The 72,089-nt window shown below is 42.4% G+C and overlaps 1 pseudogene; it reads left to right on the top strand.

The window, feature by feature from the left end:
* The first annotated feature begins 49,750 nt into the window (after positions 1-49,750).
* On the top strand, positions 49,751-49,930 carry LOC112849952 (ATP synthase F(0) complex subunit k, mitochondrial pseudogene; annotated as a pseudogene).
* Positions 49,931-72,089: the final 22,159 nt, after the last annotated feature.

Raw genomic sequence — 72,089 nt, 5'->3', positions numbered from 1 at the left:
GCACTCCGTGAGTTCGAGCCCTGCGTCAGGCTCTGGGCTGATGGCTCAGAGCCTGGAGCCTGTTTCCGATTCTGTGTCTCCCTCTCTCTCTGCCCCTCGCCCGTTCATGCTCTGTCTCTCTCTGTCCCAAAAATAAATAAACGTTGAAAAAAAAATTTAATAAAACAGGTGACCTTTATTCTATGAAAATCATGTCTCAATAAAACTGTTAAAAGTGGCTATTATATATTGAAACTGGCATTGGATATTTTACATATATTTCTAATCTTGAAGCAACCCTGAAGTGTAGTTATTTTTATCTCAATTTTTTTTAGTGTTTTTTTTTTTGAGACAGAGAGAACACGAGAGGGAGAGGGGCAGCGAGAGGGAGGGAGAGAACCCCATGCGGGCTCTGCCCTGTCAACACAGAGTCCAACGCGGGGCTAGAACTCACCAACTGTGAGATCATGACCTGAGCTGAAGTCAAGAATAGGAGGCTTACCCAACTGAGCCACCCAGGTGCCCCGATTTTTATCTCAATTTATAGATAAAAGAACAAAGCCTCAGAGAGGCCATGTGACTTACCCAGGCCACACAGCCAGCAAGCACCAGAGCTGTGACCAGGCTGTCCCTGGACCAGTGCTTTGACAACTTGGCTGCTAATTATGGGAATCACTGGAGACTTTCAAAGTCCCTGTGTCTAGGCTGTACCCTCACCAGGTTGGAGACCCATGTCTGTACCACACCGTCTTCTATGTGGCCAGCAGGAAGCAACATGTGGTGACATGTGCCACGAAAAAAAAAGTTTAAAAACCTGGATGGCAGCCTGGAATGTCTAATTTCTGTAAATAAGAATTAATGAAGTTTCATTACAGTTTTTCCTACATAGAGGCCCAACGGTAAGATAAACTTTATTTAAAAATTTTTTTTTTAACGTTTATTTATTTTTGAGACAGAGAGAGACAGAGCATGAACGGGGGAGGGTCAGAGAGAGGGAGACACAGAATCTGAAACGGGCTCCAGGCTCTGAGCTGTCAGCACAGAGCCTGACGCAGGGCTCGAACTCACGGACTGCAAGATCATGACCCGAGCAGAAGTCGGCCACTTAACCGACTGAGCCACCCAGGCACCCCAAGATAAACTTTATTTATACAAGTTGTAGATAGTCTTCTTTCAACAGACCAAAAAATACATAGATAACTGAGATTTTTCTTTGCAAACGAGATGTGAGTTCTGAAAGACAAATTTTTTGTGTGTGAATATACTATTTTTTAGTGCTGTTTTAAGTCCACAGCAAAACTGAGTGGAAGATACAGAGATTTCCCATCAAACCCCCACTCCCAATGCACAGCCTCCCCTGTTGCCAACATCCCCCACCAGAGTGGTACATTTGTTACAATTGATGAACCTACATTGGCACATCCATAGTTTACATTATGATTCACTCTTGGTGTTGTACTGACGCTTAAATCTCAGTTTTAACTGATTTTTCAATCCTCGAGTTTCAACAGTTATTTAGTACCTACTATGGGCCAGGCATAAAAACTGGGATTTTTATAAACCCCAGTAGCCCCCCTTATCTGTGGCCGATATTTTCCAAGACCCCCCAGTGGATGCCTGAAACTGAAGTTAATACTGAACCTTATATATACTACATTTTCCCTCTACATACATACTTATGATAAAGCTTAATTTGTAAATCAGGCCCAGTAAGAGATGGACAACCATAGCTCACAATACGAGAGAACAATTATAACAACATGCTGTGATAAAAGTTATATGGGTGTGGTCTCTTTCAAAATCTCTTCTTGTGCTGCACTCACCCTTCTTCTTGTGATGGTGTGAGATGATCGAATGTCCACACGATGAGACGAAGTGAGGTGAATGACACAGGCACCGCCATGAGCATTAGGCTACTATTGACCTTCTGACCTTGAGTCAGAAGGAGGAGACTCCCCGACCACAGCTGACTGTGGGTAACCAAAACCATGGAAAGTGAAACCACAGATAAGGGGGAACTACTGTATCTTATTCAGTCCTCACAAGAACTCTATTATCCTCATTTTACAGATGAGATTCAGATAACTAACTTGCTCCAGGTCTTACAGTTAGAAAGTAGCAAAGCCTGGATTGAAACCCGTATCTGACTCTGAATCCTGCACTAGTACACGCATTATCTCACTATTATTATTACCATTAGCTTATTATTAAATGCCTAAGCAAAATATCTGGCAAAGTTCCTGGTGCATGGACAACACTCAGCAACAGTGATTCCCCTTCCCGGAGGATCTTGTTATCAAGGTTGGAAGGGACTTCCTGGGGGCCGTCAGGTGATAACGGGAAGGCAGAGGAAATCTCGGGCGGCCTGAACACTGCAGGTTGTGGTGGGACTCTGGGAAGGCAGAGAATAAAGCTGGTGGGGTCTGTGCCTTTGATCACGAGACAGCAGGGCCTGTGCTGGTGGGAAATGATCATATGATGTGACTCTATGTGGTGCACTGGTCCCTGGCTTCCTACCAAGGTAGGCAAGGGGCAGGATGCCCACTGAACTGTCAGAATACACAGAACATCTGCTTAGGTCAGGTTCGTTTTCTTTTGGGAAGATCCTGTGGGAGCAAGTTGATTTTTTTGTTTGTTAATCAGGAGACAAGATTTCACAGTCCATGAAGCATAGGAGTTGAAAGCCTGGTGGTCAAGTGTGTGAACTTGGGAGTCAGGCGTACCCAAGGCAGAGTCCTGGCCTAAGGATTTAGTAACCATGCAACCCTGAGCAAGCTGTTTAACCCAATTATTGCATTGTGAAAAGAGATGAACCGCCTACAACCTGAGCCTATTAGAATTTGTTTAGTAAGTTAATGCTTGTAAAGTAGTAAGTGCGATGCAGAGCATTTAAGAAGTTCTCAAGTAGTAACTATTGTTTTTACTGCTGAAACACACAAGCAGTTGAGGAGAAAATGTTATCATTTCTCGTTTCCTTTCTGTATGATGGCTCTTTTTTGGAGATCACCTAATGGAGTGTAATGGAATGACAGCTGAATTTCACAGTAAATCCAGAGATAGGGGATTCTCACATTCCTTTGTGTTCCCTTAGTCTGCTTTTTAATTTTATGTTACCTTTATTACAATATTTCACAGGCTGACTGTTCTGTGCAAAGATAATAATATTGGGATTTATGTTCTGCTTCAAGGGGCAGACGGGTGTCCTTGGAGAAGTGTGGTTTCTAGCATCTGCAACCTGAATTTGTGAATTCCTGTGTGAGGCAACTAGGTATCTCACAATCTGGGATATGTGACCGTAAAACAACCAGAAAAAAAGTGGGATTGGAAACTGGAGAAAATCCCTGATAGTAAACCTAAGGCAGCTCCTCAAACTGCAAGCTACAAAGTAAGAGAATAATAGGAAACAGTTGTGGTTTGAATAGGGGTCAACAGTGTGAAGCCATTTTTGAAATCAGTGGGATCCAGGGATAGGATTCAAAATGAATAAATTAATAAATATTAATTAATGAATATTAATCTTTGTAGTGTGTATTCAGGAAAACACCAAATTATTAAGGAAGGGTTGTTCTAAACATTGAATATAAGATAAAGATGTTGGCTCTAGTCAAGAAAAGAACTGCAAAATTCAAGAGAGAATATGAAAAACAGGACAAAGGACAAGGAGAATTGTCTCTTAATTCTCAATAGAAAGAGTAAAGTTTGTGAAATGAAGGAAACTGTCTCCTTGGATGCTTTGAAAGTCACATTCCAAGTTAAGGATGGACAATAAAGGACCTTACACAGTCCCTTTGAGCATTATGATTCCATGAGAGTTGGTTCTCTGGCTTGTGCCCCTGAACACACTACATGTTTCTAAAAATCAAAATCTTAAGTCCTGCAGCTTGAGGGGCTAGTGCATTCCTTAGGGGACTTTTAATCACATTTCTGGCTTTTTCTCTCTGTGGTCATCATTCAATTAACATTTGTCAAGTAACCGACCAGACCCCGTAAGGATGGAAACAGTGGGTCAGCTGAAATACCACCGAGGGCCTCTCCAAACACTTCAGACTTTATATCAGGTTCCAGATGACTCAGAGTCCAACCACACACATTTGGAAAACAGTGTTTTTGTTATTCTCTTGCTCCTTCCCCAAAGCACAAGGATCTATGGTCCCATGAAAGTTATGTATTGCATTATCTTTTCATTTCTGTCTGTGTCCAATAAGTAGTGCCCCTACCCCTGTTCCACCCCCCCCCCACCCCCACCCCCAACTCCCTGGAAGCCTCTCAGTTCTCTGGGACAGATTGCTGGAACAAGGGCAAAGAACCATGTGTGAGGAATGGGACATGAGTCAGTCCTGAAAAGTTTAAGGGTCAATCTTTCTTGCTAAGAATGGTTCCTGCTTCCTTGGAGTAGAAAGCATGACTGACTGGGGTGGCTTGGGAGGAAATCTTAAAGAAGAGAAATTACAGTATTGAATTCCAAGCCGACTGCTAGTCCGGTTAGGATGGATGGAGCCACAATGCATGCCTAGGTATCCACAGCACCAATGAGCTCATAAAGAAATCTAGCTTATTTGCAACAGCACCCCCTGGAGTGTAATAAAACACCCAAAGGATCTGTGCTTCTGAGCTGTAGCTGAGAAGTTGTTTCCACATGAAACCCTCCCTGATATAAACTGAAAAATAACCTATGTCCTCATTTTGTAAAGTTGTATTAAAAAACATCTTCCTCTGTGCTTAAGAATCTTCCGGTTTCCTGCTACCAATCTCAGGAGTTACCACTCCCTCTTGTTCTCTTCGTCCCTGCCTTTGCCCCCCACCCAGAGCTCCACAAACACCATCTTCCTTTACCAACCGCTCCATGCTTTCGCTGTGCCTCAACTAATGGCTCTCATTTCCTTTGGTGGTCTCATTACCTCCCAAATCAAGCTCCCCATTGCTCTCATATGCAAGCTTAAAACAATTTGGAAACCAAGCTTGTTTTTCCACCAGGGCAAGATGCCTGTGGGAAATAACCGTGTAAGATTGGGTCCCTTTGAGGAATGCCTTTTATTAAGTGATTAGACTGAACTTTACTTCCTGCCTCAGGTCAAGTTCAAAGACTCTCTCAGTAGTTGTCTCACCACCTCTGTTTTTCTACCTAATCTGAAAATAATAGCCCATCCTTAAAGTGTTTCTTTCTCTCTGGTATCTATTTGCAGATGGCCATCAATCCCCCTTGCTCCCCAGCTCCCTGGGGACTTGCTCAGCTTTGTATGGTGGTGGTAAAAGTTACTTTCTAAGGAGAAATGCAGCAGCATACAGCAGAGTGGCAGAGCAGCCTTATTTAGACTTTTTTTTTAATTGACTGTACCACTTTATTTCTAGAAAGATCCTATGATCAGTATTCAGATCATTTTCTGAAATGTTTATCACTGTATCAATGGCTTTATATACCAAAGAAATAAGAAAGGCAAATGGACAACTTCTTTCTGAGCTTGCCAATGTGGGGTCCAGACAAGATGCTTGGACCTACTGAACCTCACTTTCTTCAACTGTAAAACGGAGGTGACATCACCCCTTACACTATGTGAAGGTTAAATAAGACAGGACGTACGAAGTGATTGGCACAGTGCCCGAGAGAGGTCAGCACAGTGTGGCAAGTGGCATCACAGACTGGACACGGAGTGTCTTCAAATTCTCCCTCAGGCTCTTGCTTGTATGTGTAATTTAGGGCAAGCCAAATAACTTTGCGCCTCAGTTTGCCAATCTGTAAAATGGGGCAATAATCGAATACACCTTACAGGGTTGTTTTGAGGATTAAATGAATTCATAAAACTGCTCAGAACAGTGCCTACCATGTGACAGGCACTGTAAAGGTGCTTGCTATTGTTACCAAAAAACGCTAGCATTCTTCCAGCTCTTGAAATAGATGTGTGTTTTAATAACACTGTCCTGAAAAAACTGATAAAATCAAGGTCAAGCACAAGGCTTTTAATCTCTAGGCATACATAGATTGAGATGTTTCATTTTTTTTCTTTCACTAAAGGAAACATAAAATTCAGAGATGATGTTTTGGGAACACCATCTGGGATGGGAGGAAGTCCCAGGAAATCTGGTTATCTTCACATTCCTCAGAAAGCCCATTGGCCCCAGAAAGACCTGCACAAGGGGGAAATCTGACCTCATAATTGAACAAAGCTGCTTTTTAAACCCGGAAAGACAGGGCTAATGGGGTGATCACGAAGGGCATTATTCCTCTGCAGGGAGAGAACTTAATATAGCTGGAGGTCACAGGAGACAGTTCTCAACACTCACTAAAAAATAGGGTATTTTGCTTATTTAAAAAAGGATGGGGGTCAGTTTAAAGCATGGTGGGGAGTTGAATGTTGATGCTAGTATAGTACTTGCTGAGGAGGTTTGAAAGACCACACGTAACCACTTTATGCCCCTTAAAGGTCTTTGCTAAAGTTTATCTGTGTCAATTATTTTGTTTTTCTTTATTTTTAAAACCCTCCGTAGAGCCTATAAACATAAACAATGGTTTTCCTAAATGTTTTTGTATTTCATGTAGCTTTTTAAAACACGGATCCAAAGGAACCACCATTACAGTGGTCTGATGTAGACACTGGACAGGTGTTTTCTGGTTAAGTGACTTTGGGCAAATTGCTTCTCTGAGTTTTAGCTTCTATGTTTCCTGCTTTATCCCAGAGGGTTATTGCGGACAGTGAACGAGATGTAGAAGGTGAAAAAACTCATTTTGACTGCAAATGTGGTATTAATGAAAAGCCATTATAAATGTAAACGTATAAAGCTGAGATTGAGAGAGGCAGGATGAGGAGAGGAGAGAAAGACATCAGTGTGGACAAGAGGGTGAGGTGTGAAGAGAAAATCAGTTTTCAAGGTACTGACTTCAGGCACAAGAAGAAAGCAATCTGGAAGTGAAAAGATATACAGTACGTGAGCACCAACAGAAGGATGCTGGAAATAAGCCATGCATCTGCATAAGACGGACTGTGATGTGGCTATTAAAAGTTACACTTATGAAGTGCTTGAATGGCATGGAAAACTAAAAAACAGGGCACTGCACTGTGTGTAGGGAGAGAATAAAGCCAATTGTATAAGAGAAGCATCAAAAAGATAGAAAATAAATATGGCAAAATTGGCTGCCTCTGAGAAGTGAGCAATTAAAGCAGATTGCTTTTATGTTTTTATTCTTTCTGAAAATTAGAATGTTCTTTGGAGAACATCAATCAATTTTTTTTTAATTTGTGTATTTATTTTGAGAGAGAGAGAAAGAAGGAGAGAGTGGGGGAAGGGCAGAGAGAGAGGGAGAGAGAGAATCCCAAGCAGGCTCAGTGCTGTCAACACAGCAAGGCACTGCCTCCTGAACCATGAAGTCATGACCTGAGCCTAAATCAAAAGTCTGATGCCCAGCCAACCAACTGAGCGCCCCCAGCATCCCATGAATTGATTTTTTAAGTAAAATTAAACTAACAACAAATTGTGTGAGCAGAGCTAGGTCAGAGAGGTGTAGCCACTGGAGAACATGGGAAAATATCCTGAAGCTTCTTTGGCTCTAAATGTGGGATTTGAACCTTGTTGCCCCACTTCCTTGAAGTCTAATGTATCAACAAGCAAAAGCCGCGTCTGCTGTGCTCTGCTATCTTACGGTGCCAGGATCCATTTAACGTTCGTTACATGCAATAGCTCATTGAATTCTCACTAATCTCCCCTTGTACTAATGTGCTACGGCTGCCCTAACACAGTACCACAAACAAAGTGTCTTAGACAACAAAGATTTATTACTTCACAACTATGGAGGCTAGAAGTCCCAAATCAAGGTGTTGGGGGTGGGGGATGGTTCCTTCTGAGGGCTGTGAGGGAAGGGTCTGTTCCAGGCCCCTCTGGTTGGCTTGCAGATGGCCTTTTTCTCCCTGTATTTCTTCACATTGTCTTCCCTCTGTGTGCATATTTCTTTCTTTTCACTTGGTGTTCTTTTTATAAGGACACTAGTCATATTGGATGAGGAGCCCACCCTACTCCAGTATGACCTTACCTTAACTAATTACATCTGTAATGACCCTACCTCCAAATAAGGTCACATTCTGGGATGCTGGGAGTTAGGACTTCAACATATGAGTGTTGGAGGGACAAAATTTAACCCACAACATCCATGAAAAAGATAGTGCCTTTAGGCTCCATTTTATAGACGTAGAAACCAAGACCCAGAGAAGGCCAGTAACTTTCCAAGCTTCCAGAACTAGTAAGCGGTACATCCGGGAGTCTAAGGTAGGCAGTCTGATTCTAGAGCCTACATGATTATGTTCTACAGCCTCTGTGGAAAGCTAGAGGAGAAATCCTATCGAAACAGACTCCAGTTTTCCTACATAGCCAAGCAAGAGAACGGTGTAGCCTGTGACAGCTGAACCTGACTTCATGTTTCCTGTGTTGGCTTAAAAATTACCTTCTAAACAAGATAAGGCTGGATTCAACATCCAGGTTTTGCTGCAGTATTCTACCTGCCTATGTATTGTTTATGCTCCAATATGCCTCTTACTCGACTGGTTTCATCCCCTTGAAAACACTGGTTTTGTTTGGGGCCAGAGTGCAAAACAGATGGCATTAGAACATCTAAAACTTCAGTGAGGTTGATCTGCTGGTGAGTGAATGGGAGGAGGTATTTGCAGGGCCCAGCATCACAGCCCAGCCTATGGTGACAAATCTGAGGCTTTTCGAATTTTCCACATTTTAGGATAATTTGTCTGGTACTGTAGGTTTTCTGGGAGATCAAACGGGCATTGCCAGAAAGTGTGGCCATGACCCTCTAGAGCTTCCTCTGTTAGGACTCCGTAGACCTGGAGTCACGTAATGGAATAGGTTAGAAATACAGGAAGAGGTTGAACAGCTATTGTTTTCAAGTCTCCCAATTGGGAATCAAGCTTTGCAGACATGTCCCCACTGGCCTTCCGTTCCTGCTGCCTCCCTGGGAAAATCCCTGCCCCTTGAGGTCACACATCTCCCCGCAACAAGCTGAGGCCTGCGCAGTAAAGGATAGAGGATCACCAACGTTGGCCATTCAGGGTCCCCAGCATCAGTGGCCTGTCAGTTCCTCAGCCTTGGGGACAGAGGAGCAGAGCCACACCTTGACACTTGTCCACAGGCCTCCATGGAAAACCAGAGCCTCGTGTCCTGAGAATTTGCACAGCCAGTCTTGCGGAGGGTCTAACCCCTCCTCCTTTACCTCTCAGCCCCTAGCAAGTCACTATTCTTTGATCTCTGAAATCACAAGCTTCCGGTGGAATCTCCACTCCAGTGGAGTTTTTGGGCTAGGAGGCACCTCTGAGAGCGTCCAATCTCCTTCACTTTACACATGAGGAAATGGATACCCTAGAAATACCACATGGCAGTTTATAGCAAAATCAAGGCCAGAGGCAGCATCTCCTGATACCCTATCCCACGCTCCGCCCAGGAGGCCTGTGGCAGAAAGATGCCTACTCTTGAAGCCTCCTTGGACAGTTTCTTCTATTTACCAGAAAACAAATTCCCCCTCTGCACATTCCAGTCAAGCTTTCCTTTGCTTTCTACGCCTGCTACCTCAGCTGGGAAGTGGAGAGCAATAAGCAGTAACTACCATAAGTCAATACATATAAAGCACTTGAAATGGTTACCGGCACATAGGAAAAAACACTCACTATATGGGACATTGTTCTTGTTATTAATATCATCACTATAATCATTCTTTTAGTGTCCTAGGACTGCTGGAACAAAATACCACAAACTGGGTGGCTTAAAACAATAAAACCTTTTTTTCTCTAACAATTACGGAGGCTAGAATTCCGTTGGCAGGGCCATGCTCTTTCCAAAGTCTCTGGGGGAGGAACCTTCCTTGCCTCCTCCGGCGCCCAGTACCTCCAGGCGCTCCTCGGATTGAAACATAGCTCCAGTCTCTGCCTCCATCTCCACATTGGCTGTCTTCCGTCTGTGTCTGTGTTTCTTCTCGTCTTCTTCCAAGGACAGCAGTCATGCTGTATTAAGGGCCCACCCCACTCCAGTATGACCTCCTCTTAACTAATTACATCTGTAATGACCTTATTTCCAAACACGGTAAAATTCACGGGTACCAGGGGGTAGGACTTCAACATATCTTTTGAGGGGATACAGTTCAACCCATAGCAATTATTATTGTTGTCAAATCAGCACATTTTGGAATGGGTATTTTTATGCGGGTGAAAGGTGATCACTTCTTTCTTGTCTTGAACTGAGCTGCTTCAAAACTTGCCTGTACTCATCTCTATCAGAAAACTGATTTAGATACCAGGCATGCCGAAATTTCACATCTGCTGGAGGGAAAATAAAAGAGGGTTTTTAATTTGTGAAGAAATTGCAAAGCCGATACACTAATGCAATCCTCTTGTTTTCGTTTAAAGAAGCTGTAAAGATTGGGGCGCCTGGGTGGCGCAGTCGGTTAAGCGTCCGACTTCAGCCAGGTCACGATCTCGCGGTCCGTGAGTTCGAGCCCCACGTCGGGCTCTGGGCTGATGGCTCAGAGACTGGAGCCTGTTTCCGATTGTGTGTCTCCCTCTCTCTCTGCCCCTCCCCCGTTCATGCTCTGTCTCTCTCTGTCCCAAAAACAAATAAACGTTGAAAAAAAAAAAAAAAGAAGCTGTAAAGAAAGTCAGAGTTCATCCGTGGGGTGGTTTCATTGTGGCCATTTATTTCTGACCAACAATTTCTTGGTATTGTGGGTTTGCATGATAATTCCTCCAGAAGTTTCCTAGAGGGAGAAAAGACAACAAAACTTGAATAAAATGATGACTGTGGCACTCCAAGTAAATCTTATCCCAGTACTGTGACTCTGTAGGACAATTTGTCCTCATAGTGTACTCAGAAGGGGGTATGATAAAAAGAATGCATACGTATATGTATATAAATGTAATATACATGTGTGTATATCCATATATGTGTATGCATGTGCAGACTAATGTGTACACATATACTTTTATGTACACATTGCTTATATATGCAAAGGATGAATCATTGTCATTGCTCCCCAAATGGATTTATTTACCATTGGTAACATAAATGTAGGTATACAAATGTTACCAATAAATTCCGGGGCAAATGAGTAAATAAGAAAAATAATTCAGTAACATTTAATGATGATTTGGAATCCTCACTTTTACTTGGCAATTCTTGCAAGCTGTTGTCAATTGACTCAAGAATTGTGGAACATTTCCCCTCTTGTTCTGTGTTACAAACACCTTAAATTAGTCATTATTTCTATGGCCACTACTACAATCTTGTTATCCCACCATATTGGAAGAATTATGGAGAAAATATTTTGGTCCCAATTTGTGAGTTTTGGGGTGCTTGTTATTTTTCTGTGAGTCATTTTGAAAACCAAGATGCTGCTCAGGTCCTCAGATTACAGTGATTTTTATGTGTTATTGCTCAGTTTCTTCCAGGAGAACAGATTCTAATGCAGAACTAATTGAGTTAATGTAATAACTGCACTTTTCACGTGAGCAAATCCCTGGCGGGCTGCTGCTTTCTCTTTGAACGTGAATCACAGGTTACGAAATCTATAAATACTAAAGCAAATTTGCTTGTGCATCTAAAGGAGGAAAAATACCTTGTCATATCTTATTTTACATTCAAAACTCCCTTTTGGGGAGAGTGAGATATTTACTTTCTAAATCTTTGAATAGACTAGTAGGAGACTTCTCAGTACTTTCTTGAGGTAGAAAGTGAGACGAGTAAGCTAAAATGGACAACAAAACGTCCCAAAACAGTAATGATAATGCAAGCCGAGTTTGAGTCTTGACCCAAACTACGTTTCAAAACATCACACGGCCGTTCTTGTCTGGGCAATTCACACTGACTTTTTTTTTTTTTTTTTTTTTTTCCCACTAATGGCTTGCTCATTCCTGAATCTTGCTCGTTCAAACTGAACAAGCAGCAGTGACAGGCAGCAATGATTCTATTCTCTCTCATTTTCTAAAAATGGCCTCAGGCAAAATATCGTTTTTTTTTCTTCTGCTTTCCTGCTGTGATCAGAGAGTGGGATGGCACCTGCTCCAGAAAGAGGCAGCAGCATGAGGCCTCTGGTGGAACCCAGTTATCTGCTTTGAATCTGTTAGTCAAGCATCATTAATAAGCATCAGAAACTCCTGGCAAATGCTACCAAGTTTTTCCCATCCTCCTGCCCATTGCTTGGCTACCACGCTACGTTCATTAAGCTTTTGCGGTCCCTCCGTCATCATGTATTCATTCATTAACCAACATTTATTAAGCAGCTGCTATGTGCTGGACACTGCCCCAGGTAATGAATGATGATGACCCAAACACAGTCTCTATCCTCAAGGGCAAAGTCTATTGATCTCTTAATCCTTTGGGGCCTCTACGACACTTAGGTATCAGGCCCTTACCACCACGATGAGTCCATTCTGGGTCCCATGGAACTGAAAATCTAAAAGGAATGAGTGTTTTAATCAGATATCTGTCTTGCAACCTGGCTTTGTGGACGCAAGGGAAAGATTTGGGAGAGGGGTAAGGCGAACACCAGCGTTCCTCTGCCTACCCGGTTCCTTTACATAATCTGCAACCAGCCTCATCTGTGGGGACAGTAACTTTTAGGAGCGGCTGGTGCCATTTTCAATCTGAGTTGTTTACGTTGGTCTGTAAGCTGAAATCTTCTTCATGTTTTCTCAGCTGTACTGTCAACCAGAGAGAGGTGGAGAGGCCATAGCTAGTACTGATATGAAATCTGTATACCTTAGGTTTTATACACTCAGTGAGTTTTAAATACATGCTTTTGAGAGACATTAAAGGCCAATTTATCAAAATTGTTCTTAGTGTGAACATATAGATCGGTGTTAGCACCCACACATGGGGAGAGGGTTTCCTTCATGCTTCCCTAAATGGCTCTTGTAAACACTAGCCTATCAAACCCCAGACCTTTCTCTTATACATCTTATCCAACACATACTGCTCATCCATGATACCATGCTCATATCATCAGAGCTATAGTAACCTCTGGGATAGTTCAAAAATTCTGAATTAAACCACCACTAAGCACAAGGCTAGGCACACAATACAAGCTCAGAAGATATCTCGAGTTGAAACCAAATGTTCCAATAGAGAACCCTCAGGAAGTTCTTCTAAGATTCAGATCCTGTGAGCATGACCTACCCTAGGCCCCCTCTAGAAGACACACCAACCCTGCTCTCCCACTCCCCTTTCTACATTGCCTGGGAGAGCACAAGGCATGCTTGATGCTGACTGCTGAGTGCCTGGGGTTTACTTTCCTGGTAACGTTTCCCTGCTGCCTTTCAAAAGAAAAGAAAACAAATGCGTGGGGCCACGAGACCAGGAGGCCATCCAAGGGGTGGTCCTGCATATTAGTTACAGGCTCAGACTCTGGCGTCAGGCAAACCTGGGTGCAAGTTCAGGCTCTCTCACTTGCCAGCTTTGTGACTTTGGACCAGTTGTGGAGTTTCCTTGGTGCTCATTTCCTGATTTATAAAATTGGGCTGATGATAGTGCCTACATCTACTGTGAAGATTAAACGTGGAATGAATGGCAAGTGTTTAGCAGAAGGCCCAGCAAAGAGTAAAGACTCGGAATAAATGTTCCCCAAGAACATTCTTCGGAGGGGCTCTTTTCACATGCTTCCTGATATCCATTCTGGCTTTTTCAATTCTTCATAGTTCTAGAGTCCCTGATCTTAAGCGTCTCCTCTGTTTGGCTGCCTCTGCCACTTCTGTTCCTCATTCATTGCTGTAACTGGAGGTGCAGACTGATGTACCCCAGTCTGAAGCTCTAGTTCCAGGAATGAGTGATCCCAAGCAGCGCTTAGTGGGCAGAAGCTTTTGCCGTGAGTGCTGAGAGTCCAATGTCTCCTTGACCCAGGATCACTTTCTACCAAGTTCCTCCTGACTGGTTAAAAGCAGTTTGTAGTATGAATGAGCTAATGCAATAAAAAGTAATTCTGCTTGATTACAAGTTGGAAATGAGTTTTGATTTTATCGGTATCAAGAGCTATACACATAGGCTTTAAGTCTGTTCTTATCGAAGTAGCATCATGTAAGAATAATTCAAGTAAATCCTGATGACGTGCAATTAGTTTCTTTCCTTTCAAAGGGTCTATGTGTGTTGTTTTGCAAGTTAAAAAGACTGGCTTCAGGAAAAAATACAGTATTTTGAACCTTGTGTATGTAATGTATAACAAACCAATATTCACTATGTTAGTATTTATGTAAATGCCTATTAGATTGTAAGTGTTTTGAGCAGAAATGGAATTATATTTGTTTATGTATTTTCTACAGAGCTTACCACTGAGCTTTGCCCATAATGTGTCCTCAATCAATATCTCGATCATGCAACAAATACCTACTGAACATCTGCTGTGTGGGAAGCATCGACAGAGCTGGGAGGAACACAAAGACGAGTAAGACACAGCTTTGTAGACTAAGAGGACAAGTGATTCCACAACACTCAGCAAAAGGGAAGAGTGATTGGTGGGGCTGCAAGTGAAATTTAAATGCTGGAGGTTCAGAGAAGGAATATGTGCTTCTGGCTGGAGACCTCAATGAAACCTTAAGGAAAAGGGGGCATTTGAGCTGAAATTTGAATGAGAGGTAAGATTTGGACATGGTGAGATGTTGCATGAAGCTTTGTAAGGGGACATGACAGCCTAATAACAAGCCAGGAAGCATGGAACACAGAGGGGGCATGGCCAGACATCTGATTTGGTATTAGGCATGCTAACTAGGAGATTAAGCTGATAGAGTAGATTGGGGTCAAATCCTAAGGAGCTTGAATGCCGGGCTATAAAGAGTTGTTCATGGAAGATTTTTGACGAAGCGAACAACATAAATGAATCATCCTGGTGTTTCTCATTTTCTCAGAACAGGAAAAAGTATCCTGATGAAATGTAATCCCGAATCACAAAGTTTTGAAGGATGTGATAACATTGAGAGAGTAAAGGATTTTCTTGGATCCACTGCAAAAGCCACAGTGAGATTTTCTCAAGTGCTTCTTGCCTCCATGGCACTTAGAGCTGAAGCCAAACATTTCGCCCTTAGTCATCGACATTATTGTGCTGTGTAGTGCCCAGGTCAATCAAATCCAGTTACTTATGAAGTCCTGACAACCTCAAGGTTTATGTTATCTGGTAGAACCAGTAAGTCTTTCATGAAGATGAGCAAGACATGGTTTAGCCTTGCCTTCAAAGAGATTTCAGGGAAATAGGAGGCATAAGAGAGTAATTCAGATGATTATTGAAAGCCTGTGCCCAAGGTAAAATGACCCAATGAAAATTGAGTGGCTGAGTGAGAGGGAAGAGACTGGATGGACAGACGTTAGTGAGGAGGCTAACTCAGCGCTCCATGGGAAGGCTGTTAGGGAACTAAATGGGAGGTCCATCAGTGAGAATGGAAAAAAGAGAAGATGGAAGTTGAAAGTGTAGGGTTCAAAGCGACATTGGAAATTAGATGAACATGAGGAAGGAGGAGTCTAAGAAGATCCTCATTATTTGGGTGCTTAAATATGATGGTGCCATTATCTCAGCAGTGAGAGCATGTTGGGAAATGGACAACTGGTGATTTTGGAGTGTTTGAGACATCAGTGTGACCAGCTTATAGGCTACTCTATTTGGTGGTTGGCCCAAAGGAAGAGACTGTGTGATGTTCACCTTGATAGCCCCGGCCCCAGTATAACGCTTGATGTTGAGAACTTGCTTGGCAGATGCTCTGCCACAGAACTGCTGCATTGGACCACTCGGTACAAGGAGGTGCTTTCCTGGTGCCAGGGAGGGGGTGCACCCTTCCAGAGGTGAAAGCGAGGGGGGAAAGTGTGGAGCAAAGAGGCAGAAGGCAGCCCTCGCATGAGGATATAGCCACAAGGGAAACTGAGACAGGTCCTTGCAAAGGAGAAGAGAATTAAGAAATTGCAGCGTCCCAGAGACATTGAAAAGAAAGGACTTCCAGAATAAGGAGGGGGAGACTGAAAACACTAGCCATTAAGGAAAAGATAGAGCAATGTCATTGCAAATAAAAAAAAAATGCTGTTCTTCAAACGTAACCATTAAGAGAGGGAAAAGATGAGGCACAGAGTAGAGAAGACGTTGGCAGCACACATGACTGTCACTGGACATGATGCAGACTATTTAAAAAACTACTGCAAATACAAAAGGAAAAGCAATACAGGCAAAGACTTGAAAAGGTACTTCATAAAAATGCATTATCCAAATGTCCAAAAATGTATGAAAGATTCCAATTAGTAATCATGGGAAAGCAAATTAAAAACACGCATCTACTTCTATGGCAGAAATTTACAAAATGGACTATGCCAAGTTTCGGTGAGGATTTAGAACTGTGGGAACTTATATATTGGTGGTGGGCGTGTAAATTAGAACAAACATATTGGAGAACATGTTGGCATTGTTTTCTGAAGTGATAGATACATGCAATCTATTACTCAGTAATTTCACTCTTAGGCATATCCTCAAAAGAAATGTGGGTGCCACGCATCAGAAGACATGTACAAAAATGTTTATAGCAGCAGTATTCATACCATTTCCATCTGAAAACAACCCAAATGGCCATCAGCAGGAAAATGTATAAATAAATTGTGGTATATCGTGTGGAACACTATAAGAGCAACAAAAATGAATCAATTACAGTTGAAAGCAAGATGGCAGACAAATCTCACAAATATAACGTTGAGTGAAAGAAGCCAGATCCAAAAATGTATGTAGTGTGTGGTTGCATTTATATAAAGTTCAAAAACAGACAAAACTATTTAGGGATGCACCCTAGTGGTAAAAGAATTGAGACAAACAAGGAAGCAATTGACATAAAAGTCAAGGTAGTGGTTGCCTTTAGGAGGGTGGGGATGGGGATTGGAAGGGTCACAGCCCGTATCTGAGGTACCAGCATTATTTAATTTCTTGTCCTGAGAAGCAATCCATCAAGCTGTATATTTATGTAGTATGCACAGTTTGTATGCATATTTTATTTTAGCATTAAAAAAAAGTCTTTTTGAAAAGGGGACGATAAAAAAATTACAGATGTTTCAAGTGGGGTTTAGGTAGATAATAGCACAGAGACTCTCAGCTTTGTGGGTTACTCACTGTTAACCTTCAGGGGACACGTTTCAGTAAGAGGTTAGGAAACAAATAGATTTTAGGGAAATGGAGAGTAATAGTGAAGCTTTGCAAAGTGTTTTCTGATGCAAAAAAGGGAACAATGAAGAAGTAATTTAATTAAGTAGGAAGTTTAAATTTTTATTCTATTTTACTTTTCAGGCTTGAGGGACTTCAATAAGAAGACAATACAGAGAGACTGAAAGGTGCTGATGATAGAGAAAGTAAGTGATGGATAGGGTACAAAACCATAGATGGAAAGACTATCCAGAGAAATAGCTGGACAGGTGGAAATAGCTGTCACAGGGACGGAGTTACTTCTTCAGTGACAGGCATAAAGGAAGAGCTCTAGGGGAACGGAAAGGAGACATCAAAGAGGACAACTAAGAATCAGAGTGTCCCCTTCTGCTCAGAAGGCACGAGGTGCTAAAGCAGTCTTGGGGACCTGAGAGAGGCAAATATGCCCTAAGCAGGTCCCAGGGTTTGTGGGTAACCACGGAGGTACAGCTGAAGTTGGTAATAAGAATTCAGGTGGAGTCAATCAAAAAGCCTTTGGGGATTCTCAGCAAGCACGTAAGAATAACTGTTATCATAGTCTTACATAAATGGGTCAGTGCCATTTACCACAGTCTGCATACTGATGGTAAGGGTAGGCACTGCTATAGACATATTTGCAGGTATAGCTCAGAAAGCTGAAGAGATCAGAAAAATGCTATTTCTTTGATTTTTGCAGTAAATTAACAGAGAAGAGTATTTTCTGAGGATGGAGGGATTAAGAGTTTTAAAGAAAATGGAGAAAATTCGAGTCAGTGAGGAGAAGAGAGGAAGTTGTTGATCAAAGTCAAGTACAAGAATTGACTGGCGACACTGAGAGCCTGGCTGAGGTTTGGTGCCATAAGTTTGTGATTGCATAAGTCTGTGTGGTCATAGGATTTTTTTCATCAGTGCTCAACTTCTTGGAGAAGGAAAAAAGAAACTATAACACAAATCTAGTACCATATTTTGTTGGATGAGCATAGCAAAAGACAAGGGAATGGACAGTGGCAACGAATTTGAAAATGCTAGCAGAGAGTAGTTTAGGCTCTTACCACAGGCTCCAGGGTTGGAAAGAAAAGCCATGAGAGGAACTTCTGGATAAAATGGAGCCGCCATGGTCAAAGAATAAGGGCAGAGGAAGTGGAGTCATGAGAGCATTGGAAAGATTGAAAATTGTTATCACCTAGAAGGATATTAGACAACTATTCCAACTGATGAGTTTCTAGGTGGAGAGTGGGTGGCTGAAGTGGAAAAGAATTAATTCTATTAGTATAATAAGGAGGTATAAGAATTGCAGGGCTAAGTTATTGGATGAGTCTTCTAAATGAACTTTGAAAACTTCATAGGATGGGAAAGAAGTTTTGGATTTTATGCCAACTATGACTGAATTTTCTGGCTGCCCAGACTGTTGTGTTGAGAAGGATTCTGGGGCCATTTTCAGGGTCAGATAGAAAGAGTACCATGATAGATTAGCAATCTTTGCCCATAGGAACAAGGAAAAGTAATAAACGTGCTATATACTTGCTTATGATACCTGTTCAAAGATTATGGAAGGAGTTGAGGTACAGAAAAAAACAAAATGAGATATGACCCAGAAATTCAAAGAATTACAGGTAATGGCTAGTTTAGTGTTCATTGCATGCATGCAGTAAATATTAATCACCAAGTTGACTTTTTTTCTTTCTAACTAGGCTTTATATCTTCCTTCCCTCATCTCTCCTCAACAAGTTACATCATGATTCCATGTACCCATCCATTTTAAAGATGGCCTAAATTTTTCCTTCAGCAACATTTTTGAGGTTTGCCCAATCAAAGGTCGTTCATTGGAAATCTATACTTCAGTGTCCATGTACATTTAAGGAATTCCAAACTATTCTTGCAGAACCCTACTGGGCCCTTAGGAACGCTCCCAAGGTTTTGCAGAAAAGAAAGACAGCAAACTGGACCTTTGTAGAAGACAGATTGTATTATCTGTGAATTGGCTATTTAGAATATGATTGCTCCGTACTTGGAATGGTGGAAAGATGGACTAAATTATAACTCCATCTTTAAGAGCATGCCTATCGTTTTAATTAATACAATGGCCTTGTCGATCAGATATTACTGCCATTTATTGTGTCCTTTATTATTTCCAGTTCTTTTTTTATTTTTTATTTTATTTTATTTTATTTTTAAATTTTTTTTCAACGTTTTTATTTATTTTTGGGACAGAGAGAGACAGAGCATGAACGGGGGAGGGGCAGAGAGAGAGGGAGACACAGAATCGGAAACAGGCTCCAGGCTCTGAGCCATCAGCCCAGAGCCCGACGTGGGGCTCGAACTCACGGACCGCGAGATCGTGACCTGGCTGAAGTCGGACGCTTAACCGACTGCGCCCCCCAGGCGCCCCCCAGTTCTTTTTTTAAGTTACAAGAAAATGCATTCTCCTTGTTAACAGAGTACAGAGGTAGGCATAATATAAATTGAAAGTCTCTTTCTTAACATATCTCATCTGTCACCCTTGCTGTTTTGCTGACAGCATCAGTGGAAGAGGCAGTTAGACGTTTGTCTAACTAAAGACACTTTAGTCTGTCTCTGTTTTATTACTTAAACACTACTAGCTAGCACTGATTTTTTTCAGAAAGAGTATCACCATGAACAGAAAAGTTAATCAGCAGAGATCCTGTGGACTCTTTTCTGTTTATTAACTAAACAGAATGATCAGGCAATGTGAAGAAATGAAATCTGCTGTGGAATTTTGTCAAGACAGGGTGACCTAAGCTGGCTCAGGACTTGCTCATAAAAGCAAATGAACATAGAGCTGACTTCCGCTCCAGCCAAAGATGGAGTAATAAGGGTAAGATTTACATTTCCACCTGAAAAAAAAAAGGAGCCTGGACAAAATATATGAAACAACCAAGACAATGGACATCAAGCCATGGTCAATGGTCAAGCCATGGTATAGGAAGGTGAAATGCAGGTGTCCTGTAGCCTCTCTGAGTTGAGGATATGTGGTGGGGAGTCTGGGGTTGCAAAGGCAGCCAGGGTTTTCAGGGAAGAGTGGCAGAGAGGAGAAAGTTGCACTCACTGAGACCTGTAGGTGTCTACAGATGGTCTTCAGCTTCCTGCTGATTGGCACATGTAGGGTAGGAAATTCTGGGCCAGTAAATGAGCCAACCAAAAGCGTGAAAGAAAACACAGCTGGGGCTTCCATAGAGCAGGAAATAGTGTCTGATCCCACTGGCTAGAGTGCAAAACCTCAAAATCCACAAGGCATCCGAGTACTGAAGAGGTCTTTGCCTCAAGAGAGGAGGAAAATTAGTTCTGGAATAAATGCTGCCATAATCCCACCTAAAATACCTTAAAATCAAGGCCCAGAAAGATCAAACTAGTTCTAGGTAACTTACTCATGTCCCAGAACAAATCCCACGAATGCTTATAGGAATACCAAAATATCCAGCACTCAGCAAGGTGAAATTGTCAATGGCTAACATCCAGTCAAAAATCTCCGGCATGCTTCTTCCTCAATCCATGTTCTCAGGTCTGGGCAATCTGTTCTACATTATTCTCATCTGCACCCTTAGTCTTTCACTCGCCTCTGCCACTTTCTGTGAGCTCTCAGCAGCTCCTACTTCTGCCAGACTTTCTCCCCCAGAAGACCTTGGGGAGGCCCGACCTCTCTCTCTGCTCTCTTATTAGAGTTGCCGAAAGCCCTCTGTTAAAGGAAAGGCAAAAAACATTCTACAGGCCTCCAGCGGTGTCTTTATACTTTATTTACTCAGAGCTGCCTTTTGGGGTGAAGAATTCAGCTGGCCTGACAATTTCTCGATATTATGATGCCGCTGAATACAAGACCGAGCAAACGGTGGGTCTGATAAATAGTGTAGCAGTTTAATGATGGGAGTATTTGCATTCTGTGTACTCTTCTAAGCAAACCTCCTCCAAGAAACAAGAAACCTACGGTTTAGAGGCAGAAAATAAGGAAAGTTAAAAATGTGACTTAACCAGGTAAATAGAACCAAAAATATAAAATTCAAAACACATGCTCTAAAAATATCCACATCTTCCCAGGGAGCATGCTCTCCTTGTGTAATTAAGCCAAGTATTTTAGATAATTTTGAGAAAGAATATGATTTCATTCTTGGAGAAGAGCTATTAAACTCCAAGATCTGTGTACTATGCGATCTCAGTCTCCTTACTAAAAAGCCTCAGGCAGCCGTAAATTATCAAAAACGAAATTGGCATTGAAAAGACCTGAAAATAGAGTAAACTGTGATAGTCTCCACCTTTCCAGGGGAAGGTCTCCCAGTCTGGGGACAGCCTTAGAGGATTCACCTGGAAACTCTTGGTATCCTTGGGATGTCCTCTTACGTGCCCGAAAAGAGACAAATATTCAAGTATCCCTCATATTCCTACCATGTGCAGACTCTGCGTTGTGTAGCAAAGGCTCAGAATAGAATAAAGCTAAGATTGAGTCCCTCCCACCCCACCCCCACCCCCCTGCTTGGTGTTGTTCTTATTTAGGTAGTTTTGGTCTGGCCTCTTCTGACAGTTTATTCCATATTATCTAATGGTGAAAAGTCCCTATCTTGTAGCCAGTGTCTTTCAGTGGGTATCAGGAGAAGGCAAAACTGTCAAGTAGAGGTAATCTGGCTTAATCCCTCCTCCTCCGCTTCTTTCTCCTTTCAGAGCTTGGTGGGGGGAACCCCAGGCATCCTCAGCCTTAGTTATCAATAGTCCCATTTGTCCAGCTTCTTCTCTAAGTACTGCTCTCCACTCTGACTGTGTCCTCATGGCAGCTTCTCTCCTTGCCTGACTCTACTCATTCGTAGAGTTCGAAGATCCTTTTGGTATATATTTAGACTCCAACCTAAATCTCACTTCTTCTGGTCCAGCCAAACCCAGCTATTGCCTAAGTCATGATGCACACAGAAGCAAATCTACAATCTTCAAGGAGCAACATCTTTGCTTGGCAAGCCCCGGGACACTCTGTTGAGTATTACCCTGGCAGTCAGCTCCTGCTGGGATGGGCAGTGAATGGCTTGTGTGTGAATGGTCAGGACCCTTCCTGCAGCCTCAAGTTCCTCAGCATGAAGTGTATGTATTTGGCTGTGTCCCATTCCCACCCCCCTCTTGTCTTTACTTAGAATATTCCCTCTCCCTGGGACTCCTCTCACAATCCTTGTTCACTGCCCCTATCTTTACCCACTCAACCCATTCTTCAAATGCTGCTTCCCAGAAAAGTCTTCCGAGTTAGGCAATGTTATGGGTTGATCTGTGCACCCCCCAATTCGTATGTTGAAGTCCTAACTGCCAGTACCTCAGAATCTCACCTTATTTAGAGATAAGTGTTTTGACAAAGGTAATCAAGTTAAAATGAGGTCTTTAGGGGTGGGCCTTAATCCAGTATGACTGGTGTCCTTATAAAAAGGGGACACACAAAGAGAAGATGATATGAAGAGAAATAAGAAGGTGGCCATCTGCAAGCCAAGGAGAGATGCCCTCAGATGCCCTTCTGATGCCTCAGAAGAAACCAACACTTTAGACAACTTGAGTTCAGCCTTCCCGCCTCCGGAACTATGAGGCAATAAACTTCTGTTGTTAAAGCCACCCAGGGGTACTTTGTTATGGTAGCGCCGGCAAACTGATCCTGAATTCCCAGAAAAACAGAATCTGAAATGAAAGTTTGCATTAAGCAAGTGTACTGGGGAGTCCTTGGGAATCAACTCCCGTGAGGAGTGGCAGAAGGAGACTGGACAGGGGGAGGAGCTGAACCGTGAGGCATTTGCAATTGAGAGCTTGGCTAATTCCAAAGTCACCCTGGAGCTGGGACTGTCCTTTGGAGGTGTCCTATCTTGAGCATCAGGAGGTAAGGAGAGGAGGTCAGTTCTTGAGACCCAACAACCCCTTCCTCCCAACACGGATCAGTCGTTGAATGTGGGACGGGGTACCTTGTGTGAGAAGACTTTCTGTGACCGATGGCAATACCTGCAGAAAGACTCAGCAGAAAACCAGCCACAGGACTGGGGATCCAGCGACCTGCCCTGCAGGGGAGCCACAAGGCACCACAAGCAGCCACTGCATCCTCCCAGACTGGGCTTGCCCCGCGGCCACACTCCCATGACACCACAGACCTCAGCTTCTGCTCCACACAACTCACCCCAGGGGTGATTTATTTGTACGTTAGTGTACATTTTTCATGTACTTGTGCATTTAATACTTTGAGTACGGATTGCGCTGTCAATGTGCAACGACTCGGTTTCTTTTGCTCACTTTTATATTGCCTACACCTAGAAAAAGTACCTGGACTACGATAGGCACTTAGCGAATATCAACGGCCAATTGAATGAACTGTGGCCACTGAATGCAGACCTGAGTATGACATGCTTATCACACCGAATCCTCCAAGCCCTGAGGTCTCCCCTCCTCTCAATTTACCAACTACATCTATTCTGAAAAGTAAGTAAAGGAGAGCAGAAAAAGATGTTTTGGAATTGTGCTGAGTGTGTCCTTCGGCATTACGGACTGAATCGTGTCTCCCTAAATTCATATGTTGAAGTCCTAACCCCCGCTACCTTACAACATGACTATTTGGAGATAGAACCTTTAAAGAGGTAATTAAAATCAAGTAAGTTTCTGTGGCTGGACATAATCCAATAAGACAGGTGTCTCTTTAAGAACAGGTGATACGAGGGATTCGGGTGCATAGAGAAAAGGTCATGTGTGAAGCAAGGAGAGAGATCTCAGGAGAAACCAAGCTTACTACCACATTGATTTTGGACTTCTCAGCCTCCAGAACTGTGAGAAAATAATTTCTGTTGTTTAATCCACCCCGTCTGTAGTATTTTGTTACGGAAACTCTAGCACCCTATCATCCTTTTCCTCTCTGAAACTCAGTGTTCTCATCTGTTAACCAAGAGTGATAATTTCTAGTTGACGAGAAGATGTGAGGGTTGAATGAGATAATACGTGAAAATCCCTGCATGGATGGTGGTATCCTTCACAATGGGGGGAGGGGAGGGGCACAACAGTAGCAGGTAACAAGCTCAATCCGGGACTTTGTGATTATCAGGTGCCCATGGCACAACCAGGTAGTCATTCTGGCAGGCAGTGGCACACTCAGTACTGGATAAGCTTTTAATCAGTATTAATCGAATTGCTTTATCTTCCCTGCCTCCAAAGTTTCCCTCTCCCTCATTGTCATGCATTTCAGAATCCAAGTCTGGCTTTCTCCGCCTGCTTCTCCACCTCTACTCTTCTCTCTCCCACTCCTTATAGCACAAAGAATAAAATGTCTGTCTCAGGTAGCTGGGGAATCATTGCTTTTTGGAAAAAATATAAATAATGGAAATGCACACAGTGTATGCAAGATAAATAGAAGGCTTCGGAGTGGTGCAGGGCTTCCTTTGTGATACAAAGATGAGCCTGGGAGGTTTGGAATGATTTATGAGGTTTTTGATAGTACTTACTGTGAGGAGAAAGCGATGGAGGCAAACCAACTCGTTTATCAATATGAACTACTTCCTTCCAAAATCGTGCATGGAAATATGTGAATAGAATGCCCTGGGCAGGGATTGTCTGCACTTTAGTTGCTTCTGGGTTTTAGAGAAACAGATTAGAGTGCATTAAATGATTATATGTGGGACATGATCGCTTATTGTTTATGCTTTGAAATGAGGGAAGCCCATGCCAAGCTCAGCATGTGTATGCATGTGCATGCATGTGTGCATGCACGCACGGGTGTGTGCACATACATGTATATGCATGCATTTGGACCAACAAGTGAACTGAGGAACTGAGAGAGAGGAAAAGGCTTACTGTTTGCTAGTATTTAGTAGTCTTTATCTCAAACTGCAATCTCTTTTCTCTGGATACCTGCAGTCCTCTGACACAGTGTTAGTCAAGACTAACAAAATGACCAAACAGAAGAAGATAAGTAAAATTATCCAGAGAAAAGCCCAGACTGGACTTTCAAGTCTGACCCACTCCCAGACTTGTTGCCATTGACAGAATTCTGAGCCACAACATGTTATAACCAGGAAGGGATACCAGTGTCACTTGATTCAACTTCTTCATTTCAGAGACAGGAAGGGGAGAAACAGAAAACCTAAGTGACCTGTCCATTGGCCCATGGAAAAGCCAATGGAATAACCCCATACAGTCTATGCGGTTTTCATGCTATGAGGTCACTGTGATTCTTATGAGAGTCAAGGTCAAAGATGACAGGTTTCCGAAAGAGCATCACTGGAGCATGGCCTTTTAATTCATGGAATCAAAGGCTACTTTGCAGTAAGCAGCTCATCTGCTGCTGGGGCAGGGCTTCTGGTAGCATATAAGGCACATTTGTGGCAAACTAGAAAAAGACATCCTCCAAGTACATGATACTGGGAAAGAGACATACCTTTTGAGTTAAACAGGGACCTCTCCTTTCCCACTCTGAGTAGGCATAGCATTCCCACAATGCATAGTTGGCAAGTGGAGTGCAGGCGGGATTTCGGCTACCACTTAACCCTCTGCTGGGTGCCCTTCTACAGAACAACCTGCTCAACTGTCCATGGCAGCCTTTTGCAGAGCTATGTCCTCACTATGGCTGAGGGAAGGGCAGAACGAGTGGCTAGCTCAGTGAGATCTGGACTTCTCTAAGCTGCCTCACTGTCTCTTCCTGCCTCCTTCACGTCCTTCCTCGTGTATTCTTTCTTTTCTCTCTGTCAGCTAAAGTGGTTAGCATGGCCCCATCCTGGCACTAAGATGCTATTTCAGAATAACAAACCGAGATTTATATGCTTGCACCTAATTTGGTGGGTCATCAGCTCAAGGGACACCTTGCCCAGATCCACCCTTCCTCTCCTGTAAGATTCCATCGTTGAAATGTCTGTAATCATTTCTTTGATAAATGTAAGCCATATACATAGCACAGGGTGGTTAATAGCTTGCTTGGGGCTTTGCCTCTTACTTAACATTCAACATAGTTTCAGTGAAGCCTAGAAGTCACAATTTAGGGTCATAAATATGTGTTTCAGTCCATCTGTTTGTTCAGTCTATTTTTCATAGCTCTTCACTCTTTCACTAGCTGTTTAGCATTTTTATTTGAGGTTGCTACAATAAATGCAAATGGGAAATAAAAGGCTTCTCTTGCATGTTCCCTTATGGCTAGAACTAGGCAGTGAGAAGTATGGGGGAAAGCATGAGATAAACAGCCAGGAGACCTCATACAAGCCCCTTTTCTGTCACTTCCTAGACAAGTGACATTGGGTAAGACACCTAATTCCACCATGTCATGGTTTTTTCCCATGTGGAAAAAGGAGAAAAAATAAAGACTATCCTTTTCAAATGAGACAATGTGTATTAAAAAATGCCATAATTCCAAAGCACTATGCAAATGTTTATTATCATTCATTTTTATTGCATTTGTGGCTGATTAAAGATAGCTACAAATTCTTTGCCACTGCTGACATCAAGAGGTGGAGTCTACTTCCATTCCTACATGAACACATGAAATCTGGACTGGCCTTGTGACTGGCTTTGACCAACAAACCGGAAGCTGGGGAAGAGCAGAGGCAAGCAGTAACAGAGGAGGGAGACGCCTGGTCCTCGAAGGGACAGATGATGGGCAGATCATTCTAGCAGTTCCCTGGGGTAGAGCTAAACTTGGGGTTTGCAAAGCTGAGAACACAGTGGTGAAACAGTGGAAAGAGGCCTGGGAAGGAAGCAGCTGAGAAGCTGTGGGAAAGAAAAAAGATTTTCATACCCACACCAAGCTTCTGTTGAGTGAAGGAGGAAGAATGTATTATGTCCCTTATTATGTCTCCCCACTCTGGGGAATGTAGTGAGATTTAAAGAAGAAAGAAAGGGGGGTGGGGTGCCTGGGTGGCTCAGTCATTAAGATGAAGCATCCAACTCTTGATTTGGGCTTAGGTCATGATCTCATGGTTCATGAGTTCAAGCCGCATGTCAGGCTCTCTGCTGACAGTGCAGATCCTGCTTTAGATTCTCTAGCTCCCTCTCACTTTCTCAAAATAAATAAATAAACTTTAAAGAAAAAAAGAGGAAAACAAGGAAGAGGTGAAGATGGGATGGGAGGGAAAGCTGCTATGGGAGGCTGAGAGGTTTAGCAGAAGCATGGGGATTCAGAGTCCACCAACCTGGGGCTTGATGATGGCTTTACTACTCACTAGTTGTGGGACTCTGCATGTTCAACCTCTCAAAAAGGGGTTGGTACAAAGGACTGGAGGCAGGAAACTTCATGGTGGAGACCACCACTGCCACCCCCCAACTGCCACCCCTCTCTCCTTCTCTGGGCACACACTTGGTCTGTTTCCCAGACTTACTTGAACTTAGGTGTGGCCACATGACTGTTTATTCTGAGAGAATGAGGGCAGACAGGAGGTGTGCCTTCTCCATTCCTGACACAGAAAGGACTCCCATGTATGTTTCTCCATTCTTGTTCTCCTTTTCTGAAAACTGGAGTGTTCATACCCACAGAGCCCTTGAGGGCCACATATTGAACACAGATAAGTCTACATCACTCAATGTCTTTGAAATATTGTGCCAGAGAAAGCTTCCCCGTCAACCTTGTAACAAGAAAGAAATTTGTATTGTGCTAAACCATCAACACCTTGGGATCCATTTATTTCCACAAGCTAATGCAATTTGCTTAGAATATTGTTACACGCCCCAGAAGAGAGATGATGAGGATCTGGACTAGAGATGAGGACTTAGGGGATAGAGTAACAAAAGTAAACTGTGGCTCAACCCCCAGGAGCTTCTCCCATATTCCTCATCAGAGAGGGCGGTGAGGAGTTAAGGAGGGAGGCATCCTTTGGAGTCAAATGAAAGCTCTACTGTCTGGAAGGAATGAGCAGCCAGACAGACCCACAAACAAGTAGCCAAACAGATAACGGAGCTGATGGTGGAGTCATTGTTAGAAAAAGTAGTAGCCATGGCAACAGACATCCAGCAAAGCCATCCAGAAGCTGGGAGCTCAGAGACGAACACAATAGGAGAACTTCAGGAGCAGAGACATCATGGAAGCAGTTCAGACTCCCTGGGCAAAGCAGAGCTGAGGGTCCCAGGTTTAGCTTGGGGAGGAGGTCCTGCACATCCATTTGCCTCTCTCTCCTTACCCCAACATGCATATAAGGCTTTGGGGGACCCACGCTACAGAGTAAACAGAGGAGGATGAAAAGACCTCAGAACTGACCTCAGAGCAGAGATTTGCCTGAGTCCCTTCCTTTTCCACCTTTCAGTCCTCTTCTTGAACACTTCCCACCCAGATGCTCCCTAGCTCTTTCCTAGGAGGGATGGAGCCCAGACTTTGGTGCAGACTAAAGCGTTTTGAGATGAATGGAGCTTCGAACATTTGCTAATAACCCATTTTAGAAGTTTATGTGGAGTGTGGGGGTGGAGGAAAGCAGCTCTTTAGTAGGATAACTGATGGTTTGGGCGGATCTCACAGGCAATTGCTCTGAGCCACTATTTATTCTATTTTCCTCTATCTACCTTCTCCCAGGCCTGCCTAATTTCCCAGATCCTTTACCAAGTGGTTAAGAAATCCGTGTGCTCGTCCATCTCTTCCCCAACCTATTTTCTTTTGCTGCCAGCATCTCCATTTCCACTTCTATTTTTTTCCCAGATTTTAATGCGGCAAACTCTGTGAAACCCTAATTGAACATTTTTTTTTCAATGTGAGAATTTAGAGCAGAATGGAGCTGAATGGATACTGTGCAGAGGGTTGATTTTCCTCCAGCAGAGCATCCTTTTTATGTGCTGGAAAAGACATGACATTCATTAAAGGATAATTTTCCCCAAAAAGGGCAAAATTATGTCTCTCATAGATCCATAAAATGAACATGTGTTAAAGATTTTATTTGACTCATTAATTAAGTGAGAGAACCAGGCAGATGTTATAACTGGATTAAAGAAGTCAAAGAAGCACAAATTTCTGCTCCAAATTTATATAAAGTAAAGGAATGTTGAAATTAATGGGCGAATGGAGGCAAAACCCTTTTCTTGGAGGCTGGTCCCTCTCCTGGACAAAATCCATTTGCATGTTTATAGACAAGAATTATTTTGCATTGCTATCAGTTATCTACAATTTTCTGAGTAAAATAGCTCCCATGGAATCAGAATCAGACAACCCAGAAGGCTGTGCCTTAGACGAGGCATCATTTCCCACTGAAGCATTCAATTTTTTCTTTTACATTTAGACCAAATTCATGGCTTGGGCAACCTCAGAAAAAGCAGGTTGCAGTTAACATCTTAAATGTATAACAATCTGGGCTGAATTAATATTGATTTAGCTCCAATAATATACCAAAATTCTTTTCCTAATGTGCTCCATCCCACTTATGTTGTTATTGTCACAAATATTTTTTTATATCGTGTTAAGAAGGAAACTTGGGTCTAGTTGCAATGTGCTTTGCAACTGCCACACAAATAACCCAAATATAAACTTGACCCTGCCTGATTTTCATATAAGGGCATTACATTGTATCTCATGTTGAATTAATCAACATGAATTTGGCAGCCATAGAATCAGAGACCTGTGATCTAGCTCCAGCGTTCTGGCTAAAGAGGTGTATAATCTCTGAGCCTTGGTTTTCTTACCTGCAAGGTGGGGAAGGACAGACTAGATGTTCTCAAAGGTTTTTTTTTTTTTTTTGTTCTCTGTTCCTGCTTTTCATGCCAATGGGCTATTTTCTGTTTTATATTACTGTGATGGTTAATTTTATGTATCAACCTGGCCAGGCCCTGGTGCCCAATATTGACCGAATGGTCAATTATTCTGGATGTTTCTCTGAAGGTGTTTTGCATAAAATCAACACTTAAATTGTTAGACTTTGAGTAAAGTAGACTGCTCTCCATAATGTAGGTGGGCCTAATCTAGGCAGTTGAAGGTCTAGTCAGTTGAAGACTTTAATAAAGCAAAGACTTGGGGTGCCTGGGCGCTCTCGCGGTCCATGAGTTTGAGCCCCGCGTCGGGCTCTGGGCTGATGGCTCAGAGCCTGGAGCCTGCTTCCAGTTCTGTGTCTCTCTCTCTCTCTCTGCCCCTCCCCCATTCATGCTCTGTGTCTCTCTGTCTCAAAAATAAATAAACGTTAAAAAAAAAAATTTTTTTTTTTTTAAATAAAGCAAAGACTTACCTTCCCCAAGAAAGAAGAAATTCTGCCCACAGACTGCCTTTGGGTTTGAACTACAACTCTTCCCTGAGTCTCCAGCCTGCCAGCCTATCCCATTAGATTTTGGATTCACTAAGCCTCCACAGCAACAAAAATGAATTCCTTAAAATCTCTCTCTCTTCCCCTTTCTCCCTCCTTACTTCTAAATCTATTTATCTTCATCTCTACATATTACAACATATATAGAGAACCAACAGGATATGTGTGCGTGCATATATATATACATATTCATATATACGAAATATTTATTTATTCATATATATTATGAAATATAAATAAAATATGAACTATCCTCTGAAATCTGATAAAACTATGATCTTCTGCCCATACTCAGGACATAAGAACAACGTTTTGCATACAATGTCAATATATTCAAAGGTCCTTCCAGACTTCTTTCATAAAAGCCAGCACATCTATTGAGTAGGAAGAAGAAAAGTTTATTTTGAAAGTGAGAGTTTGGTTCTCTGATCATGGATGTTTCATATTTTGACCACTAAGTGGAGTGGGCAGCTGTTACATAACTGACCTGGAGGGTCAGGAGCCTGTAAATCTCTTCCCAACTTCCCCGTAAAATCTGTCTTTCTCCCCAGGAACTGGAAAGTTAGGATTATTATCCTTGGTTTTGCTCTGCCATGTCCACACACCCATCTGACTCATGGATTTATTAAAGCCCAAGGGTAAACAGAGGGGATCAGGCCAAGGAAGCTAAGTTGGTTGGAAACCAATGGCCCATTTCATACTGGTGATACATCAAGTCCATTTGGGTAATTACACCAAGTGTATCAATGATTTATTAAGAGATGAGGGAGTCTCACAGCATTGTTTTTTTTTTTTTAAGCATAAAACATACCATGACAATATTGGGGTCCTATAATATATTAGGCTCTGTTCACACGTTCATGCTAATACAACACACTCACACATGATAATTTATACAACATCCTTTCTTATCTTTCTGTCTCATTTTCTTTTCATTTTTAATTTTTAAACAAATAATGAAACTGAATGGACAGTAGAGTCAAGTGACTTACCTAAGGCCGTAAAGCTAGTAAGGGGCAAAGACAAGACCCAAACCCAGATTCTCTGGTTATAAGCTCCTTCTCTTTCCATTGCATCACAGCACCTCTCCCATGGTCTGTCCTTTCTCTGCCACACCTCTTATTGAGCAGTCATGGACAAGTGTTTCACACGGAATGCCAAATGTGAGATGATGAAAAAGAAGGAAAAGAAACACCGATTCTCAATGAACCAATCATTGACAAGGGAAACAGTGTTGCTGCAAAAACATGGTGCCCAAAATGCTTTATTCATGGGAAGGTAAGGAACACAAACACACATACACACACACACACACGACTGGTAGAGTCTAGATTGTGAAACCAACAGAATAATCTTCATGGCTGTTTTGACTGAAGAAAATACCCAAAGATTCCTCTATGTGGTTTGCCCATATATACCCCCTATAAAAAAAGACTTGTAATTTCACATAATGGATAAGCTTGATGATGAATATGTAGGGTTTTAGTCACTCAGTGTAACTTATGCAGCATCGGTTATGGTCCAGACTCTGTCCCCAAAGAATAGCTCTAACACAATAGGATTCCTGGGTTCTGCCTTCCAGGAGTTTTTTTATCCAGACTTTCCAAGGAAAATTAAAATTAGAGCTGGATAGACGTACAACCAGTCAGCTTTGTTAACTCCAAGAGAGAAGCGTTTAATTTTAACTGGGTGATTGAGAAAGGTGTCATAAAGTAGGTGAAATTTGAGCTGGACCTTGCAGGCTAAGAGCAATTTCAGTTGGCAGAAACTGGAGGGAATTGCATCTTCAGTTAAGAAACACACATGCAAGTGTGAAAGCATGTGGTGTTTAGGGGAAAGGAGACCAGCTGATATGTCCAGCACACAGACAAATAAGGGCTATGGTAGGAGATGAGGCTGGCTCTACTGTAGGCTTTGAATGCTAAGATGATAAGCGTATAGAAGATTTTATTAAGGTTCCCAGCTTTCCAATATTCGTTCCTGCAAAAAAAGTATACATCTCCAGATATTGCCATGGGATTTTCAGTTCCCCATTTAGAAGAGTACACACTTCGGCGGCACCTACATGGCTCAGTTGGTTAAGTGTCTGACTCTCGATTTCAGCTCAGTCATGATCGCAGGGTCATGGGATTGAGCCCCACATTAGGCTCCATACTAAGCATGGAGACTGCTTAAGATTCTCTCCCTCTCCCTCACTAGCACTCACTCTCTCTCTCTAATTTAATTTAATTTAATTTAATTTTTTAAAAAAGAAGAAGAGTATACAGTTCTGCTCCATTGACCTTGGGCTTGGTCATGTGATTTGTTTTGGCCATGGCATGTCGACCACATAAGCCATGTTTGAGTAGAAGCCTTAAGAGCCATTCTTTGTTTCTAATAGCTGTTTTGCTTTTTTCCCTCTGTCACCAAAATGCTTATCCCATGGGGAAACTGCTTTCCCAGCTAAGTTCTGGAATGCAGATGACCTACACAGTAAACCCACTGTTGACTCCACAATGATCCATAACTAACATACAACATGAGTAAGAATTAAACCTTTGCTATTATACGTAACTGAAATGTTGGGATTGTTTGTTGCCAGAGCAAAACCAACCAGTAAGTGTTTTTTGTTTCGTTTTGTTTTTGTTTGTTTGTTTTTTACTTTATTCTGAAGGCAATGGATGTTGTAAAAGACAACGAAAAATGTCCTTTCTCCCCTCCCTGGCAGTTCTATGAATTTCAATGGGAACAAAATCTTATTTTAATTTCTGACTCCATTCAGATTCAATTACTTTTTCCATATCAGAGATATTCTGGGGGAATAGAATAACAATTAGCTTAATATTCACTCCTTGTAACCACTGGGTCAGATTCACCTGGAATTCATGAAAATGTGGTAAACAGCACCGTGGGCTTCCAACATTTCGTAGCCGATGGCAGCAGAAGCAGCATTTCCTTCCAAATTGTTAAGGATATCACCAACGTGCCAGATAGGAATAAAGATTTCAAATTTAAACCTGAGGGTGCATTTTCCAATGATGGAATATTCCATTTAGGCTCTGCGAGGGAATAAACAGACAGACACTTCATGTTGGGATGATCGCCAGGGAAATGACTTGTTAATGCTGGCTAGAGTGCCAGAAGTTTGTGGTGCCTCCAGTGTACGTAAGCTCAGAGAGGGTTAATCTTTGTTAGCTTAATGAGAAGAATTTGAGAATGCATTTGTTAGAACCTCTATGTCTTATGTATCACCTGATTGTGTCCCAATAAGGGTCATCGTTCATCATGTAGTGAGCAAGGGAACTTGATAGGTGGAGAGTGCATGAGCTGAAATCACACTGGTAATACTGATGATAACAAAGAAATAAAAAGAGAAGGAGAATGGAGTCCGGTTTACTAAGCCTCAATGGCAAGAATGGCTCACAATTTACCAGTTATAGATTCTGGGGAGAGAGCTACTTTTTAAAATCCCTGAAACAAAGTTTTCTCATTTATAAAGTAGATGTAATAATACCTCTTTGCCGTAGTGATTGTGAAGATAATATGATAAAATGAATGTAAAGTACTTGGCATGTGGTAGGTTCTCAATAAATATAGCTGGAGTTTTTTTTCCAACTTTTAGCTTTTTAACCCCTTTCTCACATGAATGCTTTTCCCTAACCTTATCAAAATTCTACCCACCCCACAGCATCTGGATTTACCATCTCACCAAGGCCTTCTCCAATTTCAGTCTGTGATAGTCTACCTTCTCTGAAACAGCAGTAAAGGTCATAGATTTTTTTCAAATATATTAATTCACTCATCCTTTTTTTTTAACAAATATTTCTGTAGTAAATATTTTGTACCAGGCACTGTTCTAAATGTTGGAAATATGGCTGTGAACAAGGTCTCTGCTTTCATTGAGCTTACATTATAGCAGGGAGAGAGACATAATTAGTAACCAATAAATAGGTACCATGTCAAATGATGATAAGTGCTATGAAAAAGGATGTAGGGCAAGTAGAAAACGGAGTGCCAGAGTGGGAAGGATATCAGGTGGTCAAGAAAGGCCTCACTTCAGTGATTCTGGAGTAGAGGCAGAGAGCCATGAAGAACCTGTGGGATGAAATTTCAGATTAAAGGATCTAGCCAGTGCAAAGGCCCTGAGGCAGGAGAAAGCCTGGCATGCTCTAGAAAGGACACTAGTGTGGCTGAGCAGAGTGAGCCAGAGAGAGAATGATAGAAGACTCGGTCAGAAGGATAGCACCTGGAAGGTGATGAAAAGGTCTTTGATTTTTAGTCTGAGTGAATTGGGAATCCATGGGAGAGTTCTGAGCAGAGAAGTTACATTATCTTACTTAGATTTTTAAAAGGCTCACTCCATATGCTGTGTTGAAAATAGATTTCAGAGGAACAAGGACAGAAGGAGAAATGAAGTTAGGGGCTTTTGCAGTAAGAGGTGAGAGACAAGATGGCAGTAATGGAGGTGGTGAAAAGTGGTCAGAGTCTGGATATATTGTGAAGAAGGAATAAAAAGACTTTCTGATAGATTGAGAATATGAGGTGAGAGAAAAAAATGAGTCAAGGATGACTCCAAGTTCTTTGTTCTGAACAACTGGGAGGATGGGGAAGATTGGGAGGAGTAATTTGGGGTAGAGGAACAATAGTGTTCATTTTGGCATTTGTCTGATATACCTATTAGATGACCAACTGGAGAGCTAGTAGGCAGTTCGGTATGTGAATCCGGAGTTAAAGAGAGAAACCTACTCTTGAAACATAAATTTGGGAGTCAAAAGCATTTAAATTAAATGTAAAGCTGTGAGGCTGGAGATCACTGAAAGAATTTTCAGGGCTTGGGAAGATGAGAAGAGACAGAAGACTGAGAAGGAGCAGCCAGTGCAGGGAAATGAGAATGATGTCCTGGAGTCCAAATGAAGAGAGTATGTGAAGAAGGAAGAAGCAATCCACTGTATAAAATGCTGCCATTAAGTTGAATAATAAGAAAACTGAAAACTGTGTCTTGTATTTGGTAATGTGCAGGCCACTGAGAATCTTGATAAAACCATTTTGGCAGGGAGCAGTGTTAAGAAGGAAAGCACTGGGGCGCCTGGGTGGCTCAGTCGGTTAAGCGTCCCGACTTCGGCTCAGGTCATGATCTCACTGTCCGTGAGTTCGAGCCCTGCGTCGGGCTCTGTGCTGACAGCTCAGAGCCTGGAGCCTGTTTCGGATTCTGTGTCTCCCTCTCTCTCTGACCCTCCCCCGTTCATGCTCTGTCTCTCCCTGTCTCAAAAATAAATAAAACGTTAAAAAAAATTAAAAAAAAAAAAAAAAAAAGAAGGAAAGCATTACCGGTGTGTGTTTAAGAAAGACTGGAGAGGGGCGCCTGGGTGGCGCAGTCGGTTAAGCGTCCGACTTCAGCCAGGTCACGATCTCGCGGTCCGTGAGTTCGAGCCCCGCATCAGGCTCTGGGCTGATGGCTCAGAGCCTGGAGCCTGTTTCCGATTCTGTGTCTCCCTCTCTCTCTGCTCCTCCCCCGTTCATGCTCTGTCTCTCTCTGTCCCAAAGATGAATAAACGTTGAAAAAAAAAAATTAAAAAAAAAAAAAAAAAAAAAAAAGAAAGACTGGAGAGAAGGGAGATGGAAATACGAGATTTGCTATAAAGGAGAGCAGTAGCTACAGGGCAAAGAGCGGTCAAGGGAAGTTTTGTTTTATTTGTGTAGGACGGACGATAATTCCACAGGTTTGTATGCTGTTGGAAATAACTCCAAAGGAAAAGAAATATTGTCGATCAGGAAAGGGAAGAGGTGATTTCTGGAAATATGTTTGTGGCTAGGCAAGAAGGGATGGAAACAAGAACACAGTGGAAGGATTTGGCTTCGGATGGGAGTCCAACCCCATCATCCAGAGCAACACGGAAGAAAGCAGGACATTTAGGCACAGATACAGTTAGTTGGGGGATGTGCGAGTTGGGAGGATAGGGAGGTTCTCTTCTGGGAGTTTCTGGTTTTCCCTCCACTGAACTGGAGGGAAAGGGAGGTAAAAGGATGGAGGAGGCCCTGGAGGCTCAAAGAGAGAAGAGAACGTGTGAAATGGTTATCTAAGCAAGCAGAGACTTGAACGGATCTGAACAATGCAGAAGGATGGCCAGCAGCTTGAAGGGCCCACTGAGGCTGGGAGTCATGAGTTGAATCTGAGACTTATCAGTGTGATTGTGGACATTCCCTCCCACGCCCATCAGCTGCTAGGGTGCCGGTGATGAGTAAGACGGAGTTGGGACTTAAGCAGGGTTTTACCTGGCATATGTGAGGAAGGAACAGAAGGAAAAGCAACAAAGGGAATGTGAATAAAGATAGTGAATGCAAGTGAGAGATTGTTAATGTTGGGCCGTGAAACATTAGCTGAGTAGGGGGGTGAGGGACACAGAAAGGGATGGATTACAGGTCCTGGTGAGGATGAATAATTGTTGGTGTTGGAGTACTGGAGGAAGTGGCCTGGAAAGATTGGGTCAGTAGTCTGAGAGTGGGATGCAGTAAACGGCCAGGTCTAGGGTGTAACTGCAGACTGAGGTGAGGCAGAAGACAGTCATTCATCACCACCACATGGGTCTTGTGTCCCCACTAAGCACTTACGAGAGAGGAATCATATCTTGTAAGGCTTTACCTTTCTTCCCAAGCATCTAGCACAGTCAATGGACCTAACAGGGGCTTTGATAATATTTATGAATTAAGTGTTTCAACCATTGAGAAATACAGAAAATTTCTACCACTGAGAAATACAGAAAAATCAGGGCAGTGAGACTCAGATTTTCTGCTATAAACTACCACTTTCTGCATTACGCCCCAAAATTATTGACAATCCATTGGAATCAGGTAGAGGGAATCCCTGGCCCTAGCGGGATTAAACTAATGGTTTCAATTATTCAAAGCCAACCATAGAATTCCATTTCATTTATAATTTGTGAAAACATGAATTTGGACTTAATGGTTTTGAGCCTTAGCTGGTGAGTGAGACTAGGCAGCTACTTAACATCTACCTCTCAGTGTGGCCATGTTATTTTATCACTATTATCAGATCTTTACATCTCTGTGAAGAGAAGAAAATGAATTACCTATAAAAATTGCCTAAAAATGCAGTTTCATTTGGAAATCCATAGAGGTGCCTGCATGGAAATGCCTACATGCAAACCTTGAAACTGTAAGGTTTCAAACCTTGAAACTGTAAAAACAACTAATTTTCACATGCATTTTATTTAAATGGGCTCACTGCTTGTAATCTGTATTTCAACATATTGTTAAATACTCAGGCCAAAAAGTACTAAATATTAGGATAAATTATCTTCAGCCAAAACTAGCATTAGTGTACAAGCTCAGGGAAACAAGAGAAAAAACTTTTTGGGGTCATGGGCTGAGAGAATGAAAATAAACCAAGATTAAAACACACATACGCACGCATGCACACACACACACACACACACACACACACCTTGTCAGATAAGGTGCACTCTCTTGCCCAGCAGTGGAGAGATAACTGCGGGGCTGAGGCTTATAGCAATCAAATTTGATCACGCAGCAGCTTCGGCAAGGAAGGATTGAAATTAATGTTTTGACAAGAGTCTACTTCCTCTCCTCTTGTCCTGCCCAGAGGGACAAAGCATTCAGAGGGACTGGGCGTGACAGTAACCCTCCACTGTGGTCCTTACCCAGTGTGGTTCTCTGCAATCCGCAAATCTCCCTGACCAAGTTCTCACAACCGCCCTAACACCACAGGTGTTAGTGTCTCACTTTGAGAGGATGTGAGCTGGAGGCCGGGTGGTCTGCTCAAGGACATCCAGCTCATACATGGCAGAGCAGTGATTCAAATCACATCTTCGGGGTCCAAGTCGAGCCTTTGCCACACTCCAACCAGCTCTACATTTGTGAGTCCAGCTTGATGACCACCTTGTCAGCTTGCACAGGACGTTTGCCCTGACTTGCTGATGGTGCCTTTCAATCAGGATTACAATTTGGGAAGAAAGAACATCCCAGAGGCAGGTTTTCAGCCTTGTGCTTTCTTCATTATGTCTCATATGTTTCTTCACATTCTCATTCCCTCTGTTTTCCATCACTTCACATGGGGTTGTTACATATCTACGATGAATATTCTGTCACTCTGCCTCTTCCTTCCAAACCAGTTTCCCTATCGATATAGATTAATCTTCCTAAGATGCTGGCTTCATTACTGATTTTAAAAACACTCAGGATATTGTCCTCAGGACCAGGTACAAACTCCTTGGCTTGACATTCAAGGCCCTCACAATTTGGCTCCAAACTATTTCGTAATCTTATGCCCAATTCCCCCTGTGCTTGGTCGCCCCAGAGCATGCATATTCCCAAATCTGAAGCTTTATGTCCTATGCTCACTCTGAACAGTGTTCATCCTCATCTCTCCTCTTACATCTATATATTCAATTTCTATTATTTTAAAGCTGAGGTATAGTTTTACTCCTTCGGCGACTTTCAGGGCTAGAGCCTTCTGTTTGCCCCTTCAGATCCACTTTCCACCCCCCACCCTGCTCTGAGCCCCAGGAAACAAGTGCCATGGGTGGGCCCTCTTACTCTCTAAATACTGAACTCTCTGTGGTTCTGTTCCACCCAACATTTACCTTGGTAAATAGCCTTTTTAAAAAAGGAAAGTCTCCTGTAATTCCCAATTTGAACATAACACCTTCTTCCTACCAGGCTCCTGATGGATACCTTTTCGTTCCTCTATATACTCACAGGACTTATTTATTGCTTTAAGCCGCCTTATATCATAGCAAAGACTGCCTTGAATTAAAGGCCATTTCCCTCTGTGGTTATATATTTCTATCCTGACTAAAGTTTCCTGAAGGCAGGAAATATGTATTATGCTCCTGTGTATGCCTTACCACCTCCCATCCCAACAATACTTAGCACATCTTTTATTTGTATGTATCTCTGTATAGAGAACACCTAAATTGATTAGAAAAGGCAGACCTACTTAAAGTAAAAAAAAAAAAAAAAAAAAAAAAAAATCACATGCTTGAAAGTATCTAATTATAAAGGAAACAGGTAATTGAATGATGCCAGGAGTTGATAATGATATATTGTACCTTCCTTCTCCAGGTAATTGGTTCCAATTTAATCCTGCTTAGAATTAAGCAAATCGTTACAATAACTCAAAGACATCCCCATTGGCCTGTTTCTTCCTAGCCAGTTGGGGACAGCTGCAAAAGTGGTAGCAACTTTAAGAATCTGCCACGATCTTTTTTGTCCCTCAGAAATGGCTTCTAAAAGACCTGGAAAACGATTTTCCAGAAATCAAGAGAACAACCAAAATTGCTGTAAAAGGTAAATTTATCTCCTGTGACTTTTGTGAATACTAAAATAATAAATATAAAATACCAGGGTGCCTGGGTGGCTCAGTCGGTTAAACGTCCGACTTCGACTCAGGTCATGATCTCACAGTTCGTGGGTTTGAGCCCCATGTCAGGCTCTGTGTTCACAGCTCAGAGCCTAGAACCTATTTCAGAGTCTGTGTCTTCCTCTCTCTCTGCCCCTCCCTGGCTCGCGCTCTGTCACTCTTTCTCTTTCTCTCAAAAAAGGAATAAAACATAAATAAATACATAAATAAGTAAGTAAGTAAATAAATAAATAAATAAAAGCTAGTTCAATGCCTGGCATGTCGTATTATTCAGTGGGTTTCTCCCTTCCGTCTTATACTAAGATGCGTATACATTATATATGCACATATAGACACACACATATAATTATATTAAAATGTAGAGTTATATATACAAAATATACATATGTTTAATTATAAATGTGTTGCAAACATTAAATATAGCACCAACATAATACAGACTGTACTTTTGGAAGCTTAAACTGAGAACAAAATGTATCTGCTTTTAATTATAGTAAATATGCAATACGTTAAGAGAAATAACCATTTCTCAAAATTCATAAGCAAGAGAATCACTGCCTAAGACAATTTGCTGAGAATTAAATGTAGTCTGTACGGTGTGTTTGTGGCTATTGTGAATTGCAGCTGGGACAATGTTTTGATTGTTTTATTTAATTGCCTCGGGCATTATAATTGGCTCTAAATCTAATCTCTACAGGTTTTATAAGGATACTTTAAGAAGAAAGACCACTGAATCAGTTGGCTAGAAAAGAAAGTTATAAAGAACCAGCTAAAAAGTGTCTTTATTCCCTTGTAAAAATCTCATAAGTAACGCAAAGTTGGGAAATGCATTACACTGAACCCCAGCTCTAGGTTAGATGGGAGTAAATTGGGCTGTTTCAGCTAGCCTCCATCTTTGCTTCTTTCTCTTCTTGCTTTTCTTATTCCTTTGCTACTTTGTTTCTGGGTCTCTGCTTCTTTGATCTTGGCTTCTACTGTCAGGTGGCTTCCGCTCTCTGTCTCTTTCTGTGGGTTCCCTGGCTTCCTCTCCATTCTATTGTTGGCTGAGTCTGCGCGTCTCAAGTGTCGCTGGTCAGGGACCTTCTAGAGGGTCAGTTCCCACTCACAGAACATGTCTGTAGAGCCGAGCTCCGGCTCTCACTATGCTTCTAGCAGTGTGGCCTAGGGATGGTGTCATGTGATACCTACATTTCAGAGAGACTCCCCCAAGTGGTCTGTGGACACAGTTGGCACCAGTGTAATAACACCCATGGGACACCTTCCCTCTGGCTGCCCAAGACTGTAGATGCCGCCAGTTACAAGACATTAAAATGCAAACGCGTATCTTAGAATCAGCAACATGGGCATTATTAATTTATAGATGAGGCTTAGTGCCATTCCAGCCGCTTTCCTGTGGAATAGGTGGGAATATATGAAGTTACTGAGTGTATACTTGTTTGGCATTCTATACGCTTCCTTGGCGTCATTAAATGCTCAGAAAAACCCTTTGAAATGTGTGTTGCTTTACAGATGAGAAACTTGCCCGTGATCATAGATCGTGAACTAGCAGAGCAAGAATGTACCCCCAGGTCTTTCTTGTTCTGAGCTAGGCCAGCCTGTGAAGGTTGGACTGTGATTGGAAGGTTGGACGAGGGGTACCTGGGTGACTCGGTTGGTTAAGCGTCCAACTCTTGATTTTGACTCAGGTCGTGATCTCATGGTTGTGAGATCAAGCCCTGCGTGGAGTCCCATGTTGAGCCCCACATCGGGCTCTGAGCTGAGCATGGAATCGGATTAAGATTCTCTCTCTCCCTCTCTCTCTGCCCCTCCCCTGCTCACGCTCTCTCTCTTTCTCTCTCTCTCTCAAAACAAGGGTGGGCTAGAAGGACAACTAATATTCTTAGAAAGCCCTCTAACAGACCAGCAAACTACCAGCATCGAGGACACACATGAATAAGTGGGTGCAACTCCCTAGCGTCTGAGGTCTGGTAGTTAATACTGCCTGTTGGGAATAGGGAACTAGCTCCTGGCTTTCTGCACCTGACACCCTAGCCTTGAGTGGGGTCTCATCAGCTCCCAAGGGCCTATCACCTATCACACAGGAAAGCCACACTATGTCCGTTATATTCTGCATTCATTTCTCATCATTTTGTCCAGCCTGATCCAGATCTGACCATGGTCTGCTAAGGAGTCTAAAGCCCTTACTTTCTTTTTGCTGTTTTTCTGTGGCAGTGGTTTGCTCATTTGGCTCTATAAGTCTAAAAGGATTCCATTTTATAAGAAGACCCTGAAAACATGATTTAAGATATTTTCCTTTCATTTCATTTGGCAGATAGACAATAATGAACCCGGAATTTATCTAGTATAAAAAGGACTTGAAATGGGAACACAGTTGGTGCCTGGGTGGCTGAGTTGGTTAAGCATCTAACTTCGGCTCAGGTCTGATCTCATCATTTGTGAGCTCGAGGCCCACGTAGGGCTCTGTGCTGACAGCTTAGAGCCTTGGAGCCCGCTTCAGATTCTGTGTCATTCTCTCCCTCTCTCTCTGACCCTCCCCCACCTGCACTGTGTGTGTGTCTCTCTCTCAAAAATAAATAAACATTAAAAAATATTTTTTTAAAGAAAAAAGAAACGGGAACACAGCCATTTCAGAGTATTGTACCTGAGATAAAGATTTCCACTGTGGGCAGAGAGGAATGGCTGGAGGTAAGATTTCATTGTTACAGATTACATTGTTGCTCTGAGCTCCTCAAACTCTCATCAGGCAGCCAGGGGCATGTGTGTCTAAACGGAAAAAAGCAGGGCGCCTGGGTGGCTCAGCTGGTTAAGTATCCGACTTCGGCTCAGGTCATGATCTCAGGGTTCGTGAGTTCGAGCCCCGCGTCGGGCTCTGTGCTGACAGCTCAGAGCCTGGAGCCTGCTTCGGATTCCGTGTCTCCCTCTCTCTCTGCCCCTCCCCCACTCATGCTCTGTCTCTCAAAAAATGAATAAACATTTAAAAAAATAATAAAAATAAAAGGAAAAAGGCAAAGGGCAAGAAGTCAGACCACAATGGGGCTATAGCTCTCCACAAGATGGGAGTCTTTGATGCAGCTCACTTTTGTAGGCCCTGTTGTTCCTGAGGCAGAGCTGCAGGAAGCAGGGCTAACTGCTACTCCTACAAAGCCGTGGCAGGTAGTCTAATCTCCAACTCCATGACGTACCCTTGGGCCAGAGTAACTCGAGTGAACTCAAGGTTGCCCGCGGTTCCCCCGACTCCCTTCCAAAGCCAAGAGAAGCAATTCATGGGAAGGTCTCTGCCAAAGTCTGTGAGATGCAGTAGACTTCAACAACAACCATAAGCAGCTGCCACATATTGGGGACATCCCTTGTTTCAGACGTGTCACACATTTCATCTCATTCGAGCCTCCCAACCATCCTATGAATACCTATTATTACTCCAACTTTAAAATAAAGAGACTGAGATCTGGAGCCAGCTAAACTACTTGCCAAAGTTGACACAGCAACAAATGGCCGAGTTAGCACTCAAATCGAGAGTTGAGTGATGCCCAGACCGCTACACCGTGTCACCGTCTGAATTCCCAGGGCCTAGACTGGCCACATCTATGGTGACCGATCAAAGATTCCTATTCCAGAAAACAAAACAAAACAAAACAGAACAGAACAAAAACCAAAATGCCTATAGGTTGAGGTAAGCTCTGCTTCAGTTCATACTCATAGATTTTAAAACAAATAAATGAAGAAACCAATACAAGAATTTTGTGTTTTCTCCTGCCTTTAAGGCTGTTTACGTTGTCTGGGCTCGATGCCAACTCCTCCTTTTTCCTCAGCTCTCTTTGACCACCAGCTTCAACATCCCATCCAGCTCTTGCCTGTCTAATGATTGACTCTGCCATTTTTGGCCCCCCTGGCTTACATCTTAGCTCCATCCTGGCTCACCCCAATTCGGAAACCTACTCCTTTGGCACATTTCATACCTGTAGCTGTTACCTGAACACCTCTTCCCTTGAGTTCAGCAGGTCAAGTTCATGAAACCACTCTGCACAGAGGGTCTCTAGGAAATGGGTGGGAGTTGAGAAGATGAGTCTCTTAGAATTCCCCATCAGGCCTTGATCTTGATATAAAACCAGTTGGATGGGACTATCCAGGACACAAAAAGAATTGCCTGGCAAACCAAAGTTAGGTAGTCAAGTTCTGTTGGAACTCTGTGGTTTATTGTTGGGTCTCTGATTGTTCAGTAGTCGGGTTTCAGGCATAGAGGAATAGGAGCTGGGTGTGTGTGTGTGTGTGTGTGTGTGTGTGTGTGTGTTTCTGACTGAGCAGGTGCAGTGCAGAAAGGTTGTATTAGGAAGAAACCTAGAAGCTGTGATTTAAGAAGGAAAAGGTAAGCAGATATGGGGTATTTTGCTCAGAGCAATGATGTGATCTGTAATAATGAAATCTTACCTCCAGCCATTCCTCTCTGCCCACGGTGGAAATCTTTATCTCAGATATGGGGAACTTTGAGTGATCTTTCCTTCTCATCTTCCAACCTTTACTTTCATAAACACTTCTTCCTTTTTTCCTCATTGGTCAGTTTATACACTCAAAACATACTATATTGTATCTGAGTTCCTGGGATTCTGCATTCACTCTATGCAGTGAAAAATTTATTCTCATCTACTTTCCTTATGAAGAAGAACATTATTCCAAATACATCTCCACATATCCTTTCTGGAAGACATTATTGACTCTACTGCATCATCTTGCAAATTTTCTCCTTAGACAAAACTCAAGAAATGCTCAGCTGCTTCTCATAAAGGAATTTTGAGGCAACATTCAGACCTGCCAACCATCCAGAGGCCCGTGTTGCTACCTCAGTGCCATAAACTTCAAATGAGTCTCCTGGCATAACAGTCTGAGAGATTTGCCAGTTCTAAATGAATGATTTGCTCTTCCACTGGCATTCCATTGTCCTTAAAACAGAGGCAGAAAAGAAGAGAAGAAAAGGAGTGGAAAAAAAAAAAGAAGGAAAGAGAAGGGACAGGAAGGGCAGGGGAGGAAAGGAAGCAAAGGAAAGAAAATAGCCATTTCACCTTGCTGATCCATGCACCTAATAGATGCTCACTGAACGTTTGTGGCAGAACCCATGAGTGGTTGTTATCTCCAAACAAATGTTCTTCAAGAATTGATAAGAATCTCCAGGTGCTGACAAATGGTACTCCCTTTGGTAGAACAAGTTCCAAATTGCCGAGTAGTTGGGAATTTGTTTAATGGCGTCAGCTTGGGCACAACGTCATTATTTCATGCAAGTCCCATTTTTTTTTTTATTTTTTTTTTCAACGTTTATTTATTATTTTTGGGACAGAGAGAGACAGAGCATGAATGGGGGAGGGGCAGAGAGAGGGAGACACAGAATCGGAAACAGGCTCCAGGCTCTGAGCCATCAGCCCAGAGCCTGACGCGGGGCTCGAACTCACGGACTGCGAGATCGTGACCTGGCTGAAGTCGGACGCTTAACCGACTGCGCCACCCAGGCGCCCCGCAAGTCCCATTTTTAAGTGCTTACTACCTGTCAAGAGATGTGTTTGACACGTAAATTTTTTCTAATCTATTCAATAACACTGGATATGCATTTTATTTTATTTTTTCAGTTTGAAGAGGAAGAAAGTAAAGCATAACCTCTCTAGGTTATGCTGCCTGCCCAAGATTACATAGATAGTGAGTAATGTTGCTGGATTCCTACCCCGAGCAGGTCTGCATTCCTCCTGTATGCATTCACACATCTTCAACTTGTCATAACCGAACTCTAAGAAAAATACAGGAACTCCAAACATTACTTGGGATATGTAATTTATTCAGTGGGTAGGTTTTCTGAAAGCAAAACTGTTTCACCTTTATACAGCATTTTAGAAAGCATTAAGTACCTATGCAGATATCACTTTATGTCACTTATCTTCACTCAGACCTTATGAGACATTATCATTATTTTTATAGTCTAGAGAATGTATAAATTTATTGGATCAGAAAGATTGGAAAACCTTCCCCAGGTCACATGGACAGAAGTAGCATAGCCAGAACTAATCACAAGATTTTTGTGGTTTTCACCACATGATTTCACATCCCAAAGATAGCAAGGAATCCTAAAAGGCTGAACAGAGAAGCAGTCAGCAGACGGGTTCTTGTCTAACACTATGGAAACAGAATTGAAAGTCAATACGTGCTAAAATATAATGCTTCACGCATGTGCATTTAAAGGACATATATAGCAACCACATTTCAGGGGTAATTGTGCATGGTTTCTATAGCAATATGATTTATTTCCAGTGGAATTTGCCAACTTAAAATAGGTTTTTCTTCGTCGAAAAAAAACAAATAAAAAGTTCACTGATATTTGTTTTTCCATTATACAAAGATCATCATGTTTGGTTATGGCAAAAAGACAATAATTTTTGCCACAGAGCAAACAGGAGAAAAGGTCACCATTGTTTGTCTGAACAAAATGGATTCCCATTGGTCTTGAGGAGCTGCAGCAAACAAAGTGCCGGACATGGCATGCCCAGGCTGGAGGTCGATGCAACGTTGGCAAGTGTACTACAACACAAAGAAGTTTAAGTTTGCCTTCCTTAAGTAGAAGAAAATTTTAAAGAGAAAGAAGAATGATTTTCTGCAGAAATGATCACTTCACCTTGGATGGAGGAGGGAAGTCCAGAACTAGAAGAAAACAACAGTAATGAAAGCTCATGTGACTTGTGCTTTCTCTGTCAACACCATTCTGAGATCCTCTACGCCTGGGCTCAGTTACTCTCCCAACAGCCTGCGAGGTAGAAACTATTTCTATCCCTGATTTGCAGCTATGAAACCAACACGGAGTCGTGCACCTTGCCCAAGCACACCTAGTTGGCCCCAGAAGCAGGGCATTGAGCCACTCTTCTATGCAAGCATGGAAATCAAAATGAGGAAGTTTCTTGCCCAAACTCCAACGGGGTCTGACGTGACGGAAGTTAAGATCTAAGACTGCAGATTCTCCGGCACTTCCATCATTCCAAGCTGGCCCTTCATGCATGCCTCAGGTATCAGGAGAATGGAGCCTCCCAGGAAGCCCAGTGGTAAAAGTCCTAACGCTTGTTTTTCTCATGTTTTTTTTAATAAACACGCTCATTCCTCTACTTTCAAACAGCTCTCTCCAAAACTTCCTCGACAACTCAAACCCTGCAGAAGCTACTTTAAGGGTATGCCTGAATTTTGGTGGCACTACAATTTGATTAGCTGATAATTATTGAGCCTCAGATTTGAGCTTGAAGCTTTGCCACATAGCAATTGTCATGTTTGGAGGAATGGGGTTTGAACTGCATTTCTTTTAGTCAAGGAGTGATCATGTGAAATGGCTGCATTCCATACACCAGCTGTCTTTGCTGACCTTGTAGACAAAAGTATCTCCAGTGAAAACAGGGACTTCAGCAGCTACTTGTTGGGACTGAAAACCAAGTTTGTCTGTGAGCTGAAGCATGAAGATAAACATAAGGAGGCAGTTTTGTATAGTGATTAATGTTGCTTCTACATGGGGGTCAAATCTCAACCCTAACAACTACTAGGTCAATAATCCTGAGCAAGTTATACAATCCTTCTAAGGCTCAGTTTTCTCCTCTGTTGAATGGAGCTAAGAACACCACCTCCATAGTGTTGTCAAAATTAGGCAAGAGAATTAATATACAGCAGTAAGAGCAGTATCTGGCCAACTGTAGGCCTCACCCCCTGCTTCCTTTGCCCTTGGTGCTCCAATACTGAACTTCCCCAAAATGCCATGTTCTCTAAGCCTTCCATTCTGCCTGGAAGGCTCTATCCCTTTGTGTCTTCTTGAAAACCCCGTATCATTCTTCAGGTTTAGCTCAAGTGCTTCATGACTCGCCCAGGCTGCCTTCAACATCTCTCCCATCCTTCCACTGTTTCTAGTAAACCACCATTGTGTTGCTCATTACACTGTAATGTTTGGCCAGTGTGCCTTTCTCTTCATTCCACTCCTTGAGCGTGCATTTATCCTCCATGCCCAGCACAGAGCCTACTACGCAGTGGGCACTCACTAAACAGCTGTTAAGTAGATGAACAGGCAAACACTGAGTTTGCCTATAAAGTCCAGGCTTACGTCAATAAAATAAGAAAATCTTCTGGAGGTACTAACAATCTAATGCAATTAATCAGAAGGGCTCCAACCAATAAAATGTAAAGTGCACTCCCATTTCGGTTTTAATTAAACTCCCAAGCTTTAAAAATTATAATCCAAACATAATTAGACTCAGAAGAGATTCTAGATTGTTTTGTGACAGAAGATGACTTTTGAGGCCAGTGGAAGGAGACTGATATCATGACCCAACTTGCACAAGAGAAATTCCACAGGATTCAAATTCATGTCCCAAAAAGCATATCAGTAACCAACTAGGTGTTGTCTTTCACATTAAACTAAGAGTCTGTGGAAAGAGTTATAGCCCTTTCATTGTTCCAAGAGGATATGAAGTTCTAGAGAAGTTTCTCTATAATAGATCTAGAGCTAAGGGCTAAGTCTGGAAAGCAGCCCAACCACACCGTTCAAGGCTTCTCTGGCCTACAATGCTGTAGCAGGCAGGATACCAGTAGTTTGATAAGGGTAGAATATTTCCACATTTTCTAAATGAAAACCAGGGGAATATGCACTGAAGGAAACTTTGTAAAGACACCCTACGGAATGCCACCCCTCATATAGTCTGCTGATCAGCCACCTTAAGCTGCATTAGCTCACAACCAATGGAGAAACTGGAAGTCAGTGGTATCAGGGTAAAGTCTGGATATCCCCAAGGCCCCTGGAAAAAGACCCCACAGAGCAGAGGGAAAGGCAAAGCTTACTCTCTGACAGGTCCCATAAGAATTTCTCACCTGTAGCCAGATTACACAAGATGTCTCAGGGTTGGAGAAGACCTATAATATAAAAAGCTTCTATAGACACTTCTCTAAAGAAGACATCCAGATGGCCAACAGGCTCATGAAAAGATGCTCAACATCACTCCTCATCAGGGAAATACAAATCAAAACCACATTAAGATATCACCTCATGCAAATCAGAGTGGCTAAAATGAACAAATCAGGAGACTATAGATGCTGGAGAGGATGTGGAGAAATAGGAACCCTCTTGCACTGTTGGTGGGAATGCAAACTGGTGCAGCCACTCGGGAAAACAGTGGGGAGGTTCCTCAAAAACCTAAAAATAGATCTACTGTATGACCCAGCAATAGCACTGCTAGGAATTTACCCAAGGGATACAAGAGTGCTGATGCATAGGGGCTCTTGTACCCCAATGTTTATAGCAGCACTTTCAACAATAGCCAAATTATGGAAAGAGAGTAAATGTCCATCAGCTGATGAATGGATAAAGAAGTTGTGGTTTATATATACAATGGAATACTACTTGTCAATGATAAAGAATGAAATACGGCCTTTTGTAACAACATGGATGGAACTGGAGAGTGTTATGCTAAGTGAAATAAGTCATACGGAGAAAGACAGATACCATACGTTTTCACTCTTATGTGGATCTTGAGAAACTTAACAGAAGACCATGGGGGAGGGGAAGGGGAAAAAAAAAGTTAGAGAGGGAGGGAGGCAAACCATAGGAGATTCTTAAAAACTGAGAATAAACTGAGGGTTGATGGGGGGTGGGAGGGAGAGGAAAGTGGGTGATGGGCATCGAGGAGGGCACCTGCTGGGATGAGCACTGGGTGTTGTATGGAAACCAATTTGACAATAAATTTCATATTAAAAATATAAAAAAATGAAAAGCTTGTAGAGATTACGATCACTTTTGTAGACTCCATCTGCAATGTCATAGCCAGAGGGTGTGTGTGTGTATGTGTGTGTGTGTATGTATGTATGTGTGATAAGAACACCACTATATATTCCTCCAGATGCAGGACAATCTGATACTTCTTAAAACATCAATACTGGGAAGGCAGAGTGTGTCCATATTGAGACCCACAGAATCCAGTTTACAGGGCTTCTTCCAGCTGGGCCAAGAGGTAGCTGTGTATGGGCTGCAGAATCTGTGTCTTTTGTGAGATTGAAATCATGGTAGTACCAGAAAATCATGCCCAATTCCATTTCACTGGTATTAAAAAATAGTCCAATACTCCCACAGGGAGAATGAATTGTGTACTGGCCACATGCAGCGGCATTGCTTTGGTAGTTTTATACTTGAAGTTAAGGTCTAAAAAACCTCCAGCTATGAAAGCCACATACGAACTCTAAACAGTCAGTACCTCATCTGTTAAGTTCCCATGCCTGGACAAGCTTATGTTAACTCACCATGTGATATTCAGTTGGTACCATACATTATGAACCTGGAAAAATAGAATCCAGTTTACATTTTTCATCACTTTCCCACTTGGTTGTCTCTAGGTTTTCATAGAACAATGGTTATCAGGCCCTAACTGATATCTCCCTCCATGTGGTGGGCACTCAGTGCAAGAAATGCTTCTACTGTCTATCTGGTCCCTCTCTGATTCCTCCCCAGAGAGGAGGACTCCTCTTACCAGTGACTTTGTGACAGAAACCAGGCAAAGAGAGCTCAGTCCTTTCCTCTACCCTTATTCTAGAGAGTCAGCTGCCCAAAGAAATCAAGCATTCTGTTCTGATTCTCAGTACAATAAGTTTTTCAAGAGGAGAGCTCCATATGGAAAAGCTTTTGGTCGTCCAGAAGAGCTTGTGACAGATGGATAGTTCTGCTTGATTCTGGAGAATAGTATTAGGAAGTCCCTTCTTGCTGCACCGAAACCACATTCACCAACCTAGCCTTTGCCAGCAAAGGAGCTTATACATTGGGCTCCATCTATCTCACTGTTCTTTGTATTTTACTTAGTTCAGAACTGGGTTGGGGAAAATGGGTATATTTATCAGCTCCCTAAAACCCCAATATGTTTTTGTAGACTCAGTTGATATTACCCATGGACCACCTTGTATATGCCACAGCAGGACAGATGGCAGTATCTAATCAATGGCCTTTGATCCTTCAGGGAAAGGCCCAATAGTCAATGGATCTCCAAGATAAAAGCCTTCGCTTACAGTGTTTGCTAATTTCCATGGTGCACATACCTACACCATGGCTGGTATCAAGCTACGCTTGGGACATCATCGGAAAGACTTGGGAGATGTTCTCAATCTGCTCTCTGCAGCCAAAGAAGAGCCAACTGAGCCAGCCTGTTGTACCTCTTTAGAGCCGGGGAACACTTCCTTCCACAGGAGCAGATGCCCCCGGCGCATGGCCAGATGCACACCTCTGAGCTGGAATTTCTGTTTGGTGATAGTTTGCTGCCCTAAGAACTGCAACTTCAGGGAAAGGCCAAGCTTTTGTTCCATATTCAGTGGCAAGTCTACTGTCAGCTCAATACATAATTAAAGGAAACAAGATGAGAACAAGATTACCTTGCAGGAGGCCACACCAGAAGCCAGCCCAGCATGGATTAGGACTTTCTAAGTTCCTGCAGTGACACATTTCCTTACTCGCATTTTGGAGCTCGGTAATCACTTCTCCATCACATAAGAGAGGTCATTTTTTCTGTCCCTTGCCCTCATTTTCTAACCAACAGAAACACTAGAGTTTGGATTCTGTGGAATGGTTGAATGATCGTGGACTGGTTGCTTACACAATCTTGATCCTAACTTTCCATATTTGAGAAAATGGAGATTGTGATATTCTTCCCAGAGGTTGTTGGAAATATTATAAAGGATGTTTCTAAAACTGTTAAGATGGTGTGTTGCTTGCAGCAGGCACACAATAAATAGTAGACATGCAACCACCCCTGTGTTGGTGGCAGGGGGCACACATTCAGCCCGAGGGGAAGGGGTGGCGAGTAGAGCTCAGCGAACGCAGTTCCTTTTGATTCCATCCCCTCAGTTTGTGCTGTTTACATTAGTTTTGTCTACTTGGCCAGATACTACATATCTGTTCTCCTTCCAGTTCCACCTTCTTCTGAGGCTTCTTCTCAGAAGTCATCACTATTAAGGGGTCACAGGAACTGTAAGCAGAAGTGTAAGCAGAAGGACTCTTGCTTCCAGCAATGGATAAAGGAAATTGTCTTTAACATGCATGTCTATACTATTAGCATTTCATGTTTTAAAATATGCATTTTAAGAAGGGCCTGAGTGGTTCAGTCGGTTAAGCATCTGGCTCTTTATTTTGGCTCGGGTGATGATCTAACGGTTCCTGCATTCGAACCCCGCGTCGGGCTCTGTGCTGACAGTGGAGAGCCTGCTTGGGATTCTCTCACTCCCTCAGAGGACCTCACAAAATCCACCAGCCACAGCATGGTCCAGAAATGGAGACTGATTCCACACAACCCCCAGAGGTGCTGCAGGATGAGAATCGTGTCCCCAGAGGGGCACAAAAGCAACAGAGAGAGCTATTAGGTATGAAGGGTGTTTGTCATGAGACTGAGGAATGCTGGGCATGACCTGAGAGCAGGATGGATGGCTTAATGGCCCCAGAGCTAGCAGACAACAAATAAGAACCAGATGCCTGCCTCTGCCCCCCGTACCCCAAAGTCTTCCAGGGACTGGGATAGAGCCAGAGAAATTGGGAGGAAGGCAACCTGGATTGACTTAGAGTTCTACCTCCAGCAGAATGAGGTCTTGTCAAATAAATTCTTTTGAGTTATGGACAAATGAAGCAGGGACATCTCCCATATACTCCAGTTTGTGGTTTTAAAGTTATACCTATTGCCCAGTAGTTCCCCTAATTTCATGTTGTTCTCATCAATGAATCTCCCAGAGTCAAGTAGAGAGAGTAGAGCTTTTGCAGGCAGACAGACTTGTATTCAAGTCCTAACCCTCTGGATTCCAGTCCCTACTTCATGTGTGATGACAGGCAAATTAACAGTATTTAAACCCTTTTGAGTATCAGGTGCCTCACCTGTAGAGTGGTGGTTAGTAGGAGGATTAGAAGACAAGAGAGAAGATCATTTCCAGGGGAGTCTGAGCAGAGGAGGCCTCCAGCAGGGACTGGTGTGGTAGTTGTGATTCTTGGCTTCCCGTACTGCAGAGTGATGTCGCCATGGCTCACAGACGAAGGGGAAGGAACCCTAATGGATGGACCACCATGGCTCCGCCTAGGCTGGGTGACGTTGTGAGGATATCATAGACTTCATGGAAATATTCCAGATGCACAGGCCGAGAGGGGAGCTTGGAAAGGAAAGGTTCTGTTAGAGGAGACGGACAAGAAACCTTCTACAAGAAGCTGTCGCATCGTCTCACCTTTTGTTTCGCAGATGCAATTATATCAACTCGCAAAGGTGAGAGAACGTGCCACAGACCAACAAGCATTTCCAAAGAATAAAAAGTTTTCATATACATGTATATTTGTATATATGTATATCACACCAGTTTTTTTAATTTTTGTTTGTATTTTTATTTTTTTAAATGTTTATTTATTTTTCAGAGAGAGAGAGAGACAGAGCATGAGCCAGGGAGGGGCAGAGAGGGAGACACAGAATCCAAAGCAGGAGCCAGGCTCTGAGCTGTCAGCACAGAGCCCGACATGGGGCTCGAACTCACAAAATGTGAGATCATGACCTGAACTGAAGTCGGACGTTTAACTACTTAACCGACTGAGTCCCCCAGGTGCCCCTGTATCACACCAGTTTTAAGGTAATGAGTGAGCATCGTGAATTCCAATTTTCATTCTGAGAAAAACTAAGTAGAATGTATCATTTTTGTATACATGCTTACATGTCTAAAGATTTAGGAGTTTAACAAGATACTGTTTTTTCCCCTTTTTCAGTTATATCCAGATGTTTTTAATCTATGCAAAGTAATGATGGATACGTGCTACATCCTTCAACTGATTTGCAAGATGTATTTACATGAAATAAAGGAGTTTTAAAAACAAAATTCTTTCAAAACAATTTTTTTACCACATCTTTTGGCCTGGAAAATTATTTGTCTATTATTTTCCTCTTTGGAGTTAAGATATTCAAACTGTAGAAATATTGTTAATATAGGACAAACCAAGTCTCAGAAATTTTGGAAACAATGGCCTTCTGCAATATATGTAAAAATATGATACACAGTGTCTGCCTTACAGGTAGTGCTTAGCAAAAGTTGTCTTCCTCCCTTCCTCCCCCACTGATGGGGGCCATATGAGAAAAACGCACTTTCTCATTATTCCTGTATATGGGCTTTCGCATTCTTAGTCTGCCTATCTCCAGATGTTTCTGCTTCAGCTGCACCAGGTCCTGGGAATGCAGAGAAGACTTGATCCCTGCCCGAAGAAGCTGACAGCTAGAGAGGGAGAAGGGCATGTAAACCTTGGACAGTCAGTCTGACACTCACCAGTCTAGATTTAATTCCACAGTTTCCTGTTGTATTAGACAATAGTCTTCTTACCGGGCTCCTGCTGGCTTTCTTCTTCCTCGGGCCACCTGGTTCAATGAATGGGGTCAGCTCTTGGTAAATTGGGCCTGCCTCACACAAGTCCTTCAAACTCTAAAGTAAAAAAGACTAACAGCTCCGTGGTTAGGCTTGATAGATTCCTGGAAATGGCTTCCTAAATACAGCAGAATCTGCTCCTGAATTGAAGAGGGAATATTTTTAAAAAAATCAATGACTCTAGATTCAAAGGAAGAAAGAAAAGAAAGAAAGAGAACAAAGAAAGCAAGAAAGCAAGAAAGAAAGAAAGAAAAGAAAGGAAGGAAGGAAGACAGAAAGAAAGAAAAGAAAGAAAAAGGAAAAATGCAATGAGTTTATATGTGGCAAAGATAGATGCCTACTCAAAATTTAGACCTGAGGAAACAAATTCTCTTTCATTTTTACCCATCAAATCTTTGATTTAATAAACATGCCTGCCTTGGGCCAGCCGCTGCATAGGCACTGAGGTAAAATGAGTTAGACATGGTGCCTGCCCTCAGAGAGTTCATGGCCAGGTAGAGAAGAAAGGCGAGTCAACAGGCATCAGAGGAGACTGCAGTGAGGGCAGCGGCAGAGAACATTGACTGAGGATTGTCTCAATCAATTTAGCAAAATGTGTTCTTTCACAGTGTGCCATGGCCAAAGTTATCTCTGTACTATAAGAGAGGTCATCTGGGCACAGAGAATAAGAATATATTTTTCCTGATTGCAATTTGGCTCCCAAGTGAGGTGGAAGGGAAGTGGTATGTTTTAATATTTACATTCTTTCTGCTAATATTCTATAAGCTCATTGAGAAACTGGTCTCAACTTGACAGTCTCCTGGACTCTATTCTGTGTCCCTGAGGACATCTCAAAAAATGGCAACAATGGGACTGTCTTTGGCATTATCACATCTCCTCCTGAAAGAGTCTGATTTTTAGAACTTTTTTAAGTTTATTTATTTACTTTGAGAGAGAGAGAGAGAGCACAAGCAGGAGGAACAGAGAGAGAGGGATAGAGAGAGAATGCCAAGCAGACTCTGCATTGTCAGCACAGAGCCTGATGTGGGGTTTGAACTCACGAATGGTGAGATCATGACCTGAGCCAAAATCAAGAGTCAGATGCTTAACCGACTGAGCCACCCCTGTTTTTTGCCCACATTAAATGGAAGCTTATTCCCTTGTATTTCCAGTCTTGGTCCATTTGTATCCCCCTAACAATTGGTGCTTAGCCCTAGCTCCTTGCTTATCACCATCCTCAGTCTGGATTAGATCAAGTAGAAAGTCTTCACCTTTATTTCTCCCTTTCAAAGGTGTGCCCACTGAGCCTATTTACTCTACACTGGGAATGATGAGCTGAGGGGCTGAGGAGACTTTCCCAACTGATTCCAACTCGGAGAAATAATTGATGGGGCACATCCTCTCTTTTGGGCTCCATCACTGCCCTGTCGAAAGTAGGAAGCTGACCTGTATGGTGCTGGGGATGGAAATGGAGTTGGAAGAAAAGATCCAGGAGAGGCCCTATAACCTGTGGCAGAATGGGAAAGCAGGAGAGACCAGCCTATGGAGGTGGGCCCATAGGGGCAGCCATAGGAGGTGGGCCTATGGGGCAAAAGTAGAAGCTAGAAGGATGTTTCATCAATCAGGTAGAACTCAGCACGCAGAGGCAATACATAAAAAATGAGATTAAAAGTGCTTTTTTAAGGGGCGCCTGGGTGGCTCAGTTGGTTAAGCGCCACATTGGCTCAGATCTCGCGGTTCATGAGTTTGAGCCCTGCATTGGGCCTGTGCTGACAGCTCAGAGCCTGGAGCCTGCTTGGATCCTGTGTCTCCTCTCTCTCTGCCCCTCCCCACTCATGCTCTATTTGTCTTTCTCTCTCTCTCTCAAAAATAAAAACAAACATAGGAACACCTGGGTGGCTCAGTTGGTTGAGCGGCTGACTTCGGCTCAGGGCATGATCTCATGGTTTGTGAGTTCAAGCCCCACATCAGGCTCTGTGCGGACAGCTCAGAGCCTGAAGCCTGCTTCAGATTCTGTGTCTCCCTCTCTTTCTGCCCCACCCCTGCTCACGCTCTCTCTCGCTCTCTCTCTCAAAGGATAAACATTAAAAAAATTTTTTTAATAAAAATAAACATAAAAAATAGTTTATAAAAAAAGTGCTTTTAAAAAACATATAAAGTTCTTTGAATAACATTTTAAATTAAAAAAATCAAGTTTAAACTATTTTGCTTTGAAACAGACAGCTGTTTATAACATTTTTGGTAAGGATGAAAGCTCATTCGCAAATTATGTAAACATATATTGAGGGTTTTTTTTTTAATTTAATTTTTTTTTAATTTACATCCAAATTAGTTAGCATATAGTGCAAAAATGATTTCAGGAGTAGATTTCTTTTTTTTTTTTAATATGAAATTTATTGTCCAATTGGTTTCCATACATCACCCAGTGCTCATCCCAACAGGTGCCCTCCTCAATGCCCATCACCCACTTTCACCTCCCTCCCACCCCCCATCAACCCTCAGTTTATTCTCAGTTTTTAAGAGTCTCTTATGGTTTGGCTCCCTTCCTCTCTAACCTTTTTTTTTTTTCCTTCCCCTCCCATGGTCTTCTGTTAAGTTTCTCAAGATCCACATAAGAGTGAAAACATATGGTATCTGTCTTTCTCTGTATGACTTATTTCACTTAGCATAACACTCTCCAGTTCCATCCATGTTGCTACAAAAGGCAAGATTTCATTCTTTCCCATTGCCATGTAGTATTCCATTGAGTATATAAACCACAATTTCTTTATCCATTCATCAGTTGATGGACATTTAGGCTCTTTCCATAATTTGGCTATTGTTGAAAGTGCTGCTGTAAACATTGGGGTACAAGAGCCCCTATGCATCAGCACTCTTGTATCCCTTGGGTAAATTCCTAGCAGTGCTATTGCTGGGTCATCTGTTTTTAATCTTCTGTTTTTAATTTTCTGAGGAACCTCCACACTGTTTTCCAAGTGGCTGCACCAGTTTGCATTCCCACCAACAGTGCAAGAGGGTTCCCATTTCTCCACATCCTCTCCAGCATCTATAGTCTCCTGATTTGTTCATTTTAGCCACTCTGACTGGCGTGAGGGGATATCTGAGTGTGGTTTTGATTTGTATTTCCCTGATGAGGAGCGACGTTGAGCATCTTTTCATGTGCCTGTTGGACATCTGGATGTCTTCTTCAGAGAAGTGTCTATTCATGTTTTCTGCCCATTTATTCACTGGATTATTTGTTTTTTAGGTGTGGAGTTTGGTGAGCTCTTCATAGATTTTGGATACTAGCCCTTTGTCTGATATGTCATTTGCAAATATCTTTTCCCATTCCATTGGTTGCCTTTTAGTTTTGTTGATTGTTTCCTTTGCAGTGCAGAAACTTTTTATCTTCATGAGGTCCCAATAGTTCATTTTTGCTTTTAATTTGCTTGCCTTTGGGGATGTGTCAAGTAAGAAATTGCTGCGGCTGAGGTCAGAGAGGTTTTTTCCTGCTTTCTCCTCTAGTGTTTTGATGGTTTCCTGTCTCACATTCAGGTCCTTTATCCATTTTGAGTTTATTTTTGTGAATGGTGTAAGAAAGTGGTCTAGTTTCATTCTTCTGCATGTTGCTGTCCAGCTCTCCCAGCACCATTTGTTAAAGAGACTGTCTTTTTTCCATTGGATATTCTTTCCTGCTTTGTCAAAGATTAGTTGGCCTTACATTTCTGGGGGTAATTCTGGAGTTTCTATTCTATTCCATTGGTCTAGGAGTAGATTCCTTAATGCCCCTTACCCATTTAGCCCATCCCCCCTCCCCTCCCAGACCCCCTCCAGTAACCCTCCGTTTATTCTCCATATTTATGAGTCTATTGAGGGTTTTTTAATGTTCAATTGTTCAGTTTGAGAGAGAGAGAGAGAGAGAGAGAGAACAGGGGAGGGGCAGAGAGAAAAGGAGAGAGAATCCCAAGCAGGGATTCTCACTGTTAGAGCAGAGCCCAACGTGGGGCTAAATCTCATAAACTGTGTGATCATGACCTGAGCTGAAATCAAGACACTCAACTGGCTGAGCCACATAGATGCAGCATATATTGAATTGTTTAAAATATCACCTCAGGTTCTAGGGTGGAGTTGTTTATGAATTTAGGGGAGAGGTGAGAGCTTCCCAGAATACTTTTTTTTCTAATTAAAAAAACGTTTTTATACTGCTGTGTGAATATAGTGTGACCACAGTGTTACTTTTTCGGGTTTTGCTCTGTGGAAGGAAGAGAGGCACCCCTCCAAGGAGGAGAGGAGTAATGCTGTGTTTTTCTCGCTCTGCTCACAGTTCTTCCTCAGTTTAATGAATGGCAATAAGACTAAAATAACAGAGAGCAACTGTGGATTGCTATAAGTACATCTATGTTACTCCATTGCAGAGTTAAGCTTCATATAAGCTCAGAGACTTCAATGGAAAATCAAAAAAGGGAGAGAAAAACGTCAAGGCTCTGTCTATAGAAAGATACAGGAAATTTTAGGAAACATATCAATGAGGCTTAGTCAATAAGATGCTTAAAATATACATAGGAGTTTATTTCTTTAAATTTGGCTCTATACAAATAGCACATTTATAGTGTTCCATAACGTTCATTTTTTAAATAATATATTTCATAAGATGATGGCTGGGTAAAAAGCAAAGCTTCTTTACCACTTCACTTTCCTGCTATGTACTTTCTTTCTCTCTCTCTCTCTCTTTTTTAAGTTTATTTATTTTGAGAGAGAGAGAGAGCAAGTGAGGGAGAGGCAGAGAGAGAGAGAGAATGCCAAGCAGGCTCCTTGCTGAGCCAGATGCAGGGTTTGATCTCACAAACCATGAGATCAGGACCTGAGCCGAGATCACCAAGACTAAGACACCTCAAATGACCTCAAGTTAGGATATGCAAATTGCAGGAACACTCTGTAAAGAGTTGGGTTTAGCAGACACTTAAGTGATAAATTTGCAACCTAAATATGAAGTGACCAAAGATATAAAGTAAATGCTTATCTGATTAATGTCAGTCACATAGTGATCAAACCATCTCAAAGATTGAACTTAACACAGAAGAACCATTCCCATTGAGCTCTAAAGGCAGTCAACGTGACTGAAGCAACATGAACTGAAGTCCCTGCAAAAATAGTTTTGGGAGTCAAATGGGGCTTCTATGGGGATTAATTGTCAGAGTTGGACTCAAAATCAAAGCAGCCTCTGAGAAAAATTCAATTCCCTGACATGGAGAATGTGTTTTTTGTGGTTATTGTTCTGAGATATGCGTGGATAATTCAACACTGTAGGCAGAGTTCATTCTTTGGAATACCATATCTTGGAAGAGGCTAGACAAGAAACCCATATCCTCCTCCCTTGCTCTTATGGATGCTTGCTTTAGGAATCCAGCCACCATGCCGTGAGGAAGCCCAAGCAATCCCAGGCAGAGACCACACTGGGAGCCACAGAAAGGCACTCTGGTCACTGAGCCCAGCTGAGGCCCTAATCAAGGGCATCAAGTGCCAGACATGTTGAATGGAGACACCTCAGATGATTCCAGCACCAAATCATTGAGTTGTTCGTCCCAGCTGAGAAACCCCAGACACATAGGGCAGAAAATAAGCTGTCCTTGCCATACACTGTCTGATTAATTGACACAGAATATACAAGTATAATAAAATGGCTGTTCTATCCCACTTAGGGTTTTTTTTGAGGGGCAGGAAAGTAATTATGCAGCAATAATAACTGCAATATTCAGTATCCTCAAGTCCCCCATGCCAAAGACCCTCTGTTATAGTATCCAGAGAATAAATCTCCAGTCTTCATCCAGGATCGAGGAGAGGCAAATGGCAGTCATTTGAATTGGGGGAGGGGTCCAGAATCTCAGGATCTAACTGTTTTTTTAGTGTACGTTCAGTGAATCTTGTCTTTAACCACATGCATACTATTCACTTCTAGAGTTATGGTGCCATTGAATCCTGAGGTCATCGACAGTTCTGCTCACATTTTTTTCTTATCTGCCAGCTCAGAATTTAGCTTTCTCTGGTCCGCTATTACCAGCCATCACTCCTTTAGTATCCCAGTTTCCAAAATGTCATTGCCATGGTCTTCTCTTCCATTTCTTTTTCTTGTGAATTTATGCTTTAAAAATCACCTTATTGGGGTGCCTGGTTGGATGAGTCGGTTAAGCATCTGGCTTCAGCTCAGTTCATGATCTCATGGCTCATGAGTTTGAGCCCCACATGGGGGTCTCTGTTGCACAGAGCCCACCGCAGATCCCCTGTTCCCCTCTGTCTGCCCCTCCCCTGCTCTCTCTCTCTTTCAAAAATAAACATTTTTAAAAAATCACCTTATTGATGTTTTAGTGGGATTTGGGGAGAAAATGGACTTAAATACATATGTTCAATTTAGCATCTCTAATTGGAATATTACTTTTTTATGTCTTTTATGGGTGTACTGACTCCCTTTACTTTTATTTATTTGAGTAAAATAAATGCCTCAAGAGTACTGGATACAAAATGTCTTGTGCTTTGTTGGAAAACAGCAATGACAACAACATCAACAACAAAAATCTTTTTACTCTCTCTTTTCAAATATTTCAGTTCTGAAATTTGCCCAAATTCATGAGTCTGAATGATGGGGGAAACAAAAGCAGAAGGAAATGATAGATAAAATTAAATTTCCTTATAACCTGCAGCCCATTGACAAATACTTGAGACTGGCAGAGTAGGACATTCCTCCAGGAACTCCCAAGTGTGTTAACAAGGGAAAAATAAATTTAACTTGACGGTAGCCAGGCTTCCAAGATGCTGTGAGTTTTCTTTAGCACAGGAAAATCCTTCTGGAAACTTCCCCTTACCTTTACCTCCCTCAACTCTCAAGTATATAATCAGTCACTTCTCACAATCCCAGGGCAGCAATTTCTGCCCACAGATCCTGTCCCCATGCTTTAATAAAACTACCTTTTTGCACCAAAGATGCCTCAAGAATTCTTTCTTGGCTGTTGGCTCCAGACCCTGACATTTTCCCCGTAATGAAGGCTCCCCTTTCTCTAGTTCCAACCCTCATCAACAATTTTGTGTACAATCTGTGTACATTTGTGTACAATCTGTGTTGCATATTCATAAGAAGCTATAAAAACACAGGCTCATTCCTGAAGAAGACAACCTAATTTAGAAAACAATGTAGAGAAAACACAAAGACTGCCAAAGAACATGTCATAATTGTAAATAGGTAGAATGGATGAAATATTCACAGAATGAATCCAGTGAGTGGTTTGGGCCATGAAGTCAAGAAAGTGTGAGGGTTTTTCTGTGGTCATAGCTGTTACCACTTATTAGGACCACTGACATGCCCCTCCCTGCCCCTACAGATAGGGCCTCAAAGGATGGTGTTTCTACTGTTGTACTCTTTGGAAACAGGAAGAGTCTCCCTCTCTTATTCTCTCTGCCTTAGCAGAAATGAAAATTCCTCCCTGGAAGATGCTATTCTCTAACCTCAGTTCTGAGTCACACCTTGCCCATTCCTTGCCGCAGGCCTTCCTTGGTGTCTCCACAGGACGGGGCAAAGGGCCGCCTGGAGAAGCCATTGTCCACAAATAGTTAACCAGCACCTCTGCTGCCCCAATTCTTAATCTGCTAGAGTTGGGCAGCCATTCTTCTAGACTGTACCACATACTGACCCTTTCCAAAGCCCAATTCTTCTATGCTTGGAAACCTCTCTCTTTTTCTCAAATTAAGAGTTGGGCATAGCTTGATGTGATTTTTCATGCCGTCCCACTAGCCAATGAACATTCAAGCATGTTATGATCGTGTGAGAACCACACCTGTTAATTTACAAGTATTTACCATCACAGATGTGAGATAGGTTGTCCTTAGAAGAATTATATGTGTTCAAGTATTTCAGGGTTTTTTTTTTGTTTTTGTTTTGGGTGTTTTTAATGTTTATTTACTTATTTGAGAGAGAGAAAGCATGAGAAGGGGAGGGGCAGAGAGAGGGAGAGAGCGAATCCCAAGCAGTCTCCTTGCTGTCAGCTCAGAGCTTGATCCCACAAACCATGAAATCATGACCTGAGCTGAAATCCAGAGTCAAGTGCTTAATTGACTGAGCCACACAGGTGCCCCTCAAGTATTTCATTTTTTAAAGTAAGCTTCGAATTTCTTTCAGTGTAACTGAAGCTAGTGCCACTTACTTTAAAAGTAGCACGTAAAAGCATTTTTGATAATTATATGCATCTCTGAGCATATATTTTTGCAAATACTTTCATGTATTTGAAAATATTTATTTAATCAAATGTAAGTGATTCAATGAGTATAAAAATAGCTGAAAAAAGAAGTTGAAGAAAGAAGAAACGCTTCAATGAGAGAAAAAATGACTAAGCGGGAAAGTGAAAGACTAAGACAAAGAAGACCCTCTTCAGAGGGTGGTGCACCAGAAACAAAAGCCAGGGAAATGCCATGTGACTCATGAAATGGAAGCACCTGATGATGTAACTAACAAGTCATAACCAAGGTAGAAGAATGTGAGAGGAAATACATCAGCTTTCGGTGAACTTACAACATTGATCTCCCTCTACACACACCTTCCACTCCATCTGACTCCAGTGTAGTTCCCAGAGGAGACAGGACAGTTCTCTATACACTGCACACTTATTCAGAACCGGGGACAAAAACCAAACACCATAACAAAAGATGTCCCTATTGCTCTTATCACTTAGGAAATTACAAGAGTTTTAGGAACTCTGGCCAGAGGTGGAGCTGAACACCAAAGTGTATTTCTGATTCTATCACAATATCACATACATGATGTTCAAATGACAAATATAAATAATTAAAATTCAGTACTATTTTATTAATATGTTTCAACATGTTTAAGTTACGGTTTGTTACTCCAAGGTAAATGGGACAATAAATCCTCAGGTAAAACATCAAAGTTCTCCTTTATTTCTCTCTCAAGTGACATTCCCTGTTTAGAGGCAATTGCTGCTATTGTATATAGTTAGGTATATATCATTCCAGGCTTTTTCTCTGCATTTTATTGTGGGATCATTGAGTGTGATGGTCAAGAAAGAATTCCTGAAACATTTTACGGTGTAAGTTAGTAAGGTTATTTAAATAGCACAGGGACAGGACTCATGGACAGAAAAGGCTACACTTTTGCTGTAGGAGGCTGGTGGTTCTATGCTTAGTGCTCAAGAGGGAGGGACATTGAGAGAGTCTTAGATCATAAATGTCTTCCTCGAATTTCTACTCGGAAAACTACTTTCACGAGATTTCTCTGGTGCTTATCATTCAGCTCAACATTAACTATCGGTGAGATTTACAGGCAGTCATGAGACCCTTTAAGAATGTAACAACCAGCACGTATTTGATCCTTATCAAAACTATGCAGGCTATTAGGTCAGCCTTCCGGGCTAAAGATGAGCAATTTTCTGCTTCTATCCCTCATCAGTCTGAGTGTACGCACACCTGTGGTAGGCAGAATAAAGACCCGCCAAAGATGTTCACATCTTAATCCCTGAAATCTGTGAACAGGGTAGATTACACCCAGCAAAGGGAAACTGAGATGGCTAATCATCTGACACTAAAATATATATACCCTAAAATATATTATCTGGGTGGACCTAAGTAATCACAAGTTTCCTTAAATGTGGAAGAGGGAAACAGAAGAGCTCACAGTAATAAGATGTGAAAAAGACTCGACCTGCCATTGCCGACTTTGCAGATGGAAGAGGGCCAGGAGCAAGGAATGCAAACAACCTCTGGAAGCTGGAAATGATAGGAAAACAAATTCTTTTCTGGAGCCTTCAGAAAGGAACACAACCCTGCCAACATCTTCATTTTAGCCCAGTGAGACTTCTTTAAGACTTCTGGCTTCCAGAGCTGTCAGATAATAAATTTATGTTGTTTTAAGCCACTAAATTTGTGCTAATTTGTTGCAGCAGCGAAAGGAAACTAATATAAAGACTTTGGGAATTCCTCAAGAAATGGCTCGCCCATATCACCCAACAGGGAAGTTGAGTTAACAAGCCTTACACACACACACACACACACACACACACACACACACACACAGGTTCCAGTCAGTTCTCTCTTGCAATCTCAATCATGAGCAGATAGACAAGAATCTCCAAACAGCTAATGAAAGATAAGAGAACAAAACAACATTTTTAAAAATCTTGGTGTTGTCAAATCATCTTCTCGTATCAGGCTTCTGGATTTTGTGAATTGACAAGCAAAGCTTGCCCCCTTTTCCAACAAGGTGCTAAAATTAGTTTCCTATGTTCTTTTCCAAATCTTATGATGTTTTTGTTTTTAAGTTTTAACCTTTAAATTCTGTCCTTTCTACCCATATTGAGCCTCAGCTGACGGTTTCAGCCTTCTAGGGCATATACATTTTATCAATACCATTATATCATGGTCTCCCCCATCCTGAATGATTCTAGCCCTCAAAGTTTTTAAAAAACAAGTGGGTTGATGATTATGAAAGTAAATTTTATTTTTTATTTTTTTAAAGAATGTTTTTAATATTTCTTTTAATATTTATTTATTTTTGAGACAGAGAGAGACAGAGCATGAACAGAGGAGGAGCAGAGAGAGAGAGGGAGACACAGAATCTGAAACAGGCTCCAGGCTCTGAGCTGTCAGCACAGAGCCCGACGCGGGGCTCGAACTCAGGGACCGTGAGATCATGACCTGAGCCGAAGTCGGATGCTTAACCGACTGAGCCACCCAGGCGCCCCTGAAAGTAAATTTTAAAAGTAAATTTTTTTAAATGTAAAAAATACTACTCAAAAAGTTTGAGTAGTATCAGTTTCATCATCAAAAGGATGATGATGATGATCAATATTTCCAACAGTCCTGCTCCTGGCCAATAATCTGTAACTACTTCTTTCCAATCATCCCATCTCTGAATTTCTGACTTGCCTTTTGTTCCCTCCTCGTGTCTCAAGCCCCCGGAATCCCAGTGAGGAATTCTGCTTTGCCTGGGAAGACCATCATCAGAAAAGGTCTGGGCAGGACAAGGATCTTGGAACTATAGTCATGAGTCCTGTGTCACCCTTGGCAACTGCAACAAGTTTGATATAGCAGTGGTGCTGCCCCACACAGACACAAACATTTCTCCCTCTGGTTCCACCCTGCTGGGGGGTTTATTTACCAGGCCAGTATTCCAAACGGAAGCTCCATTCACTTCATCTCCCTTTCAGAGGGTGGCAGAAACACACCACAGGCCATCCATGAACTGGGTAGGCTTGTTAATCAAAATTTCTTTAGCTTCACGTAACGACAGGGGTGTGTTGAATAAAACTCCCAGAGTCAAGTGTTGGCTCAGCCTCCTTGAAAGGAAAACAGTAAAGCAGGAAAGGCATCCAACCGAGATAAAAGCTAAGTTAACAAATGATAGCATTTTCAAAACAAGTCATTGGGCTTGAACGCCCTGGAATGGAATAGAAGAGAAGGGAGTGTCAGAGAAGAACACAGGCTGAACTCAACCCTGTGGTCGACAGAAGGCAGGGGGGCTGACAGAAGACCTTGCTATAAGAAGAGTGTCTTCCTGACAGTTTTCCCAAGAGCCCACCCTGCCATTATCATTCTGCTTTTCCTGTTTTCCCCACATTTCCTGTCTTCTTCACAAGTTGCATGCTGAGAGGACATGTTAGGCTATTGTTCTGAGGTTTAAATTATTTTCACTGTTTTGTTTAAGAAAATAATCTTTTGGAGAGAAACACAGAGCTGATTGAGAAGAGACCATCATTTTTAGCATGGACAAGGAGCAATGACAAATGTGGACCAAATGTGATGATAGAAAGCTGTTCCGGGGCGGCGGGGGAGGGGGGGCACCTGGGTAGCTCAGTCAGTTAAGCGTCCAACTTCAGCTCAGGTCATGATCTAGTGGTTTGTGTTCGAGCCCCGTGTCAGGCTCTGTGCTGACAGCTTGCTCAGAGCCTGGAGCCTGCTTCGGATTCTGTGTCTCCCCCTCTGTCTCCCCCTCCCAGGCTCATGCTCTGTCACTTGCTTTCTCTCAATAATAAATAAATGTTAAAAAAAATTAAAAAAAAAAAAAGAAAGCTGTTTGGTGGTGGAGTCAAAATCAAGCTCATGCCTCTAAGGTCATACGCTTGCTCCTAAATCCTGGTCAAGCCTCCACTACAAATCACATGATAAAACACACATAGGTCATCTCTGAATCAAAGTCCTGAAGAAACATAGGTGGACCTTGGGGTACGCTGCAGAGAATTATCTCAGTGCATGCTGTCTTGGTACTTTCTCTGTGCCAGGCATTGTGCTGAGTTGGAAAGGGCATAAAGATAGGCAAGATACTATTGTACCCCCACATTATCCAGCAGAGGAAATGGAAAAGCAGAAACATGTGACCCAGTCATAGAGAAAATTCAACAGGATTTGGAACCTGTGTTCATCAAAACTCTTTTTGGTCTCAAGGATGAACTTGAGGTAGCCTTCAAGAGAAGGTGGGTTTTACTGGTGCTATATGATAGAAAACCAAGTATTGAAAAAGGCAGTGACATAGTGGAGTCTCAGAGTCACCTGGAGCCGGGGACTTGAATGCTGCTAAGAACTTTTTTCCATCTCAAGCAACTGTATTTTTCTTTTCCTTTTTCTCTGTAGATCACCTCTGCTTCTCTAGTTGAGTATACAATAACATTCAGCTATTTGCATTCTTCTTGATTCCAACTCTGAAAATGCTGGGAAGGGTCTCAATGATCCATCTTGATTCATGTTCCCACTTCTGACCAATCCATTGAGGAGAGAGGGCAGACTAATGTAAGAACACAGAAGCTCCAGTGAAAACCTCACAGCTACCCTCTTCACCTGGGTAGATGCCTCCGAGCTGTGCCTCTTACACTTACCTGGTTTCTCTGGGTTTTCTGGGGTTTTGTTTCCTCATAGTCATATTCAGATTCTTCTTCTCTGCCCAGATCTTTCAAAATGATCTGTATGATTTGAACCGTCTATTCTACAAGACAATGTCTCATGGATCTCCCACCTCCGTGCCATGAACACGGCCCATAGGCTCATGACGTATATCCACCCCTAGACTCCCAAGTGCCATGCACCCTTGCCTAGATAGTGAGATTACCCATTGAAAAAAACCACATGGATCATCCAGAGGCTGTTAGAATGTGGGTTTGGAGCCCAAAGAAGCATTAGGATTGAAGGCATTGATTTTAAGGAATTATCTGTCTGGAAATGATAGCTGAAGTTGTGAACGTATATATATTTACTGAAGAAAAAAATTGCATGTGAGAAGAGAAGAGGACCAAAAGAACTCGTAGTGTCCTACATATAATAGACAAAGGATAAGAAGCCTTCAGGTAAGAGACAGAAGATGAAGAAGAGGATGGGGATTTGACTGACTTAGATAACCAACTTGTGTTACACAGCAGACAACTCTTAACTATCCAATGGTTAGCACATGGTAGACTTTCCAGCTCCATGATTTCTCCCTATTTTTCCGTTTCTAGCCCTCATCTTCACTTCTTGAGGGCTGAGAAAGCATCAGAATCAGTCTTATTTTGTTTCCATGCACCAGGCCTGATAAAAAAGATTGACCAGGTAGAGGAATGGCTAAAGAGCAAAGTAAAGAATTTTTACTTTCTTAGGTATGGATTTTTGTTCGTCCCTCCAATAATGCATTAAAATTTTATATAATTCCATAATTGCTAGGATTCTAAGCAACAAAGTGACAGACTTCCAAGTTTAGGAGACCAAGGTATGTCAGATTGCTTATTATTCTTCAGAAAGATCTTTCACTATAGGATATCCATTTTTATGTCACACTGTTGTCTTTTTATTTACACACTTGACATTTAAACCATAGCAGGAAATGAACAATCTACTGAGGAAAATATATGTCTGTGTTTGTAACAGCATTCATCGCCTAACTGCTTTGGCCAATCTCCAAGCTTCTGAGTGTATGTCTAAGATGGCCGTGCCTAGAAGCTGTGAAAGGATATAACCATAAATTAATAGGGTTGTTGGAGGTCATCAACAATTTCGATAAGGAGTTCCTCTCTCATTAATGATGTAAGGTCTTCTCTAAGGTTTTGAAAATGAAATCCTGTGGGTCAGATTGTGGTTCTTTGCCAAGCAAGGCTCATGTTCCGTGATGTGTTTTTAGTAAACAGCTCATACCAGTTTTCTGCAAAAGCCATTTATCATCAGCTTCTGAAATTAGCAATAAAGGAAATCTGGTGCCTTTTAAAGATTCTTGTTCTTTTTATACTTTGGATAATGAGTCAACTGAATGAAATCAGAAGGATCTTTCAAAAGAAACAACAATTAAAATAAGTTGAAGTAGCAATTGAAGTAATGGTAACACCACCATGGAGTATCAATACCAAGGCCACTCTCAAGAGTATCAATACTAGCACCAAACTCAGTTGGGCACTTCAAATATTTAGTAACAGGGGTCATGGACAGAAATAAGGTAATGAATAAATAAGAAAAATAATTTTGGACAAGGCAGGTGCTATGAAAATGGTGACTATATAACCTATTGACTCTCAGTTCTTTTTTTTTTTTCAATGGAAGGAGATATGCTAAGACAACAAGTATAAACCAGGCTATCCTCAGCAAACTGAGAGTCTTGGCCAGTCAATACCCAAAAACAATCCAGTTAAGAAATGGGCAGAAGACATGAATAGATGTTTTTCTAAAGAAGGCATCACCTTGGGCATGGGCACAACAAAACCAGATGGTGGTAGTGAGGTTTGTCTAAGGAGGTGATGCTTGAGATCAGACCAGAAGGATGAGAAAGAGCTAGCCATGTGTTGATCTTAAGGAAGTGTGTTCCAGGCAAGGGAACAGAAAATGCAAAGACTGTGAAGCAGTAATTAATTTGGCATATCTGAGGAGTATCAAAATGTTGGTGATTTTTTTATCAGAGTGAGTAAGAAGAGAAGTGGTACAGAGATCAAGTCAGAAAGATACTAGGGATCACATCATGTATGGTCTTTTAGGTCAAGGTAAGAAATTTTGATTCTATTTTAAGGATAAAGAGAAGCTATGGAGAGTTTGACACCGAGCAATGATATGGTCCCATTTATTCTATAAAATAAGCACTCTAACTTCTAACCGAGGAATGGACTTTAAAGGGGCAGGGTAGAAAAGTAGGAGCAGTTTGGAGACCCTTGCTAAAGCCCAGGAGAGAGGGTGAGGACTTGGGCTAGGGTGGAAACAGAGGCGATGGTGAGGACTGCACAGATTCAGGACAAATTTTGGAGGTGGAGCTACAAGAATTCATGGATGGAGCTGATATAGGGAGTAGAGAAAAGACAGGAATCAAAGTTCTGGGCTTTTAGCCTCCATAACTGAATCAATGGTGCCATTAACTGAGATGGGAGTCTTGAGAAAGAGCAAGTTTTAAGGAGAGGTGTTTGAGAATAGAATTGTGTTTCGGTTATGAATTATTTTGTGACCACATCCATTCCCCTAGCACCAAATATTATCTCCATAGATTTAAGTGTTCACCCATGAGGTCCTGATTCCTTATCAATTGACTGAAATTTCCACGTGTTTGTCTGGTAGACCTCTCACTCTTAATACCTTGCCAAGATCAAGGCACCTCCCTCACACCAGGGCTACCAGAACTCTCAGAAATCTGGGACACTGCAGTGTCTTCAAGGAGCGACAAGGTCACTTCCTTAGGCTTCCCCCTGCCTGATGCTGCCTTCAGGGGCCTCAGGGACCTGCCTGCTTTTCCTTTGGGCATCAGCACATCACCCGAGCATACCTACCCTTCCAACCACCCCAAGAAGGAACATAGTCCTTTAGTTCAAGAAACAAGCCCCTAGACCTCCAAAGCTCTGAGACTTCCTACCTTTGCCTTCTATCTTCCCCGTGTGACACTATGACTCAGTATGTAAAGACATTACCACAAAAGGATTTAAGAATTCCTCAATTTGGCACAGGTTAGAGGAGTTTTAGGTAAGGAATCTTATCACTGGAAAAAAAACATAGGGGTGATTGTGAGTTTAGGAAATGGTGGCAGGTGGGGCGCCTGGGTGGCGCAGTCGGTTAAGCGTCCGACTTCAGCCAGGTCACGATCTCGCGTTCCGTGAGTTCGAGCCCCGCGTTGGGCTCTGGGCTGATGGCTCAGAGCCTGGAGCCTGTTTCCGATTCTGTGTCTCCCTCTCTCTCTGCCCCTCGCCCGTTCATGCTCTGTCTCTCTCTGTCCCAAAAATAAATAAACGTTGAAAAAAAAAAATTTAAAAAGGAAATGGTGGCAGGAGACACACCAAGAACAGTGACAGTATCTCATTCTCTTCATGAGATTAGTAGTGCTGGGAGACAGAAGGAAGAGGGGCGTCTGCTCCGGGCTCAGGTGCAGGGGATCCAGCTCCTGCTCTTTTCCAGCCATGCCCCTTCTCACAGAGCCAAGGAAATGGCTCACACAGAGCCCTTGCCTCCCTTTCTTTACCAAATCCTAGATATTCAAGACCCTGTGGTTCCTTGCTCACATGTCCCCGAGCATGTGCAGGCCTCTTCTGGGGCCCCATCTTCCAAAGAGTGGATTATGTTCGCATTTAAGCCCGCCTAGGCCGTGGTGGTAGCCACAGGGAGGTTGCCAGCAAATAATGTGGACGGAGTGTGGGTGGGTGAGTGAGGGAGTCTCCGTGCGGGAGGCTCTCTATGGGGTGGGGTGAAGCCAAGGGGTGGGAGGGGAAGGTGGGAGGACTGTCAGCTGGGACCCTCACCCCAAGGCTGGCTGCCCCATGCGATCCTGCCCTGGGGAGGAACTCTGAGGAGTCCAAGGATCTTAAAGTCGAGCCTGGCCCCCCAGGTCTTCACAAAGATATATTTGTGAAAGTATGAGGATAGAACGTATCCATTTATCAGTCTCTTATCTCGATGTAAAACTTCAAGGTATAAGACGTAAGGTGTGTGGCCTGTGGCCTGAGTGTACCTGGGTGGGAAAGCACATGGGCCTGTCGCTGTGACTGTCTCCTTGCACCCACGAGAGGTGGTGCTAACAGCTTGCTGCTGTCTCCCCTCGGCCCTGCAGTATGTATAGCTTAGTAAAGGGAAGGGAGCTCAATTTAATCAGCAGAAGGTGGGCTAAGCACAGCCGTCTCAGGACGGAAATCATTAGCCCTCCACCCCCACGCCACGGCCTGGGGCAGGAAATGGTCTGTAAGTGGAGACAGAGGATTTTGTGGCTTTCTGTACAGTCAGAATGTATGTGGTTGGCTTGAAACATGAAGAGAAAGACACAAGACGGTCAGAGATGGAGTCTGCATGGGGAAAATTACTAAGACCAGGGCTGAAATTTTACGAAGCAACAGGCATATCTTTGCTCTGTTGCAACTGAAGAAGTGTGTGCGGTTTCAAACCCCCATTTCATCCTCTTTCACTTCTCCCACTCTCCTCCTACCCTCTGGGCCCAGAGCAAGGGGGACACAGAGACATTCAGAAATGGCTGTCTTTTCCAAGACCGTAGTTCTCACCCGGGTCTGACCACCTCCCCCGCCTCAACCACCACCTCATCCGCCAGAGGTTCCGATCCACTCCGTCTAGGCTAAGGGATAGTCTAGGCGTCAGGACTTTGAAAGCTCCCCACGTGATTCCAATGTGCAGCCAAGATCAAGAATCGCTGCTCTAACCGCAACAACCCACACACGCACCCAAGAAGAGGTTTTTAGTTTTAGGCCAACCTATTCCCAAACTGCCCTTCCACTGAGACTTCACTCAGGAGAAAGATATCCTTGGGCATTGTGTTAGCAGCGTTGGGTGAGTCTGTGCTGCTACCGTAGACAAAACAATGATGAACTTGGATACAGTTCACCATGATGTGTTCTCTCTTCCCTTGCTTGCATTTTGGCACAGATAAAGATAGCTCACTATGAGGTCTGGAACTGAAATACCTAAACCATTTCACTGTTTAAAAAACACAACCTCTGGCAGCAATTTGGATCAAGAATAAAAATTATTTTAAAAACATTTTAAATTATAAATTATAACATTTATTCTTTTTTTTTTTTAATTTTTTTTTTCAACGTTTTATTTATTT

This window comes from Puma concolor, chromosome C2 (genome assembly GCF_028749965.1).
Source record: "Puma concolor isolate L17-30 chromosome C2, mPumCon1.1.hap2, whole genome shotgun sequence".
NCBI lineage: Eukaryota > Metazoa > Chordata > Mammalia > Carnivora > Felidae > Puma > Puma concolor.
The sequence above is the reverse complement of the archived record's forward strand: the minus strand, read 5'-3'. Positions and strand labels throughout refer to the sequence as shown.